Here is a 57,521-nt window from a genome sequence, read left to right on the forward strand (position 1 = left end):
TTTAATGCTATAACCAACCCACAAACACACCTTTAATCCTCTAACCGACCCACAAACACACTTTTAATCCTCTAACCGACCCACAAACACACTTTTAATGCTATAACCAACCCACAAACACACCTTTAATCCTCTAACCGACCCACAAACACACTTTTAATCCTCTAACCGACCCACAAACACACTTTTAATGCTATAACCGACCCACAAACACACTTTTAATCCTCTAACCGACCCACAAACACACTTTTAATCCTCTAACCGACCCACAAACACACTTTTAATGCTATAACCGACCCACAAACACACTTTTAATCCTCTAACCGACCCACAAACACACTTTTAATCCTCTAACCGACCCACAAACACACTTTTAATCCTCTAACCGACCCACAAACACACTTTTAATCCTCTAACCGACCCACAAACACACTTTTAATGCTATAACCGACCCACAAACACACTTTTAATCCTCTAACCGACCCACAAACACACTTTTAATCCTCTAACCGACCCACAAACACACTTTTAATGCTATAACCGACCCACAAACACACTTTTAATCCTCTAACCGACCCACAAACACACTTTTAATCCTCTAACCGACCCACAAACTCGCTTTTAATCCTCTAACCGACCCACAAACACACTTTTAATGCTATAACCAACCCACAAACACACCTTTAATCCTCTAACCGACCCACAAACACACTTTTAATGCTATAACCGACCCACAAACACACTTTTAATCCTCTAACCGACCCACAAACTCGCTTTTAACCCTCTAACCGACCCACAAACTCGCTTTTAATCCTCTAACCGACCCACAAACTCCCTTTTAATCCTCTAACCGACCCACAAACTCGCTTTTAATCCTCTAACCGACCCACAAACTCGCTTTTAATCCTCTAACCGACCCACAAACACACTTTTAATCCTCTAACCGACCCACAAACACACTTTTAATGCTATAACCAACCCACAAACACACTTTTAATCCTCTAACCGACCCACAAACACTTTTAATGCTATAACCAACCCACAAACTCGCTTTTAATCCTCTAACCGACCCACAAACTCGCTTTTAATCCTCTAACCAACCCACAAACACACTTTTAACGCTATAACCGACCCACAAATACACTTGTAATCCTCTAACCAACCCACAAACACACTTTTAACGCTATAACCAACCCACAAACTCGCTTTTAACCATCTAACCGACCCACAAACAATCACTGAACATCACTGTCCCACTTAACAAGTCTCGCAATCTTTTCTTTTAACAAAACATACAAATTCTGTATTTATATATTTAAATTTTTCTTAATAAATACATAAATATAAATAAATTCAAACTAAATTTATAAAGTAAATAAAGAAATAAAACAAATCATATTAAATATAAATAATATAATAAAATTAATTAATTAATAAGAATAACAATAATATATACTAAAATAAATAAGTATATAAATAAATATTAGTTATTATTAATAATAATATTATATATTAATATCGACAAAAACTTTAAAAAATAATACTATGTTTAACTAAATATAATAATTATAATAATAATAATAGTAACATTATATTAAAATAAGAATATGCATATCACATTATATATAATAAATAAACAATGGTACATAATATTAAGGAATAAAATATGTAATATTAAATAAATAAATACGCATTATTATTATATGTCACATGATCACCTCTGATGTTAAGGTTTAGTACAGTTAATATAGTTTAATAGCAGCAGATTTAAGGGGTTATTGCACGGAGCTCAGAACCATCCCAACTCAAATTCATATTTCACATCCATTTATTTATTTATTAGATAAGTATCTGTGTAATATTCAGGATAATGTCTAGTCAGCTGTTTTGTGTCAAGGTTTCCTCAGCCTATCAGAGTTTATTCAGCAATAATAACTGACTGGCATAATGGCCATACATAATCCTGCTTATCTGAACTTAATAAATTAAAAGATCTCAGTTTTCTATTAAATCAGAGAAGTGTCATACTGAAGACGAGACGTCTAAGTCTGAGCATCTTGCATTTTTTTTCTTCATCCTAAAGAAGACAAACGACAGCATCAAACACTCATCAAAAACAAACAAGCAGTGTGAATATAGATGAGTTCACGGATAGACGAGACAAACACTCATTAAACACAATAACACCAATCCCACATAGAACACAATTTTTACAGAAAAATAAATAACAGAATAATAATAACAATAATAATATATATTATATATAAAATATTGACTTTAATATGTAGCATTATTTATTTAATATGTATTATTAAATATTATTCTCATTTATTTATTTTAATGTGTGGTGTTGTTTATTTGATATATTATTTTTTAATTATTAATAACACTTTAATAAATTAATATTAATAATAAAATAATAAATAACCATAATAACAACATTAAATAAACAATGCTATACATTAAAATAAATAACAATAATAATAATTATAATAATACTTAAATAATAAATATTAAATAAATAATATTACATAATTAAAGTAAATATTATATAATACATGAATAAAATGCTACATATTAAAATAAATCAACATAATAATAACAATAATCATAATATACTAATACTGTTTTACAGGTGTAATGTAAACAAGCCAAACACTCATTAAGCAGAATGATGTGAATCCTGCACAGTCCACAGACCTGTCCACTGGAGACAAAGGAGGCTTTGATGTGTCCTTTCACTGCATTAAATTAAGCCAGACTCTCAGGAATAATGAGGATGAGCATCGTGAGTCCAAACAGCTGTAAAGAGCTGATAGAGCGGCTCTCACATCACATACTGTACAAACACACTCTGAGCGCTAATTACTGCAGCATAAGCGCTTCCAATCACAGCAGATGCATGCAGAGTCCTGCTCATATTAGTCCAGATTGAGTAAGCTTTGTCTTTAGAATCCTCTCTTAAACTGTAACTTGATTTTACATTTTGTCTCAATTATGATGCAACAGCTGAAAAAAAAAAAACTGTGTGGATAAACTAAAAAGTGCTGATTATTTCAGAGACAAACTCAGAAATCAAATAACAGCCTTGTGCTGCTGGAGATCAGGGCTGCTCGATTATGGCAAAAGCTGTAATCACGATTACTTTGATCAATATTGAGATCAGGTGAGGAGTACTCGTTAACTTGCTCATTGAAACAACCCTGCTTTATTAAACTTTACAAAAATAAAAATAAATTAAAAAAACTGTCATTTTTAACAGTGAATTTCCTTGAAAATGCAAGATTCAAGGAAACAAACACTCAATGACAACAAAAACCACAACAAACAAACAATAAACAATGACACGAGCAGCAGCAACAAACAAAAATAATAAACAACAACAGCCTTTCTCAGAAACAAACGATATATAAATAAATATATAAATATTTCATATATAAGTATATAAATATATAAATATATTTCATAAATATACACATTATTTCAGTAAAATATGTTGCAATTTCACTTGTTTTTTTGTACTTTTATTCATCTCAAGAATGTTTTTAAATATTACTATTTAGGTTTATTTAATTTTTAATGTTTTTTTTATATTTCCAGAAAGCAATTTTAGTGCTTATTTCAGTGAGTTTTGAAAGGCAATATTTCTAATTTTCTTTTAAGTTTAAACATTTTCATCTAATATTTATATTTTAGTTTATTTTAACTTTATTTTAATTAACAAACATGTTTTATTTAGTTACTTATTTGCATATCATTTTATATATTTAAAAGACATACAGTAAACAACTTTTACCACCAGTGTGTATATATAAAAATATACAGATTATACACATATATATATTTTGCCACAGTTAAACTATATAATATTCACATGTGCAAATAGCAAGCAGAAATTACTCATCTCGTCTCAGTCGTGTGTTACTCATGAATGCAATTAAACAAGTGATAAATAAGTGAGTTTGATGTCTCACAGCAGTCTGAAGCAGAAACCTCAGGTCAGTTTAATAGACTGCAGATGTTTGAATGATCACTAGTAACTCATATATAATGTAAACATCATGCAGTTCAGTAGATGTTAATTATGAATTTATTTACAAGTACAGTAGTCGACCGTGTGCATAAGCAATGACCAAATCCAGACAGAAACCTGTTATAATAGGTCAGGACGATTCATAAAGTCCATTTATTACACAAGTCTTGTTTCCAGTGTTAAACCATCAAATGCTTAATTCGCACGTCACTCTGACTAGACAGTGCCACGAAAGAATCGCATTTCATTGGATTTCCATTCACACTCAGGGCTCACAAAATCGCTAGCCGGCGTCCCGGGGCTATTGTGTTTTCCAGTCGGGCTACCAGAATGCATCACTGTCCTGCCCGACAGGCCTTAAATACAGGACTCCTGCGCAGTGTTCCCTCTAAACTGACCATGCACACGACCCCGCAGAAGAAATAATGTGCCTAGCGCACACAAAAATTAGTTGGGAAGCCATTTGATTGAATGCCGCAGTAAAAGGGAAAGAATAGCAATGCTCGGGCAAACCGCTCTAGAGACAGAGTTAGAGCCGGTTTCACAGAAAGAGCACGATATGCACCAAACGAGTCGCTGTAGAAACTGAATACTTCAATGGTTGCGGTGCGCTCAACACGAGAGACAACACAAACACAATGACACGTGAAATAAAACATCCTCATGTATTAAAGAAGAGTGCTTGATTAAGTGCTGAAATAGAGGAGGATGGGTAACAAAACTCTGAAACATGTTCAGTCTCACACAAGAGTATTGTACAAACTGTACTTCATAACCATGTTTAGACAGATATAGAAGAATTCATATGTTTTAAACTGTCTAAGGCTGTCTGACACGCTTGTGATTCTTGATTCAATTCAATTGAATATCGATTCATTTGAATATATGGACAATCAGGTTCAGTACGTCAAAATCTCTCCACTAATGCTTTAAACTATACAATAAAGTAGGGCTGCAACTAACGATTATTTTGATAATCGATTAGTTGGCCGATTATTCTTTCGATTAATCGATTAATCGGATTTAAAAATATTGACCAAAAAAAAACACTATTCCACATTCTGCCCAATGTCCTTCAAACAAACGTGACAACTGAATGCTTTGAAAACATACAGTGCTTAATTTATTAGACCACTTATCATAATAAAGAGAAAACATATTTTAGAAATTTGTCAAAAATTTGTTTAAATTTAAAAATGTTAGTCATTTATTGGACATAATAATAAAAAATGTCCTCATAACAGCTTGCATTCTTGCTGGTATTGTTTATGAACTTTTTGACTGCAATTGGGTATCGCGAAAAAAAAATACTCAAATAAAAAATACAAAAAAAAATATGTTCTCTGGTTTTCTTTCATAGATAACAGCAATAATGATATTATAGCATTAAAAATAGCCTACTACTGTTACTAAAGAGCTTACACATATTGGAGTACTAACCAGTACAGAAAGCCGAAAAATGATTTTGGTTATCACCAATACTGTTACTTTAGAGCAGCAGTGGCACAAACCTTACATAAACACATTGTTAAAAAACTTACATAAATTTGTTAAGCATTGTAAAAATTGAATATAGTTTAAACCTCTATTAAAAATTAAAATAATAAAGATAATAATAAAGACGAATAAAAACACAAACTCAGTGTTAACCAACAGGTAAGAGTAATGTTCTGCAGGAACTACTTTGATCACAGTCACCTCGTCATTTCTTTATCCTGTAAAAGGCCGTTATGGAGCGTCTCATGTTTATATTCAGACAGACAATTACACGCTGTTATCCCTTTAAAGTTCCTACTCTCATAAAATATTTTAATTTATTTTAAACCTTAAATTAACTTTCAACAACAGATAATTCAGCACAGTGGATATGTTTGCGCTGAAAAGCCTATTAATTGTCTCCCTCTCTGCTGTGTTCTGTCCGTCTGACGCGCGTGCGCGCGCCCGCCGCGCCGGCGCTCATTCGGTATTTTAAACTTAACACAGACTGTCAGGACGGACCTTTATGCAAAAATGGATATGCTCGCGTGAATTTGTGGCATTTATAGATAAGGATATGACCGTAAACTCAACGTTTTTGCGCTGAGGACGCACACGCATCTGTCAAAGCGCCTGACAGGGCAAGCCATTACTCTTATGCATTAACTTAAAGCTTAAAATAAAGAATTATCATGTTTTGTGCAGCTTGGATCACGTGCTTCTCCGGCAGAATCTCATTCTGTTTCCTCCACTATTTTTAGATGCATTTTGTCCATAGAAATGCATTATTCAGTGCCGTAATTTGACTAACCAGCTGAAGTTGGACGTACACTGTGGGCAGACCCGATTAATCGATAATGAGAATCGTTGTCGATGATTTTCATAATCGATAATAATCGATTTTATTGATTAGTTGTTGCAGCCCTACAATAAAGCATTTCAGTCGGTGCATTATAGGATGCACGATCACGTCATAAAAGCCTAAAATGTTAACATCGGCAGATTTGAAAATATTATGCCGATATGCCTTGCCGATAAGACGGATAGTATTTACATTAATAAAAATCACAAACATGACATTTGTAAATTAAATAATTTAATATATACAGATTTATTCAGTAATATGTTATATATATGATCTCAAGCTGTTTTATTGGTGTCTTTCTACAGTTGAATCACTAATTGAACGATTGATTCATGATTCATCATTGATTTCAGTTCTGATGTTCATTGATGTTTATTTGCTGCTGTAACTAGTAGTAAAGAGGAAGAGATGATCTACAGCGATCTGTCACGAGCCATTAAAGAGCCAAAAAACACATTTAGTGAGTGATTTTAAAGCTAAGACATTGTTTCATATCAAAAGTTACGAAGACTCCTGTGATTATAGGATGGCAGGAGCTACAGATACTGTTTGATTGAGTTTAGTTCATGCATCAACTGAAAACAGCAGAGATTGATTCTTGGGATTTAAGAATTAACATCGGTTCATCAGAATAAGAATAAATATCTGCGATAAAGACAGATCTCTGCAGACACACATCGGCTGTAATGGCAGTACATTAGAAAGCAAAATCAGCTCGCTTCATCCACATCACATTCTGAACACTCAGGACACATGTATCCTGCCTGCTTCATTAAAACATCTAAATGAATTCAATAAACAATACTAAGTCATGACACACTGAAGGTCTTGTTCAGCTCAATAAATGACGACTGAAAGCTCTAGGAAGTATTACAGGCAGAATTTCAGTAGAAGCCTATGGGATTTGATCAGTTCCATTCAGCAACACGAGTCCGAACAAGATGAGGGTTTTTACTGTCAGCTTGAGTTGCATTTTAAAATGAAGGTCTCTGGTTGTGGTTTCTGAACACCCTAATGCATGTTTACAAGAACAGCATTTCACATCATTTCAGGATCTGCTGCTTCATGCAATTCATGCAACAACTCTCTGTCTTGCTCTATAAAAAAAAAATAATAATAATAATACTTGAGGACTTTATACACAGTAAAAAAATGATTATTAAAAGTTGTAAATAAAACAAAGTTTATTAGAAAACTTTTTACATGAAAATATGATTTCAGTCTTTCTACAATAAAATCCAATATTACTGCACTACGAACATTAGGGGAGATTCCTAAAAAGAAAACCAATTTCTGAAAACTTAAAGACAAATTAAAGCTAAATAGAAATTACAAAAGCACATCAAATTACAAAAACTTCAGTAATAAAAATCAAGTGTTTTTTTATTAGAATAAACGTTAATTTTAAAATTAGAAATAAAAATGTTGCCTTGGCAACAGAAATAAATGAAACACTAAAATGACAAACTAGAATTGAAATAAAAATTAAAGCAAATATAAATATTATTATATTAAATTATTATATTAAAAAAATAACAAAACCACATAAAAATACAAATCCCAAATTTATTTGAAATTATTTGAAAAATTCAAAATTTCTGCTTTTTTCAAGTTTAAGATTTTTTTTATAAGCTGCAAATAAAGATTATTGTTGTACGTTTTACAAGAACATACTATTCAGCCTTTCGACTTCAAAATGTCACGTTTGATTCAATGTGTTAGTTTCTATGTAATTATTTGTGAAAATGTACACAATTTTACTAGCAATGTCTAAATGAAATGAATCTATACACCAATATTTTTCAGTCTATAACCTATAACATTACAAAGGTATTTTTAATGCATTAATTATGCCCTGTAATGCACCTTATAATGCATAGTGTGATCTCATGAATAATCACAAAGCATAAATATAATACATTCTAATATTCATCTATTCTATTCAACTTTGGTTGCAATTATTTATGAAAAGATCAAATGCATTACAAAGTACATTATGAATTCCTTTATAATGCATTACACACAAAGGCTTCATGTAAAGTGTTACTGAAAGTCTAAGAGCAGGTCTAACGCAGGTAATGAACATCAGTGACCCTGTCAGAATAAAAGGACAAACTCTATCTCACACAGCCATCACTGACGCAGTAATCACAGGCGGAACAAGACGCCTCTGCTGTCAAACCAAGACAGACACACGCCTGAAAGACTTAGGATAGACCTTCAACACAGAAAAAAACAGATCAATTATTCTTAAAACTGAGCAAAAACATGTAACTTACTGCAAATGTTGATATTTGTATGATGGAATTCTGCTGCTTGTGATTTAAATCAATGAGATCTTCATAACAGTGCAGCAGGTACTGACATAAAATGATCTAAATACCAGTCTTCACTCTATATCTCCAGTAATATGTCTCAGTTAGATGAGATTTAAACGATCCAAACATATAATGCAATGCTGATCGAGAGATGAAGAAATAAACGCTCCTCAGAAGATGTGAGATGAAGATCATTCCTCCACTGAGGAACAGAGAAAGTAAAGCTTCTGGAAACAAACGCTCCTCAAAAGATCCTGATGATCAGATTTAAGACTAAAAGATGATTGATGGAGAATCAAGTAAAGCTGAGCTGTCCAGTAAGAGTTCATCTGGAGATATGACTAGACAGCAGAAAGACACGTGAAGCGTTTCTACAATTACACTAAAAGAGCTTTTACTGTATAAAACACTCTGAACTATCAATCAGACGACAGAAGACATGAGGAGATTGAGTGTGAAACAGGTGTTGATCATGTTGATCATGTTGACAGCTTAGAAATGTGCATATCAAAAGCTTTTTGGGGATAATTTTTCATGCAGATGTTATGAGAAATTCTTAAATTTTGCATCTAATAGAGGCATTTGTGTCAGCTTTATGACTTCTGAAAGGCTTTCATTTCCTATCAGAGCAGATATCAGACTTTAGCATGTCTGTATCCACAGCTTTTATTCTTTTACTGCAAACGAGTGGACGATCAATATGGGTTTATAATGGCCAGCGCGACCAGAAAATATGTGACCACAAATACACTTTGCATACCTCGTTATATGGCACATTACATGGATCACGACGCTCATGGAATCTGAACCCGTCATTCATAATGATCTACACATCCAATGCTCCATGCATAGTTGTTAATTACATATTTCTGATATGTACAATTTCGCAGTGCTTTCAGCTAGTAATAAGTGCTTGTGCTCTCAGCCCATGGAACATATGTTTAAATTAATTCAGCAAATTCTCCTCCTCAATCAGCAGACTGCATCTGTGCCAAATAGGCTACAGGCTGTTCTGTAAGTATGAATGTGAAGCGTTCTGTGTTATCAGATATACGACCCGAGCCAAACATCAGTCCTGTCTAATGCAGCGTCAGCGCTCTGTCCTGACTTGTGATCGCACATCACTTCACACTTCAGTGAGTCCTGCGGGGCGTCTGTGTGTTTGACCGCTTCAAACACAACAATAGAGCAGCACAACAATAGCAGAGCGACTCTAAGAAACATCTAGCCATAGAAAAACATCCTGCCACTATAGCAACAGCCAATCACAGTGGTTAGATTATATCATCATTGCTATTCCATACAATAAATGCCAGAGGAGAGTTTAAACATTATTAAATCATGACATAAAACACATGAACACATGCACACTTGATTATGCGTTTCCTTCACTAGTAACAACAATTCATCCATTAAAGGAACAGTTCACCCAAAAATGACAATATGCTGAATGGGTGCCGTCAGAATGAGAGTCTAAACGGCTGATAAATCCACACCACTCCAGTCCATCAGTTAACATCTGGAGAAGACAAAAGCTGAAACACATCCAGCATTAAGACATTTTGAACTAAAATAAGAGTCCATAATCCATAATAACTCTTCCTCCAGTAAAAAAGTGTTCCGGTCTGAATCAGGAATCTGTACAGATCAAAACAGTCCAAAACAGCTCTAAACTAATATGTGGCTGGATTTTGATCTGAGAGACAACAGGAGATGGACTTTTTCACTGGAGGAAGAGTTATTACGGATTATGGACTCTTATTTTAGTTAAAAACATCTTAATGCTGGATGTGTTTCAGCTTTTGTCTTCTCCAGATGTTAACTGATGGACTGGAGTGGTGTGGATTATTGTGATGTTTTTATCAGCTGTTTGGACTCTCATTCTGACGGCACCCATTCACTGCAGAGCATCCATTGCTGAGACACTGATGCAGAGACACATTTCTACAAACCTGATGAAGAAACAAACTCATCCTGATCTTGGATGAACAGAGTCAATCAGCAAATCTGCACTTTAAGGTGAACTATTCCTTTAAAAATAAATTTAGCTTCATATAGAAACTGGTAGCATTGAAGCCTTTAGATTTTCTTCACGCTGGTACTACATATGCTCAGACCAAAAACCAGTGAAACCCTTGAAGATGCATAAAGAGAAAGCAACAGCAATGCATCAGATCAGCTGCATCTGAGCAACATCTCTGCTAAACAAGCAGCTCATATTTCTCCATTATGCTCATGTTTACACTGAAACACTGCTCACTGCTTCATGCAATGTCTTGAGCATCTCTGTCTGATCTCAGATGTGAGAAATAAACTGCTGTCACGTCCCCAAACTCAACCCAAACACTGACAGCACCAGTGCAGCTCAAAACCTTCTCTTACAAACTGTGCGTTTCTCAAGGAGCAAACCAAGTTCAAGATGCTTTAATATATGTCCCTGCAGCACAGAAGCAGTCATGAGTAACACAGGTATATCTGTAGCAATAACCAACAATACATTGTATGGATCAAAATTATACATTTTGATTTTATTCCAAAAATCATTAGGATATTAAGATCATGTTCTGTGAAGATATTTAGTAAATTTCCTACCGTAAATATATCAAAACTTCATTTTTGATTAGTAATATGCATTGCTAAGAACTTCATTTGAACAACTTTAAAGGAGATTTTCTCAATATTTAGATTTTTTTGCTCCCTCAGATTCCAGATTTTCAAATAGTTGTATCTCAGACAAATATTGTCATATCATAACAAACCATACATCAATGGAAAGCACATTTATTCAGAAGTCTCAGTTTCAAAAATAGACCCTTATGACTGTTTTTTGTTGTTTTTTTCTCCAGGGTCACATATGTAAACTGGGTTTCCGCTGAAACGCTGTCACTGCACACGCAAATCACTCAATCTGTCCGAGATCTGAAGCTTCTGAAAGCGATGTCAAACGCAATCCAGCAAAATCAGAAGAAGCGCACAAACCTTGACCGGGGAGCTCCGCGTGGCGACGGGCAGATCCCGCACCGCTGTCCCCGCGGGCGAAGCCGATCCGCCGGCCGCGCATCCCGCCAGCGCCGCTCTCTCTCCTCCGTTCCGCGGACGCTGTTTAATCCCGTCCAGAAGACGCACCAGGAGGATGTTAGCGGGCAGATCGTCGACTGCGCAGTCCACCAGGATGCGGCACTCTGGGCAGCGCAGCTCGTGTCTGGAGCTCACGATGTTCTCCAAGCAGCGGCGGCAGAAGGTGTGCTGACAGGGCAGCACTTTGGCGCTTGTGTCCAGCCGCTCCAGACACACAGAACACTCCAGCAGATCCAGCAAAGACGACTCGTCCATGTTTTCCTCTGGTACACAACGCTGTCGTCGACGCGCGGGCGACGCGAGTCAACTTGGCACGCATATGGTCATAGTAATGTTCGGAGAACGGCTTGAGACATGAGCGCGACGGAGCGCGTCTGCACTGCTGCTCTCTCTCTGTCTCTCTGTGTGTCACACACACACACACACACACACACACACACAGCTGTAGGGAACAGTGAGGTCACGCGCACGCCATCATCAAACGCAAGCATAACTCCTGTTACTAGGGTAGTTGGTTACAATAGTGTCTCTTTTGATTTGATCAGATCATGCTGTTGTTTTACTAACTGATCAGACGCATCATTTTCACCTGCTGGACCAGAAAACACAGACATATCTAGAGGACTGGGCCGTTAGCAACGCCCTAACGACGCAATTGCTTTTCTTCCGTGAATGCAAACATTGCAAAAAAATTAAATAAATAAAATAAATAAAAATAAATACATAAATAAAAAATGCTACAATTGCAACCAAAAACAAGGCAAACAAAAAGTCTAGTTATTATTATATTTCTTAGCCAAATCTTCTGTGGCATTACTTGAATGATTTAATGATTTGCGAGTAATTTAATGAGTAAATGATTCTTGCATATTTATGCCATGGAAACGTCATAACAACAGAATAGCAACACCTTGGCAAATACCAGAGTTTTTTTTTTTTTTTTGCACAGTACCATTCTTATGTTATTTAGGATATCTAAACATTATCATCAACATATTTATTTTTTAAGATATATACAATTAGTTTTATATAATTTAAGTTGAAATTACTTGCAGAGCCAATTACTTAAAAGTTAAGGCAGCAACTAAACTTAAGTTTCTAAGCTAAAATAGGTGGAAGTTTTTTTTCTACAGTGAATAAATAATACACCGTTTGCATATATTCTGTAGCGTGAAAACTATTTAATAATAATTTATTTGTATAGCACTTTTCATACATGGAATGCAACTCAAAGTGCTTCACAAGCATCAAACAAATGAAAAACACATTTTTTTTTTTTACAAATTCTGCTTTTTTCATGAATGATGGGTTTTGATAACAATTTTTATTTACATAAGTACAATTGTACACCTGAATGTCGTAGTATAGTTCAGTGCTTTGATATCGATCTACAATCAATCAATCAATTGATCGATCGCTGTGTTGTTTCTTTCTCGTCACTGAAGCGCTATCTGGTGGTTATAGTTCATAACTCATGCATTCGTGCAACAGAAGAAATGAGGTTTAATCACTGGTTTAATCTGTTTATAATTCTAAAAAAAAAATCCATTCATGTTCTGAGTAATTGCCTATCACCAGATCATCGTGTAAGAATAAGCAATTATTCAAATAATAATAATAATAATAAAATCACGTCGTTTGTTATTTTAAACAGGCAACTAGCGACATCTGTTGAACTTTTACAGAAATGACACATAAATGAATTAAATGACATGAGAGCAAGAAAAACATTGTTTTGTATCTCATGCAGTATCTTATGTCGTATTAAAATTCCTAAGTGCTAGTTATCATCTCAGGAAGCTGCTTGAGAATGCTCTGTTTGTGTGTGAATGGAGCTGAACTGAGCTGGAGATGAACATGTCCAGTCCTGCCCGGTTCACACTGCTGCCAGCCAATCACACAGCATTGTCTCAGTCTGACCACCCAAGAAGAGCTGTGCCTCAGACTCGACCCACACCCTCCACCTGAGCCTCAGCAAACATCATCTGCCATCAGTCAGGGCTCTTGTTTAAATGCGGCTGTTTAAGCACAAAAACTCTGGAGCAACAGCTGTTTGCTTCCTTCCTATAAAGAGTGAACGTTTATTACATATGATTCATATGATGCTGCAGTTTTGAAGCATAACCTTCACTGTTTAAAATGGAAGTGTGTTTGTTAAATATGGAAGCCCGTTTCTGCTATTAAATTAATAACAATTGATGGTGATATTTTAATTTGACTTTATTACAGTTCTGAGAAAAAAATGATGTCAAGTCACAAAATATAAACTCACAATTCCGAATAAAAAAAAGTCATAATTGTGAGATATAAAGTCAGAGTTTACATCTGATTTTATATTTGGCAATTGTTTTTTTGTTTGTTTGTTTTTTTTTTTTATCAGAATTCTAAGTTTGCATCATTTTGCAATTCTATTTATTTATTTGTTTGTTTGTTTCCACCACGGAATAAAAAATAAATAAACAGGTAATTGCATAATTTGTATTTCACAATTACTTTTCTTTTCAGAATTGCAAGATTATATCTTAAATCTTGCAGTTACACGTTATATCTTAAAGTTATATAGCAATTTGGACTTTTAGAGTAGCAAGAAAAAAGACATAATTGTGGAAAATAAAATCTGAATTGTGAGATAAAAAGTCGCAATTATGTATCTTGTGGCGGAAACCAGCTTCCATAAATCAATGGCTCTGCTTTAACAGCAAAAACAAGCCACGATCTTCATATAAAGTCATTTCAGCATCATGTCAGACTCAGTTGTGCATGTGTCTCGCATCCTTCAGTCTGCAGAAGTAGGTTAGCAGATGCTGCCATTTCCATGGCAACCATTCTTCGCGTGAAGTTGTTACAAAGTGACAGTCGCCAAAACATTACTGCAACAAATGTATCATATTTCTCACCGCAAACGATGTATGAATGTGCAAATACAGTGATTTATGTGAACTGATACAGAATCTCTCTTCATTTGCTTCGAAATGAATGCTTGTGGATGATAGATGGCTTTTCTGTGCACCGCTGAGTTCGAGTTTTATTCATTCTTTATTCATTGTGTTTGATTGCAGGCGGAAAGTACATTTCAAAGTGCACATAAAAGAAGAGAAAAATGCACCAAAAAGAAAGCGTTCCTGAGGGAAAGTACACCTGTCACACCTGTTTCTCGAATGCATCCTCTCCGATCAATAGATAAACAAGTCAATAAATGCTGCTGCCATCTATGGGTCCGCTTGGTACAACATCACACATTTCTTGCGCATCAATATATAGGCCATTATCAAAATAATTACACAGTTCTAATCAAATAAAAACCCAGAACGAGCCGGTTTGATCTCGCTTTGATGCTGCTGATTGATCTTGTGTTTCTCGCAGGTGTGTGTTTGTGCCGCTGGCGGGCAGCAGTGAGTCTGGAGATACCTGTCTCAGGTTCGTTCTGGGCGGAGAGCATCTTGAAGTCTCGGTCATTCGAGGTGGAGCCAGACGCAGAAACAAGCGCTTTAAGAGGCGACGGACGATTGATGATCCCAAACCCTGCCATGATCTGATCTCAGTCCAGATCTGTGCTCAGAAAGAGTCTGGGAGCGCATCGTGCTGAACAATCTGCCGGGTTCGTGTCGAGCTGAAGCGCAGAAGCGGCTCTGGAGTCCCGCAGGTAAAGGCGCCTCAGGAATGCGCTGCGGCTTTTTCACCGACCGACGGGAAATTCCTGCTTCATTGAGACGCACACGGACCGTTAGTGCTCTTATAGACTACAAACATGCGTTTGCATCGCTTATATGTGTTTACATGCTCAGTTAGACTTGTTAAAGCACTTGGTTGTTTATTATGCACGCGCTCTTGAACTTTGTGCGATACGTTAATGTTGATGCAATGGTTGGAAAGGATCCTAAAGAGTGCTTATAGGTGTTTAGCTGGTTTGTTGTTAATTATGCACGCGCTCTTGAACTTTGTGCAACAGGATTGCGTTGAGAAGTGATTGTGCAGGATGTGGCGCTTGGATATGTAAGTTATCCTCAGCTAGGACTAGTTCTGGGAATGCTTTGGCTGTCCCACGCGGAGATGAGATGTGAGGGAAAGTCCTGCATGGAGATGAGACATGCGCTTGCATGCAGGAGCTTCTGATGTCTGCGAGACTTTGAACTGCGCCTGAATTAAGGAAGACGACTCGAGAAAAACATTACTGGAGAAAAGATGCAATGATGAGGGCGCAATGCTGGAATCAGTAGCCTATTAATAGAACGAAGTCAGTCAAAACTAATTAATTGCGTTCCCACAAACAACTATGGTCGCAAGTTCCGTCTTTGCCAAATAGATTTGAGCGGATTTGCTGGCTAACGATGCTTTTTATTGATTGATCTACACTTGTTATTGTGTTCTTTGCAACTGCATTAGTTATCCCTGTCGTGGTTTTGCTGGTGAAACTGTGTAACTCCTATTATTTAGCCTCATATTGAATCATTTTGTTTTATAAAACCTTTGCAGATCGAGTCCAGACATACTAAAGAAACACAATGTTCGTCTTTTCGATGCTCAAATGGCCATTTAAAATCGTGATGATCGCAGTGTTTGACGAGCAAAAAGACGATCTTTAGTTTGAATCAGCTTTGTAATGAATCGGTTGAAATGACTCGCTCAGTTGACTCATTCGAACCGAATCCGTAAAATTGCATGAGCGGTAGAAATAATTTGGCAATTTTTGCATAATTGTTACAACATGTAACATTTTTTTTTTAAATAATGAATTTGATAAGGTTGAAGTTATGGGTAAAACATTAAAATTTATAAAAAGGCATTTGAAACGTAGTCAAACTGAGATGAAGGCATGGCAAAAAGTTGTCAAGACAGTTTAATGTGACCTTAAAATGTAAAAATCTGTTATTTTTATTTAAAACCAACCGCTAAAAGTGTCTGAAGTTGAAGAAACACCTCTATACAGCAGTACATGATCTGAATCATCATGTGTGATCCTCTCATTGATATTTATGTGAATTGATATGCATTATCAGTAACAGATTCATAACATGTTATTATGGTGCTTCTGCTGCTGAATGTTGATGTTATCTGCTCTAATGAATCCAGCTCTTTTTCTTCTTGTGCTTCAATTGTGTTTTTATAGTTTAATTGAGCTTCAGGGTTTTTCTTTTATCTCCTTGTATCAAAGAAAGGCGGAGGTTTTTATCTGGATGTTGAAATGTTAAACGTCTTTAGATGTTTTGAAGGTTGTTTTCCCAAATCAGTGCTTCATTATTATGGTTGATCTTTAAGGTGCATATGTTGACGTTCCAATAGCACGTATATGTCTCAGGTTTGATTTCCAAAATCTTCAGAGTTTGATATTGTCCACATGACGGTCATGTTGTGTTTGGGTCATCTTGACCTGGAGAGGATTTGCTTTTTCCTGAAAATGCTAGTTATATGGTATTGCATTGCATTTAAACATACTGAGTTTGGCCACAGGGTATAACAACTTCACTTTTTTTGGGGGGGGGTGGGGGGGGGGGGGTGGTGTTCAAAAAAGACCAGCCAAATTGTGACGCTATATTATTAAATATTTTTATTAACTTGTTTTCTTTGAGTTGTTGTTGTAGGATAAACAAGATATTACAGTTTTAGTATTTTAAATAATTTTTTGTGTTCCATTTTCATTTTAGTTAAAGTTTTAGTAATTTTGTTGTGTGTTTTTGTTATTTTCATGAGTTTGTATTTTTTATATTTGTCTATACTGTAGTTTTTTAATAGTTTTAGTTGTTTTAGTACATCGTCAAACTAAATTAAAATGAAAACTGTTGTCTTGGCAACAAGCTGAATTGATGTTTTTATATATATATATATATAGTTTGTATTTTATGTGAAGTAACAATTTTTTGTTAACTATAATAACACTGATTAACACGTTTTGTATTTATTTTTGATCAATGATTGATCAGTTTTTGAGTGAACATTGCCAAATTATGCACAGATAATGCTTTTTTTCACTCAAAAGTTTCATAAGCTCAGATCAGCGAGGGCTATGATCAGTCACATTCAAAAAATAAAACAAATCTGTGCCAATTGAAAGAAAACAAGTTGATAAAAAAGATTGAATCTGAGATTTGATGATAATAGTATAATGAGAGATTTACAAGCCATTTTTAAAAGGTCAGTCGTTTTTGACTGGAAACAGTAAATTAGGAGAAGGATTTCCAGCACAGCTCAAGGGTTGATGCTATAAGAGAGATTTAACCTGGTCAAACAGAAGCATTGAGTCTCTTTGTGAACACAAACACAGACACACATTTACTGGCACTCGATGCCTGAAGGTGGAGATACTGTAGGCTTGGCCATAAGTAAACTCGGAGCAGCCAGAAGCATCAGCGCAGAGAAAGAAGTGATTGATGAGACTCTGTCACGTCGTCTGAAGGATGAGAGGAATCAAAGGCTGCGGTCACATGAAAAGACAACAGAGCTTTGCCCTCCTTCAGCTGCTGCCGAGCGGCTTTTCTCTGGCTTTGCTCTGCTTTCATTGAAAAGCTGTAATTAAAATCATCAAAAGGTGAAGAGTGTTTGTGTTTCCCAGTAAAGTCAGGATGCAGACAGCACCTCCCTGTAGACACCGCAGCCCAAAAACACCGGCCTTTGCTCCTGTGTCAGTCGAGCAGAACCCCCACGGCTTTTCATCACTCTACCAGATCGTCAACACTTTTTGGATTTGCTTTCAAATGAAAGATGATTGTTTTTCAGTCAGAGGAACGTAGTTTCAACTAAACAGTTTTTGTTGCGTTTTACAATTCCCTGCAAGTTGTATTTTGTGTTAATGAACTAATTGTAGTTAAACATAATCAAGGCATGTTTTCACATTACAAGTTATGAAGGCTTATTTCCACCACAGAGTTAGAAAAAAAATAAAACATGCAATTGAAATGAGTTTCTACCTCACAATTCAGACTTTCTCTCAATTCTGAGTCCAACATTTGGACCAACAGTTCTGAGAAAAGGTCTGAATTGCTAGATATAAAGTCAGAATTCCAAGATATAAACTAATAATTGTGAGAAAGTCAGAACTGTGAGATATAAAATCCTAAATGCAAGAAATAAACTCATAATCGTGAGGTATACAATCAAAGTTGCAAGATATAAAGTCAGAATTGCGAGATAAAAACTCACTATTGCGAGATATAAACATAATTGCTCAGTATGAAGTCACAAATGTTAGATAACTCAGAATTGCAAGATATTGACAGAATTGCGCAATTTAAAGTCAGAATTGTGCAATATAAAGACAAAATTGTGAGATTACTCAGAATTGCACAATATAAAGTCAGAATTGCGAGATATAAATTCTGATTTGTGAGATATAAGGTCAGAATTGCACAGTGTAAAGTCAGATTTGTGAGATAAAAACTGTAAGAATTGGGAGATATACACTAAGAAATCTTGTGATATTGCTAATGATATCGCTGTGAAAACCTCCTTTACTGTTTTGAGCGTGGGATGAACTTAGCTGAACAGATGATGATCTGGTCTACAGTAGTCATTCTTGTCGTTTTGTTTAGATTGTCTCCTATAGCGTAACTCTGAGTGCTTGACGTTTGAAATGAGTAGATTATAGTTTTTCGCAGCTTTCATGTCTTTCCTTTGGTGAGCGTTTAGGAGGAAACCTGAGGAGCCGCCCATCCTCCGTCTGCATGTACGATCACATACTCGCTCCGTACCTCCAGGTTCCATACGGCTCCATAGTAGCTCCTGACTTTTTTAATCAACTTTTCACCCTGGACTTCAGTGGCTGTGAGGCAGAGATCTGACGGAGGAATGCTGGCAAACGAGCAGGATTCAACAGTGACTTAATAGCTTCTTAAGCTTCTCCGCTAGCGCAATCCTTCTCCGATATCAGGACGCTGAGATTGTTGACTTGACAAAAGCCTTGATTGTCTGAAGCTTCTGGAGGTTTGATACTAGCTTGGGTGTTCTGGGTGGTTTCTAGGGTGTTGCTAGTCGTTTACTATAAGATAGATGGCAGGTTGATGCAGGTTAAAGGTGTGTGTGTTTGAACAGTTGGCGTTCATGATTATTCTTAGATGTCAGTGTGAGTTTGTTCAGATAATTGATTGATCTGCTACAGAAAATACAAAGCAGAACAGCCAAAGGGACTGTGATCATTTGCTCTGCATAATTTGGTCTGATGCTATGCAGTAGCTCAACTGACACAGAACATGTTTTTGCATTTGCACACCGATTTGCACAATTTCGTATGCGTTTTCTCATATTCGTCATCCTTTCCAATCAAAATTGCTACGGATGCGAAAACTCAGAAAATCAAACCTGATCTGAATTTTTTATGACGGACAAAAGTTTCGGAGGCAGTGTGTAGACGTCATTGACAACGTGAGGTCGTATTTATTTTTTAACTTGCGAAAATTTCAGACAAGAATTTTGAACTCAGTGTGCAAAGACCTTTACACTTTTCTGTTTTCTATTGTTTTTCTATGTAAACATGCGGTCGACTGGGGATTTGTGAGAGACTTTAGGGGTAGTTGATGAAAAGCTAATAATCAAGTATATTGAATGTAAAATTAAAATGAATTAATAGGACTGGACGATAATCACAATAAAAATGAGTGTGATTATCAAATCAAAGGCTGATTTAATTGAATAACTGTTTAGCCTGATGCACTGCGTTTCAGAGTGAATCATGCAGCACATTTGATCATAATTATCAAATATTCATTTTGTAATTTACAACAGTAATATATTTGTCTTTATTTTATCATTTGAGTTTAAAAAACTACTACTACGACTACTACTAATTATTATTATCAACATTTGAAAAACATGCAAATGTGTTATTAAATTATTAAAATATTAATTTCAAATCTCAGGATGACTTTAAGTAAATATTTATAAACATGTTTGGCTGGAAAAAAGTTTGTGAACTCGTGCGCTAAATAGACATGTTTGACCATTGCACTTGCATATTTTGCATTGTCTGACGTTCTAAAACCATTAAACGACAAAAAAGTTAAAAGAAATTCAACTTTTAAGTAAGAGACCTTGAATTTTTCCCCATTCCATTACCAGTGTCTCTCATTTTTAAATGCAAAAGCGCATTCTATGTAAAACAGCCTCAGAATGCAGTGCTTGCAGTGTTTTGATTCCCATGGAAGAGACTGTGCTGTAAGTTGCACCGTAACCATGTGGCAGGTGTGTAAATGTACAATAACAGTGTGTTTGCCTTGTCAAAGCAGCATAATAAACAGCCTCTAACAGCAAACACAATTTCCAAATGTCTTCACTGTGAAATCTGGCAAATAACTGATGTAGAGAGCAGAATCTAGTACAACAGACAGAGTTTGTCCTTAAAGTTAAGGTGGACTTTACTGAACTAAACACACTGATGCCAGGAAGACCAGAATCTTTGATCATTTAATTCACATTGGAAATGAACTGGGAAGGAGACCAAGTGAAGCCCGGCTCTCATTTCCTCACTGATTAGTGTCGTTTGAAGAGTAATTTCCTAATCTGACAGCAAATATCAGCGCAGACGAATTACAGACTGTTTGTGTTCGGTGTTTCAGAGCCGGATGTGTGTGTGTTGGTTTGTGTTCATCTGAAGATGCTGGTAAAGAGGTGGATCCAGAGAACGACAACAAGGTCTCGCTCGCAGCTTAAAGCACAACTGAGATTATTCCTTCCCGCCGCTTCCGTTTTGATATAAACAACAGGAACGATATGTCCGTGTGCTTTGCTTCTGAGAGACGGGGTTTTCCCGCGCAAACTCCCATGAGACTCGCTGTTGACATTAAAGGTCTGTGTGTGTCTGTTCAGCTTATGATCGGCCCACACAGACCTCGCACAAACCAATCTGTCATTCATGTTCACTTATTAAACATACAGTTGCTCTGAGCGCAGACCCGTCACTTCAGTTCAACACCGTTAACCAGCGCTTTTTGATTGAGCTACTTGACTGAAACATGCTCTTTTATGGCAAGATACTATAGGTAAAGAGAGTTTTTTCATACACTGATCAATTTTGAGCTATTCACAAGGTGTTTTTCAGACTAGTGGAAAGAAAACGTCCAAAATGCACATTTAAGTTTTATTTTATTGCACTTTATCTAATTGATTTAAATTCTAATCCATAACTTTGACGAGATTTTTCTCCACTTCAGCAGCACTTACATACACCAGATTTTAGAGATATATTCCTATGTATATTCTGAAGCTTTTTATAGAGGGGTTTGTTCATATATCATTCACCTGTTTTTTATTGCCCTTTATCATTTGTGACTGTAGATTTAATTTACGGTACTTTAAAAGCCATTTTCTCAAAATATTTTTGTTTTTCAGCAGCACTTACATACTCCAAATTGTAAAATTGTATTCCTATCTATATTCTGAAGGGTTTTACTGAAGGGTTTGCTCATATATCATTTGCCTGGTTTTATTTTTGTTTTTCATGCAACTGCAGATTTAATTTACGGCACATATCTTTACAGGCCGTTTTCACAAAATGAGTTTGTTTCTCCACTTCAGCAGCACGTACAAAAACCTAATGTTACCGTTTTATTCCCATCTCTATTCTGAAGGGTTTTACTGAGGGGTTTGTTTATATATCATTCAAATGGTGAAAGCATGGTGAAAATTAGCGCAGTTTTAATTAGATAATGACCCATTTACATATTAAACTGAAAACTTGTAATACAAAACATTTTTCTCAATACTTCATGTAATTAGTCAACTGAGGAAGTACGATGAATTAATTATATTTCACCCTATTGAACTCGGGTGTCTTGCCTTAAAAAGAAGCCAAAGAGAAACCGTTTCAAGTCAGTTTAACAAGAAATCCGATACAGTGGCATTAAATCAAAGTAAATAGTTTAAATGAAATCATTTTTTTAGTGTTTTTAATGGTAAATGGGTTTCTGTGGCAGAATCGGACGGGTCGTTTGGAGTAATAATATCTTCACCTTCTCCTTTCCCCTAGGAACTGATATTTCAGGGCTGTTAATGATAAGGATAATGATACTCTGTGTATTTATCTTAGATTATGTGGTCGTTATAAGATTAATAACCTGGGGCGGCGAGTCTGCGGTCGACTTTCAAACAGAGGCAAGCCCGGGCAGCGTCTGTCAGAGCACTTGTGTTGGGAGCGCGGTGCATTCCAGCCCGGCGTGTGGAGAGAAAAGCACTGGATCTGGATTCTGATGAAAGCGTCTTGGGCGTGTGTGTTCGTTTTGTCAGATAATGAGCCGGGGGGGCTCAGGGGCACAGGCGTTTGACGCTCACTTCGTTTCCTGCAAAAATAACTTCTTGCTCTCCCTCCCGCCCCCCTTCATCCTTCTTTAAGTCCTCTGATGAAACGCAGAGCCGAGGGGTTCGTCGCAGACAGACGTTTTGTCTCTCCGTCAGGCTGGCGGTGGCTGTCTTGTGCTCGTTGGTGGAAGGTGCCTTGCTAAGTGCCTGATGGGAATGTGTGGTTTGAGCAACTATTCCACAGTTAGGATCATTTTTAAGCAAGTCATCCATTTGCAGATTGATTCCCACTGAATAAACACTGTGACGCTAGAGCTTTGTTTGAGCATCATGATAATGTCTTGTAACTATTATGCTTGAAAATAGTCTTTTTTGAATTAGCTTTTTATTTTAAAAATATTTGTGATTTTTAAAAAAAAATTTTTTTTTTTTTTTTACTTCTAGTTTTAGTAATTTTAGTACTTAAATTACAGCTTCAGTTAGTTGGTAAGGCAGTATTTTTATTTATGATTCTTTAAATTTAAGTATATTTCTAATAAACTTGAGTTTTTGTAATTTTTTATGTGCATTTTTATATTTCTATTTAGCTTAAATTTATTTTTATGTCAGTTCTAGTTTTAGCAGTTTCAGTACTTCAACTAAAGCTTATTTCAGTTACCAAGACAACATTTTTTTATTCTAATTTTACAGTTTTACATATCTTTTATAATTACGTGTTTTAAATACTTCTATTTAACTATATTTTTATTTCAGTTCTAGTTTATTAATTGTAGTACTTTAACTAAAGCTTATTTATTTCAGTTAGTTACCAAGGCAACAATTATATTTCTAATTTTAAAATGTAATTTTATTTCTAATAAATTTAAGTTTTAATAATTTTGTTGTGCATTTGTTATTTTTTTAATATTTCTATTTAACTTTATTTTTTATTTCACTTCTAGTTTAATTAATTTTAGTACTTCAACTAAAACTATTTATTTTAGTTTAGTGGCCAATGAAAAAAATTTATTTCTAATTTTAAAATGTAGGTTTATTTCTAATAAACTAATAAAGTAATTTATGTGCCTTTGTCATTTTTTAAGTTTAAAAAAATATTTATATTTCAGTTCTAGTTTTAGGATTTTTCCAGCTTATTTCAGTTAGTTGCAAGACAAAATGTTTAATTCCAATTGAAAAAAATTATTTAAAGAAATTTTAACTTTAGAAAAGTTAGTTTCTAATAAATGTAAGTTTTATTTTAAGTATTATATTTTATATTTATACATTTTTAACTAATATTTCTATTTTATAAATATATTAACGTTAAAACTGTAATACTTTAAGATTTAATTTTAGTTAACAGTAACAACGCTGGTGTAGAATTGAAACACTTCTCACGTCGTTACAGTAGAAATGTGTCTTTCTTCACTAAACCCATATGATATCTGATCGGGTTTCTGCTGATATTGATAGCGATGCGGATTGTGCTGTTGTTCGTCTCTTTGTGTTCAGGTGTGTTGGCTCCCTCATGCAGCGAGGCATCATGGGGGCTGCAGTGTTTGAGCTCAGTGCTGATGTTGATGCGGGTGAGTTCAGATGACAGCGCTACCGCTATAAAACACGCTCAACTTCTCAGCTTCAGCCAACCATAAGACATTAGTGCAGTGAAGGGAGACAGTTGTTCATTACAGCTGCGGGTCTCGACCTCCACAACACCACTAACCAAAAAAAGGGCTTTCATTCTGACCAAGAATAAATTAAACATTAGAATGTTTTTGCTTAAAACCCTTTCATCAAGTGACGGATGAATCTGTGCTTCCCAAGCAAATTAACTTAGTGAACAAGTGGATTTATTTTACTATCATAACTATGAATAATTATATGGTTAGTTTTTATTTTCATTTAGCATGTTTTTCCTTGCGTTCTGAGACCTGTTTTTAAGAACCTCTGCTCTAGATCTCTCTCTAGACTAAACAAAATTTGGTCTAGAATTTACTTTGAAACAGTTTTCACTCAGAAATTGCCAGTAAATTTCACAAATAATTACGAAGAAATGGCAAGTAACACATTGAATTAAATGTAAAACATTAAAGTAGAAAGACTGAAATAGTTTTCTTTTTTCTTTTTTTGTAAAATGTACTCGGATAACCTTTATTTACAACTTTGAAAAATCTTGAAAAAAGCTGAAATGGGAATTTTAGTAATTTTAGTACTTCACCAAAAGCTTATTTAATAAATTATAAATGAATAATAAAAAACATGATTATTAAGTAATAACTTCTAATTCTATTTCTAATGTTAAAATTAAAATGCATTTCTAATAGACATTTTTATTTGTATTTTTTTGCTATGTGCTTTTGCTGTTTTATTGAATGTTTCTGAAAAGCTGCTCTGAAGCAATTGTCAGTGTGTTCTGTGAGCTCATCTTGTGTTTTCCTCCCTGTTTGCTCTCTGGAGGATTGTGTCATTTTGAAGTCTTCTTAATTGTGTTTTGATGGAAATGTCAGAGCACAACTGATGTAGAAGCTTTGATACTTGTTCTAGCTGTTGAGTGAGACGACTCATGACTTCATTATTTCATTAAGCCGAGATGGTTGAAAAATTGTCACAAAATATAACTATATATTATTGTCCGGCTCTAATCGGCTAAATGCAACTATACAGCATGATGATATAAACAATGACATCATAATTTTCTGTAAAGCTGCTTTGAAATGATATGCATTGTGAAAAGTGATAATGAGTTACTGAATACAGTCAAGATCAAATATTCAAATTCAAATTTTATTTGTCACATACATCACTGTGTATGATCACTGTGTCATGACATGTGATTCGGTCATGTCATTCGGTCTGTTGTTTGTCTCAGGATTTCATCATCGGCGCTCTGATGGATGTTTTCGTTCTGTTCCTCATGATGTCTCATTTAGAGCTCATAAATCACCAGCACAACAAGTGTGTTTTTCATAATGCAGTTTCAAACGAATCTGACTCCTGTGGACTGCAGCCATATGAACTACACTCTAAACATGAAAGTCTGTAGAAAAACGGATAAGATACTGTTCATTTCCTTTAACCCTAAAACACAATGCAATGCAGAAACCAGAATGCATTGGGATGTATTTTTATAGACTTGTTTTTTTAGAGTGTACTGTTATGAGGCTTTTATGGTGGATTCATGTACATTTGTGAGAATGACTGTACATTTTAGTGTCATTTTGCTCATTACAGTCAGTATTGTGTGAGGTCAAAGGTCAAACTGTGTATGCTCACATGCACTCATGCATGCATTCACTGACTGTGTTTGAGAGATGCATGCACAGACACACAGTCTGAAGAGTGTTTCTGTGAAGAATAATGCGCTGCATCACGTGCAATTCATGACTTTCTTACTTTCTTACTTATTTTTCTGAGCAAACTGGCAGATATTTGTTCTTGTTTTAAGCAAAAGCACAATGTAGAAATGTGTCTCTGCATCAGTGTCTCAGCAATGGATGCTCTGCAGTGAATGGGTGCCGTCAGAATGAGAGTCCAAACAGCTGATAAAAGCATCACAATAATCCACACCACTCCAGTCCATCAGTTAACATCTGGAGAAGACAAAAGATGAAACACATCCAGCATTAAGATGTTTTTGACTCAAATATCCATAATCCATAATAACTCTTCCTCCAGTGAAAAAGTCCATCTGCTGTTGTCTCTCGCATCAAAATCCAGACACATATTTGTTTAGAGCTGTTTTGTCTTGTAAACGCTGCTTGATTTGTGCAGATTTCTCTCCTGATTCAGACCAGAACACTTTTTCACTGGAGGAAGAGTTATTATGTACTCAATGGTATTTTAGTTAAAAACATCTTAATGCTGGATTAGTTTGAGCTTTTGTCTTCTCCAGATGCTAACTGATGGACTGGAGTGCTGTGGATTATTGTGATGTTTTTATCAGCTGTTTGGACTCTCATTCTGACGGCACCCATTCACTGCAGAGCATCCATTGCTGAGACACTGATGCAGAGACACATTTCTACAAACCTGATGAACAAACAAACTCATCCTGATCTTGGATGAACTGAGAGGGAACACATTTACGTTTTTGGCAGAACAATTCCTTTGATTTTGACACATCTATCTTAAGTCATTTTGCTTCTCCAGTAAATGTGTCTTGATTTAGGAATGTTGATATGTTTGTCCTGGAAAACAAGACAACATGATTTTTAGCTTGATTCCCACAGTTCATCAGTTTCTGCTCTCGTTTCAGAGCTCCTCAGGTGGAAGACAACAACAACAACAACAACATCAACATGGGCCAGAAAGGAGGACAGAAACGATCACAGCTCCTGCCTCTTCTGCTGGTAAGTCCCATCCAAAAACGGGCGATGTTGACTACAAAGGCGTCTTTGAGCGCATGTTAATCTGTCTCCCACCTCCTTCGTGTTTGCAACACCAAATCTGTCTGGCTGCGTTCCCAGAAGGTAATTTCTCTGCACAGCGTCTTAATGATAGGCTTTTAATGCCCTTCCAAAGAGCTGTGAGATGTTCAAACGACAGGTTATCGGCGAGTGAGACGCTCTGGAGAGCAGATCTGAATAATCCCGCTTATTACGGCTAAATCAGCCCTCAGTGTCAATTCAGCCTTTGTTGAAGAGAAAACTGCTGCTGCTCCATAATATGAGCATTATTCTCTATATATAGAGCCAGAAAAAAGGCTTCACAGCACAATAATGTCACATCTAATGATCTAGAACCAGCTCAAGTCAACGTTAGACACATTCAGTCGAATGTTTACTGGTGCATGCAATGCTCTTCACAATCTTACTTGCAGAAGTGAAGCATCTTGACAATAAATTCTGCCGATGTGCAAAAAAAGGCCTAATATTATCTAATTTGATGATTCTGAGTTAAAAATGTCACTAAAACATCCCATAATGTACAGTTTTTAATCACAAAATAAGTAGGTATGTGTAGTTATTATACATATGTATCAGCTTTAATGCACTTATCAAAATAACAAAAGAGGTCAAATGTCAAAACCCTCAGTTTTAATAACAAAAAGTAGTTTTCAAAAAGTACTATTTTTCCAAAGGAGTGGAAAATACATATTAAAATAGTTTATTTAATGCCAAAGAACTTTACATAAACAAGTTTATAAATAAGCTTTTATTCTATTTATTTATTTATTTTATATTTATTTTATTTCTATCATTGTTTAGGCGTAGTCAAATCAGTGTTATTTTAGTGTCATTTTGAGATAATATTATAGTTTTTATTAATATTTTGAATACATTTTTAGCTTTGCATTTTCTGTTTTCATTTTAATTTTAGTTAATGTTTTAGTGTTTTGTTGTGCTTTTGTCATTGATATTAGTTTTTTTCTTGAAATATATTCATATAGTTTAATGAACTATTATTTCAGTTTTAGTTATTTTAGTAAATCAAGTTAAACTAAATGATTTTTATTTCCATTAAAACGTACTTTTAAAGTGACATGTTTTAGTTAACTATAATAAACATCTGACTCATGTTTGCATCTTCTTTCTAATTCTGCTGATTTGCAAAAATATATTACCTAATTTGATGATTCTGAGTTCAAAAATATCAATTCCATCACATTTTTAACAAAATACGAATTTTTCAAATTATATGTATGTGTCATAAATCATATTGTACATATCATAGTATCATAAATGCTTAATTTAACTATCAATCCGCAGAGTGGAAAAATATCTTCAAATGCTCAATTTAATGTCAAAGAACTTCACAAAATAAGCTAAATAAGCTTTTTTTCACAAAATCTGTAATTTTCTGTGTCTATTTGGATGCAGTAAAAGCAGAAAACAACTGATCATGTTTGCATTTTCTTTCCATAATTTTCACCTTGCAGTCAAATAATGTCACGCATGTGAATTGAACAGATAATTGTAATGTGGCTCAGATTCAGACAGGAATCATGTGCTGTTTTTCTGCTGATTATTATGAGACTAATTCACCACACAAATGGTCATCCAAAGCAAAAATGCTACAAAATGCATCATATTTAGTGAGAAAGTGTGACGTGAAACAGCAAAGCAGACACTATTATTTGAGTCAAAATGAGTCGGAAGCGAGTATTGGTTTGATTCAGCACATGATGCATGGTTTGTGTTGCATTACAATGCATTTGTAATAGTGTCTGCGATTGAGAACAGATGCATTCTTCTGATATGTTGTGATCTAATTACAATCACACAAGCGTATTGTGCTTCCAAACCAAACTCACAGTCATCATGTCTCTCGTTTCATTTCCCCAGACATAAATTATGTTCACTGCATGAATGGAGTTGAAACAACAAGTGTGTTGGTTTTGTGAGCCTCAGAGACGCACACAGGCATTTCAACCCTCCGCCGGTTCATTACTCGAGCAGGAATGTAATTAAGTGTGTGGGCGGAACCGGATGTTGATTGGCTCGGGCTGAATGAGATGCTTTGTGGTTCTCAGCTTTAATTCTCATCTGAACCTACAGTCAACCATTTCCTTATTACATCAGCACCTTCACACTTTCACTTTATATTAGTCCTTCTCTTCTGGGAAGATGGAAGGAAAATATTTCTTCCTGCTGTTTGTTTAAAACACTGATGTAAGTTTATAGATGAACCTGGAAGACAAAGTTTTCCGCTTTGTTTTAAGAATACTGGATTTGTAAAATAAGGCCTGTAGTTAAAATCACTTGAAGAGACTTCTGTGTTTTGTTCTACAACATAAATTGCACAGTCACATCTCAAGTAAATTTTGTGAATCAATGTTGTTTTAAACAAATATTTCCTTTAAGTTGCTGTAACAACAGTCATGTACAGTATATATATTTTAAACCTTTATATACAACCCGAATTCCTGAAATGTTGTTACGTTTTTTCAATTTGAATAAAATGAAAACTAAAAGACTTTCAAATCACAGGAGCCAATATTTCATTTACAATAGAACATAGATAACACAAATGTTTAAACACTTTTACACTTTTATCCACTAAATGAGCTCATTTCAAATTTGATGCCTGCTGGCACGGGGGCAACAAAGGGCTGAAAAAGCAAGACATTTTGAAAAGATTCTGCTGGGAGAACATCTAGCAAATAATTAAGTTAATTGACATCAGGTCTGTAACATGATTAGCTATAAAAGGGATGTCTTAGAGAGGCAGAGTCTTTCAGAAGTAAAGATGGGCAGAGGCTCTCCAATCTGTGAAAGAGTGCGTAAAAAGATTGTGGAATACTTTAAAAACAACATTCCTCAACGTCAAATTGGAAAGGCTTTGCAAATCTCATCATCTACAGTGCATAACATTTTCAAAAGATTCAGAGAAACTGGAGAAATCTCTGTGCGTAAGGGACAAGGCCGCAGACCTTTGTTGGATGCCCGTGGTCTTCAGGCCCTCAGACGACACTGCATCACTCATCAGCATGATTCTGTCATTGACATTACTAAATGGGCCCAGGAATACTTCCAGAAACCACTGTTGGTAAACACAATCCATCGTGCCATCTGCAGATGCCAACTAAAGCTCTATCATGCAAAAAGGAAGCCATAAGTGAACATGGTCCAGAAGCGCCGTCGTGTCCTGTGGACCAAGGCTCATTTAAAATGGACTGTTTCAAAGTGGAAAAGTGTTCTATGGTCAGACGAGTCCAAATTTGACATTCTTGTTGGAAATCACGGACGCCGTGTCCTCCGGGCTAAAGAGGAGGGAGACCTTCCAGTGTGTTATCAGCGTTCAGTTCAAAAGCCAGCATCTCTGATGGTATGGGGGTGCATAAGTGCATACGGTATGGAAAGCTTGCATGTTTTGGAAGGCACTATGAATGCTGAAAGGTGTATAAAGGTTTTAGAGCAACATATGCTCCCCTCCAGATCAAAGTCAAAAGTCAAAGTCTGCTTTATTGTCAATTCTGCCACATGTACAGCACATACATACAGAGAATTTAAATTGCGTAACCCTCAGACCCTTGGTGCATACAGTTAACATTAAACACTGACAGTAGACGTAAAAATACAGATAAATACAGTTTAAATATGTGCAAACAAAAAAGAGATAGATAAAGTTGCATAAGGCACATGGTAGATAGAGTGCAAACCAGTTAAATAAACAAAACTGTGCAGATATATATATATATATATATATATATATATATTTGTGTGTATAATGAGTGTAGTGGGTGGAGGGCAGTGGCGATGGCATCATCAGTCGAGCGGTTGGACCGATATGCAAACTGGAAGGGATCCAGGGAGGGGGGGAGGACAGAATTGATGTGGTTGCATGACTAGTCGTTCAAAGCAGGATGGAGATGACTTCTTCGGGACTGGAATGATGGTGGTAGCCTTGAAGCATGTGGGGACAACAGCCTGACTTAGCGAGATGTTGAAAATGTCTGTGAAGACATCAGTGAGTTCCACTGCACAGTCTCTCAGTACATGCACAGGAATGTTATCAGATGAGAAGAGTAGAAGAGTCCAGGTGCTGAATTGGCCTGCCTGCAGTCCAGATCTTTCACCTATAGAGAACATTTAGCGCATCATTAAATGAAAAATACATCAAAGACGACGAGGAACTCTTCAGCAGCTGGAAACCTATATCAGGCAAGAATGGGACCAAATTCCAGCACCAAAACTCCAGAAACTCATAACCTCGATGCCCAGACGTCGTCAAACTGTTTTGAAAAGAAGAGGAGATGCTACACCATGGTAAACATGCCCCCGTCCTAATTATTTTGAGACCTGTAGCAGGCATCAAATTTGAAATGAGCTCATTTTGTGCATACAATTATAAAATTTCCCAATTCGGGTTGTATGATGCACTATAAAAGTACTTTAATGCATTAATTATATGCACATTATAAAGCATTGTATGATCTCATAAATAACTGTAACCACAATTATAATGCATTATGATTTTTATCTATTCATTGAACACTGTTGCTGTTCAGAAAGTATAATGCATTAAAACACAAGATAAACAACCGATTTGATGCAAATATGCAAATGTTATAATGCATTAAACCTTGGTTACAATTGTTTATTAAAAGATATAATGCATTATAACTATAATGTGCATAATGAACAACTTAAAACACCTTATGAACACTATAAAGCATTCTACAAAAAGCTCAAATTATTTTAGATATATATAATGATTTTCTGTATGCCACAGAATACAGAAACATGACTTTTAATGTGTAAATACAGATCTCATTTAATTTGACCTGGATTATTTCCTTCAAATTTATAGTTGTGTGTCATTAGTTCATGTCTGTTAGCTTTGATGTCATTGATACACAAGTGTACTTATATAAGCAGACAAAATGAACTTGAAAAAGCTGAAGTAACAAGTTGCTATACATAAAGATAACAGCTGCCACAAATGTGATTTTGTCTTTGAATTTTAAAATGTGTGTGTGTGTGTGTGTGTGTGTGTGTGACTTGCAGGTGTCCAGCATGTGTTTTGTGAGTGCCGAATACTCGAGTTGTGGAGAAAATGAATTTTACAATTACACAATCAGCAGCTGCCAACCCTGTCCACAGTGTCAGCCGGGACAAGAGCCGTACATGGTGAGAAAAACACACACACACACACACACACACACACACACACACACACAGGAATACACGCTGAAACAATCCACAGTTCCAGCTTTAAAGGGACAGTTCACCCTAAAAAGCATTCTGTCATTATCGACTCATCCTCATGCTGTTTCACATCCATATGATGTTAATTATCACAAAAGGAGGGTCTTCTCCATATAACAGAAGTTCTCACACAGTGAACACGACTGCCAAACTCTAAAAGAGAGAGCAATCAGAACACGTTTTTGTGGTTAAAACCTGATGTGCAGGGCAGTGCAATAAACACAAATGCTAGAGATGCGTTTTGTAACCCTCTGGGCCTCTTCGGTCACTTTTGATAAAAAAAAAAATTTAATTTAAAAAACTGTAGCTTCATCAGAATATGACAACACTTGGAGACTTTTGTTGCATTAGCTATGAGAAAACACACACATAATAAACCTTGGACATGTTAAAATGTTGAAAAAATAAGTAACACTTGGTACCTTCACAGTCAGAAATCACAGTGGAATCAAAAATAGCTCATAAAAATGTTACAAATATTGCATACTTTCATGAAATATCCTCACATTTCTAAATAATAATCAAAAATAATATTGAATAAAAATACATTACATTGATTTTCCTGAAAAAAAAGGCTTTGGACCACTTTTTGATTTTCTTACTTCTTGATTTTCTTAGTATAAATATCTAAACATTCTTGCATTTAGTATGTCTTGTTTTCTGAAAAAACAGAAGGTTTTTGTTAGTTTTTGCTTAAAACAAGCAAAAATATCTGTCAACGGGGTAAAAAAAATAATCTTAATTCAAAGACTAAACAAGATATTTTTTCTTGCCACATTGACAGATATTTTTGCGAATGCAAAAGACACAAGATGCAAACGAAGCAGTCAAACACATCCATCTAATGCATGTTTACCTACAAAAACAATAGAGGAGCAGCTCAGTGGAAAGCAAAAACACGGCCCCTAGAAGATATTATTCCAAGTCTCAGTTCAACACAAAACCGGTTATAAGGATCCATTTTTTTAAATAGAAAAATATTTGTCTGAAATACAACTATTTGAAAATCTGGAATCTGAGGGTGAAAAAAAATCTAAATATTGAGAAAATCTCCTTTAAAGTTGTTCAAATGAAGTTCTTAGCAATGCATATTACTAATCAAAAATGAAGTTTTGATATATTTACAGTAGGAAATTTACAAAATATCGTCATGGAACATGATCTTAATATCCTAATGATTTTTGTCATAAAAGAGAAATGTATAATTTTGATCCATACAATGTATTGTTGGCTATTGCTGCAAATATACCTGTGTTACTCATGACTGCTTTTGTGCTGCAGGGACACATATGTTAAATCAGATGATATCAGAAGACTTGAGAGTCATATAACTACTCTTATAATACTTCACTTGAGCTGCTTTTCAAGCAGTTTGTACTGTATGATGCGCGATAGAGATAAAGGTGACTGCACTTTAATGCTGCTTTGTTACCGTCATGTTGTTCTCTATGAACTGTTGTTGTGTGGAGAAGAGGTGCATGTAGGTTGTTCAGAAATTCAAAACTATCAGCATACGGGTTTGGAAGGACATGAGAGAGTCAGTAATGACAGTGTTTTACTGTGAGCGGCTCCTTTAAGAGCTGATGGTCTTTCTCTGGACCACCCAGAGAGCAGCGGCATCAGAAGACTTCAGAAGATCTGGAGACGAGAGACAGAGAGACAGGTCTAACCGAACCCTTAAAGAGAGACGGCTCTGTGATTTTTTTTTTTTTTTTGCTTGTTTTAAGCAAAAGCAAACAAAATTTAGATCATTTTTATTTAGAAAACAAAATCTTAAGTCATTTTACTTATAAAGTAAATGCAACCTGATTCAAGAATGTTTAGATATTTATACTAGAGAGATTTAAACAAGACAAAAATACTACGTAAGAAAATCATTTTTTTTGCAGTGTGCAGTGTTCAAATATCTAGACATCCTTAAATCAAGATACATTAACTTGGAGCAAAATGACCAAATATTAACATTTTGTTGCTTAAAACAAGAACAAATATCTGTCAGTGGGGTCAGAAACGTAATCTTGTTTTCCTTTGATTTATGATCATTTTTCTGACCCCACTGGCAGATCATTTTCTTGTGTTAAGCAAGACACATCTGCTATTTTAATAACATTTTCAGAAACAAGACTTAATATCTTAAGTCATTTTGCTTCTCAAGTTAATATTTCTTAATTCAAGAAGTTTTAGATATTTGTACTATAAAATAAGACAAAAATGCAAATTAAGAAAATCATTTTTTGCAGTGTGTTAGAACTCATTAAACAGCGCTGTGTTCTTAAACTTCAAAAATATATTTTCATAAATAAAATAAATATTATTGTAATACATTTACAAGAAAATACTGTTTCAGTTTTTCTATTTCAAGTAATAGATTGAATTAAACATGAAAATCTGAAATAGTATTTTCTTGTAACCCAAATGTTTAAAAACAAATTAGTGAAAGATGTGATATGAGTTTATTGCCATAAAATCTCCTTTTTCCCCACATTTATTAATATTTTTATTAATATTCAAAGACTGAGGATTATTATAGTTAACAAAAACTAAAACCAGAGCTAAATCAGTATTTCAGAAGTAAATTACACAGCAAAAATGATTGACACATTTACTGGAGAAGCAAAATTACTTAATATCTTATGTCTTGTTTTTGAAAAATGCATCAGAATGAAGTGAGTTTTTGCATAAAACAAAAGCAAATATCTGTCAGTGGCCTCAGAAAAATCCACTTAATTCAAAACAAACAAGATCATTTTTCTAAACTCATTGGCAGGTAATTGTTCTTGTTTTAAGCAAAAACTCCCTTCATTTGACTTAATTTCAACAAATATTATATTAAGTAATTTTGCAACTGCAGTAAATTTATCTTAATTCAAGAATAGATATTTGTTCTGGAAAACAAGACAAAAGTACTGAGGAAGAGCACTTGAGATGAATTCCAGCAAAAATAGGCACCATTTGCAAAGAAAACAACTATTACGGAAATAAGAGTCATTTTTGCATAATTATACCTCAGAGATTGTTTGGAGTGGCTGTGAAAATGACCAGTAAAATGATGCTGCTTTATATTTGAGTGGTTCTCAGTTCTGCTGGAGTTAACGATGCCTTCAGCCTGTAATTTAAATGAGCTGTGATCTAAATCAAGCTCTCTTTCATTTGATGCTTCTCGAACGCAAACACACGCAGGTATGTGCTGTTTCTGAAGCATGCAACACTCGTGAAGAGTTACGTATTATCTGCTGTGAAGCGACATATATGTGACACGAAAGCAGTCATCAGTAGCACAGGTATATCTGTAGCAATAGACAACAATACATTGTATGGATCAAAATTATACATTTCTCTTTTATGACAAAAATCATTAGGATATTAAGATCATGTTCCATGAAGATATTTAGTACATTTCCTACCATAAATATATCAAAACTTCATTTTTGATTAGTAATATGCATTGCTAAGAACTTCATTTGAACAACTTTAAAGGAGATTTTCTCAATATTTAGATTTTTTTGCACCCTCAGATTCCAGATTTTCTAATAGTTGTATCTCAGACAAATATTGTCCGATCATAACAAACCATACATCAATGGAAAGATCATTTATTCAGCTTCAGATGATGAATACATCTCAGTTTCAAAAAATGTGTCCTTATGACTGGTTTTGTGCTCCAGGGTCACACATATGCAATTAACGTCAAGCACAAACCTGCGCAAACATTTGGATTCGTCCCGAATGAAATCTGTATGTGAGCTCTGGTTTATTTCAGAAACACTGAATTTAAAATAAATTTGTTTATAAGAAATGGTGTTTATGATGAATGCCACTATAATTTATACTTGTATTTATCATTCCGGTTCTGTTTTATAATGTTCAATTTAAAGGATTTGTTGAGGAGTGAAATACTAAAATACGTTTTTATAGTCAAGCCAAGTCACATTTATTTCTGTAGCACTTTATACAATACAGATTGATTTAAAGCGGAATCACAGCGATAAACAGGAAAATAACAGTGCTAATGTAGTGACATTTATGAATTATGAAATGAACTCAATTTCAGCTGTAAGGCAGCTCTACAGAAGACAATAGAGTCATTATTCAGATTAATCAGCATACAAATCAATTATATTACTGATTATTAAATATCTTTGAAACATTTGTAAATTGTTCATTTAATTTACTTTGAACTTTTATTTTTTCACATTTAAAAAAAAAACTTTTTATTTATCATACACTGTCATAATGGTGAGATAAAACTCAGAACACAATGTGTTTTTGTTCTCTCAAAAATGTTTTTTTTTTTTTTTTACATTTTAATTTCAATTATTACCATTATTTCTGAATGCAATAACCAAATTGGGACTTATACATCAGTGCAACTTTTTTTTCTCAAAAAAAATGTTTTTTTTGACCCAGTGTGACCTATTTTGCATTATTGTTGTTTTTACTTTTTATTATTTACATTGCTTCTGAATGCAATAGCAAAGTGACTTATAACAATTATTTATTGTTACATTTATAACAATAAATAATTGTGAGATTAAAAACTCAGAATTCTGACTTTTTCTCACAATTCTGAGTTACATCTCGCAATTCACCACAAAAATGATAATTGTAACTTTTTATCTCACAATTCATGACTTCTCACACAATTCTTAGAATATATTCTGCAATTCAAATGTATTTTCTCTCAAAAATGCAATTTTGACCTGATGTGACTTTTTACTTTTTTCTTGACTTTTTTTCACATTATTTCTGAATGCAATAACAAAATGTGACTTATACACTGATGCAACTTTTTTCTCTGTCAAAAATGCCATTTTGACCTGTTGCAACTTATTTCCCATTTTTTCCCCATTTTATTAAAACTTTTTAGAAATGTTTACATTACTTCTGCAAGTCAATATTTCAGTTTTTTGACTTATTTTCTGGAAAATATGGTACTGAAAAAAAGCATTTATGACAGAAAAAGGCCTTGAAAAGCTGCTTTCCTGAACAAACCAATAACGCTGGTGCTCAGGGGCTAAAGATGATCTTGATTCAATAGAAGCAGATAAAAGACGTTTGAGCTTAAAAACATGTTTTACTTCCCATGAAGCGAGCGAGCGTGTGTCTGTGTGTGTGTGTGTGTGCTTCAGTATTGAAATGCATGTTGGGGGTGAATGTCAGAACGGAGAAGGACTTCTCAATAAGTTTTAAATCAGAGCAGATGGCGAGTACCAACATCTCAATCTCTTTTATCTCCGCTCAAGACTCCCAAACCAACACCGGAGGCCAAAAGAACAAAGCACTGCACCTCTGCCCACCAAAGACGCATCATCATCGCCTCATTACGCTAATTAAGAGCTCAGCGCTCGACAGCATTCAGAAATGACAAGAAAATAATAGTAAATCTGAAACGGCCCCGGGAGACGTTCTGACAAAGCCTTTCATGTTGTGAGCGCTTTAACATCCGAATCAGTGAGAATTTGAAGCACATTTGAGAGTTTTTCTGTGGAAGAGTTGTTGTGGATAGTGAAGGGAAAGCATGCTCAGATGTTATTCCTGGGATGTGGATTATGCGCCGCTGCTGGGATGTTTCTTCATGACGTGTTTCTCATTAAGCGTGTTTCTGCGGATGGTTCTGGCAGCTTTCTAAACTCCAGCAGCTGCTGCTTCATCGCTTGCTTCATATTTGAGGATTAAAAACAACTGGATGTTCAGTGCTGTGATTCATTTCTGATCGGTTAAAGATGAGGTCTGCAGATCTGTACAGCACCAGAGGTGTAAAAAGTACTCAAACATTTTACTCAAGTGAAAGTAAAGATACTCGGTGAAAATTTTACTCAATTAAAAGTACAAGTATCTGGCCAAAAACATACTTGAGTAAAAGTAAAAAAGACTGTTTTTATTTGTATTTTTTAAAGTCAGAATTGCGAGATATAAAGACTTTTTCTCACAGTTCAAAGTTTGCATCTTGCAATTCTGTTTTTTCCTTGCAGTTTTGCAAGTTTATATCTCACAATACTGACTTTTCTTATTGGAATTCCGTGTTTATATCTTTCAATTCTGAGTTTATATTCCTCCTAATCAGAAAAGTCTGAATTGTGAGATACAAAGTCGGAATGAAATTTTATTTTATTTTTTTATAAACAAAAAAACAGAAAATCAGAATTACGAGATGTGAAGTCTCGTTTATCTCTGTGAAGTTGTTTGGAATCAGTCTGAATTGTTGAAGTACCAGTGTTGGGGAAGGTTACTTTTAAAAGTAATGCATTACAATATTGTGTTACTCCATAAAAATGTTAAAAACTGCATTACTTAGTTACTTTTTATGCATTGTTACATTTGCGTTACTTTTTGTTACCTGAGTTGGGCTTGCTTATTTGTTTCTTAATAAATATCCCAAAAGTGATATTTTTGGCAACTATAAAGACTCTTTTACACCGAAAGTGAAATGAATAATCCTCAAACTGAAGGAAGTACTTCTGCACCAATTTCTCTCAACATGGCAACACAAGAGCTGTCAGTCAATAAATGGGAAACAAAGTAACTCGCATTACATATTTGAAAAAGTAACTCAGATACTTTGTTGTAAATTAAAAAATATTGCATGACTTTACTAGTTACTTGAAGAATTCATCTGATTACATAAATCACGCTGCTTGTAATCAGTGTTGGGGGTAATGCATTACAAGTAATGCGAGTTACGTAATCAGATTACTTTAAGTAACTTGCAAAGTAACACATTACTTTTTAATTTAGAAAGAAATATCTGAGTTACTTTTTCAAATGCATAACTCCAGTTCCTGTGTTTGTGATGTATTGAGTGACAGCTCTGGTGTTGAGAGAAATCAGGAGTAAGTGCAGAGTGTTGTGTGTGAACAAGATCTTACTGTAGTTCTAGACTAAATATCTACATGATCTTACTGTAGTTCTAGACTAAATATCTACATGATCTTACTGTAGTTCTAGACTAAATATCTACATGATCTTACTGTAGTTCTAGACTAAATATCATCATGATCTTACTGTAGTTCTAGACTAAATATCATCATGATCTTACTGTAGTTCTAGACTAAATATCTACATGATCTTACTGTAGTTCTAGACTAAATATCATCATGATCTTACTGTAGTTCTAGACTAAATATCATCATGATCTTACTGTAGTTCTAGACTAAATATCTACATGATCTTACTGTAGTTCTAGACTAAATATCAACATGATCTTACTGTAGTTCTAGACTAAATATCAACATGATCTTACTGTAGTTCTAGACTAAATATCAACATGATCTTACTGTAGTTCTAGACTAAATATCATCATGATCTTACTGTAGTTCTAGACTAAATATCTACATGATCTTACTGTAGTTCTAGACTAAATATCTTCATGATCTTACTGTAGTTCTAGACTAAATATCTACATGATCTTACTGTAGTTCTAGACTAAATATCTACATGATCTTACTGTAGTTCTAGACTAAATATCAACATGATCTTACTGTAGTTCTAGACTAAATATCAACATGATCTTACTGTAGTTCCAGACTAAATATCATCATGATCTTACTGTAGTTCTAGACTAAATATCTACATGATCTTACTGTAGATCTAGACTAAATATCTACATGATCTTACTGTAGATCCAGACTAAATATCTACATGATCTTACTGTAGTTCTAGACTAAATATCTACATGATCTTACTGTAGTTCTAGACTAAATATCAACATGATCTTACTGTAGTTCTAGACTAAATATCTACATGATCTTACTGTAGTTCTAGACTAAATATCAACATGATCTTACTGTAGTTCTAGACTAAATATCAACATGATCTTACTGTAGTTCCAGACTAAATATCATCATGATCTTACTGTAGTTCCAGACTAAATATCTACATGATCTTACTGTAGATCTAGACTAAATATCTACATGATCTTACTGTAGATCCAGACTAAATATCTACATGATCTTACTGTAGTTCTAGACTAAATATCTACATGATCTTACTGTAGTTCTAGACTAAATATCAACATGATCTTACTGTAGTTCTAGACTAAATATCTACATGATCTTACTGTAGTTCTAGACTAAATATCTACATGATCTTACTGTAGTTCTAGACTAAATATCTACATGATCTTACTGTAGTTCTAGACTAAATATCTACATGATCTTACTGTAGTTCTAGACTAAATATCTACATGATCTTACTGTAGTTCTAGACTAAATATCTACATGATCTTACTGTAGTTCTAGACTAAATATCAACATGATCTTACTGTAGATCTAGACTAAATATCAACATGATCTTAATGTAGTTCTAGACTAAATATCTACATGATCTTACTGTAGTTCTAGACTACATATCAACATGATCTTACTGTAGTTCTAGACTAAATATCTACATGATCTTACTGTAGTTCTAGACTAAATATCAACATGATCTTACTGTAGTTCTAGACTAAATATCTACATGATCTTACTGTAGTTCTAGACTAAATATCAACATGTATTTACTCATCTCACCTGCACTAAAACACATTCAGTGTTCCTCACAATCAATAAAAACAGTTAAATACAAACTCAGAATATTATACAAACCTGCAATAATTAAATATGTTAAATAAGACAAATATAATTTATGTATTTAATCCCATTTTATTAACCAACGTCTTTGCTGCTGACCTTCGATGATCCAATTCAACCGTACTAATAATCAAAAATGACAAAAAAAAAATAACTTTAGTTATTTCTGATTAGTGTTGAACTTTCTTCTCCTGTGTCATATTCTTCATGTGATTAGTTTGAGCAGCGCCCTCTACTGTACAGACCTGAATCTACATTTCCTTCAGTCTGATCCGGATTCACTTCACTTTTGGTGTGAAAGAGCTTTTATATTTATAAAAGAAGAACTTTTTATATTAAAAACAAACAAGCAAGGCCTGCCCAGACTTAAAAAGTAACTTAAAATTAACGTAACGCATTACTTTCCATAAAAAGTAACTAAGTAACATAATAAAGTTAGTTTTTTAGGGAGTAACACAATATTGTAATGCATTCCTTTCAAAAGTAACTTTCCCCAACACTGCTTGTAAGGCATTACCCCCAACACTGATAAGTGCTGTAGAAATGAAGGAGACTTGACTTGTAGATGGAGTGTTAAGGGATCTCTGTACCGTGTGTTTTTCAGAACTGTGGTTATGGCACTAAAGATGACGACTACACCTGCATCGCCTGTCCAGCCGGGAAATTCTCCAAAGGCAAATACGAGATCTGCCGTCGCCACAAAGACTGCGACTCGCTGTACCGCGCCACCGTCCTGACGCAGGGGACTCTGGAGAGCGACGCAGAGTGCGGACCGTGTTTACCAGGGTAAGAAAACACTGATCACAACCTACACAAATCACAGCAAGAGCTGAGAGTTTAATCCACTCCTAAATAATGTTTTCTGACTGGAGCTTCGGCTTTTATGAGATTTTAAAGGAACATTTACTCTCCCTCGTGTTGGTGTGACTGACCCAGACTAACCTAACCATCTCTAACCCATAGCACTCCAACTACACACAGTTTAGAGCTAGACAAAAATGGTTTGAGAAAGCCTAACCAGAAAGTTTGTGTCAATGTCTCATTTCTCAAATAGGTAATTAGTTAAAAGGCATTATAATTAGTGCTATCAAATGATTAATCACAATTAATCACATCCAAAATAAAAGTTTTTGTTTCCATAATATATGTGTGTGTACGTATTGTGTGTATATTTATTATGTATATATAAATACACACACATGCATGTATATATATTTCAGAAAAAGATGTTATTTTAATATATTACATATATTTATTTATAATATAAATTATATGAATATAAATATAGATATGTAAATATATGTAAATAGTTTCAAAATATATACTGTATGTGTGCGTATCTATATATGTGACCCTGGAGCACAAAATCTGTCATATTTAGATTTTTTTGCACCCTGATTCCAGATTTCCAAATAGTTTTATATCGGCCAAATATTGTCCTATCCTAACAGACCATACATCAATCGAAAGATTATTTATTCAGCTTTCAGATGATGTGTAAATCTCAATTTCGAAATATTTACCCTTATGACTGGTTTTGTGCTCTGGGGTCACATATACAGTGCCCTCCATAAGTATTGGTGGAACAGTAAAGAGAAAATTGCTCTGTTGGCTGTGGAGTCAAGACATTTACAAATATGATTAAAAGATGAATATGAGACAAAACTACAGAATGTCACATTTTATTATTGGGTGATTCAACACGTATATGTTTTACCAAATAAAAAGAACAGCACTTTTTATGAAACAACAAAAACTTTTTTGGCAGCAAACCCACCAGATGAGTTTAGTACAGACAGGGATAAAAAGTACCCCATGTACACGGTTAAATATACTGCTGTATTTTTGATGTTGTGGGCCTGTTTTTCTGCCAGAGGTCCTGAACATCTTGTTCAGATGCAAGGCATCATGGATTCCATCAAATACCAACAGATAAAAAAATCTTAACCTGACTAACTCTGTTAGAAATCTTCTAATGGGCCGTGTTTGGACCTTCCACCAGGACAATAATCCAAAACAAACATCAGAATAAACAAAAATGAATCTTCTGCTGGCCATTCCAGTCCTCTGACCTGAACCCTGTAGAAAATGAGTGAGGTGAACTGAAGAGAAGAAGCTGTGAATCTGAAGGATCTGGAGTGATTCTGGATGAAGGAATGGTCTCTGATCTCTTATCAGGTGTTCTCTAACCTCATCAGGTATTATAGCAGAAATCTCAGAGCTGTTATCTTGGGAAAAAGACGTTGCAATAATTGGGTGCCAATAATTGTGGCCAACATGAACTAGAGAAAGCATTTATTTCACAATGAGATTTTTCCCCCACTTTCAATTGTTTTACTTCAGTGATAGGTTGGAATTTTGTGAATGTTTTTGAATGAAAGATAAAAAGGATAAACAATGCAGATTTATTTTCACAGCCACCTTTGCTCAAGGGTGTCAATATTAGTGGAGGGCACTGTAAATATACACAGAACACACATATATTATGCAAACAAAAACTTTTATTTTGTATGTGATTAATCGCGATTAATAGTTTGACAGCAGTAATTATAATATTTGCAGATTCCTTGTTACATCTGAAACTGGTTGTTTGTCGTGTGTTTTAATGCATTATACTTTCTAAATGTGTAACAATGAATGTATAAGTATTATCATTTATTTTAACCATGGTTGCAATTATTTATGAGATCATTTGATGCATTATAATGTGCATTACAAGGCATTAATGATTCATTGCAATACTTTTATAATGCATTATATTTAAAGGCCTCAAGTAAAGTGTTACTGAATTATCACAAAACTTGCATACACTCACACACACAAACACACTCAAATAGACAATAAGGCATGCATACACATGCACACGCACACACACACACTGAAACGCACAAACGCCCAGACACACTCATACACATGTGAAGACACACTCACACACATGCATGCATACATACACAAACACACACACACACACTCACTCATAAATGCATACACACACACGCCGCATGCACACGCTCACACAAACACACACACACACACACACTCAAATGCACAGACACACTCACACACATGCATGCATGCATGCAAACACAAACATACACACACTCACACAAACACACACACACACTCAAATGCACAGGCACACTCACACACATGCATGCATGCATACACACACACGCCGCATGCACACACTCACACAAACATACACACACTCAAATGCACACAAAGGCATTCATACACACACATTTACACTCACACCCACGACGGCTTCTGTTGCCACTTAAAGCAGAAAGTCTGGTTTCAATTGGCCTGAATATAAATATACAAAGTGCAGCTTTTTAGAAGCACATTGAGTGTGTTTAATATACTCTGCCTCAGGAAGTCTCTGCTGTTTCTGTTATGAGGGACGTAAAGTCTGAACGCTGATATTTCCATTGAGATGGCAGCTCATGATGGCTTTGATCAGGCGTGTGTGTGTCGATCTGAATGTGAAGTGTGTGTTCTGTGTTTGAGGGCACCGGTTCGTCTCGACTCACTTCAGTTGAGCAAAAACACTAAACATGCAGCAGATCAATAAACACGATCAGCCAAATGACAATTCAGTTGTGTTGTTTTCTCTTTGCTATCAAATGTTCTTTAATGGAAGCTTGTTTTTGCCTCAGAATTAAAAAAAAGTAATTGTGACCCTCACAATTCAGAGTTTTTTCTCACAATTCTGAGTTTATATCTTGCAATTCAGTTTTTTTGTTGTTGTTTGTTTCTGCCAAGGAACAAAACATTAAAAAGGTCATTGTGGCTTTTTATTGCACAATTGAGTAAAAACACCCTGCAGTCAGTAATGTGCTTTTTTATTTTTACTATTTGTTTCCTTATTATTTATTTCAGTCAGTTTAAAAAATAAATAAATAAAATAATAATAAAAAAAAACAAATAAATATATATATATATATATATATATATATATATATATATATATATATATATATATATATATATATATATATATAATATTTTTTTTATTTTTTATTTTTTTGCAGTCAGTAATGATTTTTTAATACCTTTTTTCCACTAGTATTTGTTTTAGTCCATTTTGAAAAAACATATATATTTTTTTTTTGCAGATTTTTACTTTTATCAAGTATTTCAGTGGTGGCTTTTATGTCTTGAACTTTGGCTTTTTCTTTATGTCAAACATTCTGAATAACTGTTGTGTAGTGTATATAATGTGCTATAAAAATTATTTTGTTTTGTCTAAACATTTAATAATTCTTTCATTCCTTTAGCAGTGATCAGCAGTACGTGTTTTAAGAGTTTGTTTGTGTTTTTTCTGGTTTAGGTACTACATTCTGGAGAACCGTCCGCGTAACATCTATGGCATGGTGTGTCACTCCTGTCAGAACGCTCCTCGAAACATCAAACAGTGTAAGAACATCTCATTTGTGACTCTGGAGCACAAAACCAGTCATAACGGTCCATTTTTTTAAATTAAATCATCTTTCCATTGATGTATGGTTTGTTATGATCGGACAATATTTGTCTGAGATACAACTATTAGAAAATCTGGAATCTGAGGGAGCAAAAAAATCTAAATATTGAGAAAATCTCCTTTAAAGTTGTTCAAATGAAGTTCTTAGCAATGCATATTACTAATCAAAAATGAAGTTTTGATATATTTATGGTAGGAAATTTACTAAATATCTTCATGGAACATGATATTGTTGTCTATTGCTACAGATATACCTGTGTTACTCATGACTGCTCTTGTGCTGCAGGGTGCTCATCTCATCTCCTCTCTCTGCCTCTCTTCGCTTATTTTTATTCAGCGCATTATGAAAATGTGACTAACAAAGTTTTTGTTATTAATATATTTATTTTGTTGGTTAAGTTTCACATTCATAGGTGTAGATTTTCTAACAAAAAAACCCTGTTTTACAGTGTTTTATAAAGAGTTGGAAATGACTTTAGTACTATTCAACTAATAGAAAGGCATCTTCAAATTCTTTGAATAATGTAAAGTTCATGCATGTCTATGATTTTCTTTTCTCTTCTTTTCTTTTCTCCTTTGTTACCCTGGATTTATAATGTCTGTTGTATTGTTCTGTATCTGTTGTTTAAAGCATCATAATAATAAAAAAAAAATTGCATAATTTTGCATAATGCATAATTGCATAAAAATGCATAAAACACAATTACGTTAAACGCTTCCATTCCCGTTCCGGAGGCCCACACACAGTTTAGCCCAGAATACAGATTGACTAAACCAAAGCGAACCAAACCCAAAGCCGGATCCGGATCTGAGCGCAGGGTTCCAGTGATGAAACGAGCAGCAGGTCATCAATAACGCGTCTGGACTCCATCAGCCATCAGTGCATGAAGCTTTCTCAGATTTATTTTCCTTCTCTTGGCCTGGCTCTGGTGTTTGGCAGATCGTTCATAACACACTGGAGTCTCTGATTAGCGGCGCATACCTGAAGCGCTGACCGCATGGAAACCAGCAGAGAACTGCGCAAACCTGGGCTTTAATGCGGCGTAATCCGCTAAACTTCACCACAAGCAGCAGCAGCGCCGTAAATAACCACGTCTGCTTTCCCTTCAGGCTTAGAGGTCTTTTTATTTGGGATGAAATGTCTTCGTTTGTGGAAGCGAGGGAAACTAATTAACTCCAGGTTTGACCGAGCGAGCGAGAGCCAAGCTTTTTATTGTTTTGTTTTGCTAATTTCTTTTTTTAAATCTCTGTTTGTCTTCGGCCACGAGATGTTTCTTCAGAAAGAGAGTGGAAACTCTGACGAGAGACCAGCAAACTGCTTCTTACTTGAGCCATTTCAGCAAAACAGACAGATTTCTAGTGAAAATCAAGCTGACCAAGCAGATAAATATTTTTACTCTTAAATCTAAGAGCTGAAACTCTGTTTTGGACTTAACCGGGACACTATTTGGACAATATTTCATTTGCATTTCTTTTCTCTAGTTGCCCATGCTTCCTAATCTAATCTAATCGTCTAATAAACCTAGGATTGTATATCATGAGTATCGTTCACAAACTGATATATAAAATATATATATTATTTTATTTACATATTTTGTATGCCCAGAAATGATTTTAGTTGTGGCTTTTATGTCTTTAATTTAGTCTTTTTCTTTAAGTCAAACATTTTGTTGTGTATATAATGCACTATAAAGATGAACTTTTCCTGCTTGTGTAAATTATTAATTTCTTTACATTATTAGTGACAGATTTCCGATCGGTGGTTGTCCAATAAACCTAACATTATATATTACAAAAATTGTTGGCTTCTTGATGAATTGCTATTATTTTTAGTTTATTTAGATTATTTTATTAGCCATTTTATTTTAAATTTTATTTTATTAAGAATTTTCGAAATTTAATAAAAAATAATAATTAATATTCATTTTTATGTGCATTAAGTTGTGGGTTTTATGTTATCAAGATGAAGTTGATCTTGCCTAAAGCGTCCATAATTGATTTATTTCTCTATATCCGCTTCATATCCGCTCTGAGAACGACGGTTCATTATAAGCCTGGAAGTCTGATGAATTATGAATACTGTTGATGAATTGTTTTGTTCCTCTTCGGATGAGCATCCTGTAAATGAAGGGGTCTTTGTGCTGTGAAACACGTCTGCGCTGGTCAGAGCCGCTTTAATTGTTTTCTATTGTGCGGTGACAGAAATGAAGTAGGTGGGAATTCTATTTAATTAAAAAAGCATAACAAACAGGTCTTTTAAAGCTGCAGATGTGAAAGTATGTGGAGGGAGTGAAGACAAGCTCGCACTCGCCGGGTAATCTGCAGATTATGCTCGCCCGCAGCTCAGCGCAGCTCCGTCTAATAATTAAGAGTTTGGAGGGAATAAAGACATGATTAACTTGCAGGCAACAGGCATGGAAACATGCGTCCAGCGGCGGACCTCACACATGATTTCAGTATCTGTGATCTCAGCAGATGATTTGGCATTAAATGGTTGTGGTAACATCAGATTGATAATGGGTTCTAATGAAGTCAGATGACTGATGGGGTTTGGCAGAGCGATTCGTGTGTTTGACTCTCGCAATGAGAAAGAAATAAGCAAAGACCTCAAACCTATGAGAGCTTTGACAAATGGTGCTGTTCCTGTTGGGCTTAATTGAATCAATACTTCAACTCCAGAGCTGGAAACACTCGCAGATTTGTGTTTTAGTCCATTAAGGCTGTTAGCGTCCCATATTTAATGTTGGGTTGTTATACACTAAATGTCATGCGGCATCAAGTTGCACTCCATCAGAGAACATTCTCACTTCTCAAAGCTGAACAATCAGCAGCTTTTCATCATCTAGAATAACTCGTGTTTGTATTTTCTGGTCATTTTGACCTTGAGAGGGTTTTCTGGGAGTTAATGTAACTGATAGATTACTTACAAACTACTGATTCCAAATTACATTAGTAACCAATCCATTACACATTTTAATTAATATAGCTACTTTTGGCCTTACTCGTTCATCACATTTATTTAAATAGGATAATCTTGTACCATATTGATATAAAAAGAGTAAAAAATATATTCCATTTGTTGTAATTAACAACATGCATTAAACATTACATTAGGTCAAGGTTTTGAAACTGGGCTTCATAAAGGAACTGCAGGGTGTTTTTGAGTTTAATGAAAATCATAAAAACGTCAAATTAAAATAAATCATTTTAAAATCAAATCAAAATAAAACACTTACCAAAAAAATGAAATATTTTATTTATTTACCTGCATGTCATGTGACCAATAACCAACATCAGAGAACCGTGAACATGCAAATATTACTTAATTGTTCATTTATTACCTTAAAACTTCAAGTAAATATATTAGGTGAAATATTCAGATGACTAAAAAAAATAAAAATTAAAAAATTAAAAACTTTAGGAATCCCTGCATTGCAGTAGATGTAAATAAGAAATAATTAATCTGATAAGAAATAATTAATTTGTGCATTACATGTGTAATGTTTAGGAAAACGTAAAAGATGAAAAAGAAGAATTAGAGAGAATCAATAAATTATGATTAATAATTGTGTGAATAATGTGTAATCAATAAAAAAGTAACTGTACTCTGATTATGAGTATTTTAATCTAATTACAATTTGATTACATAATTCATATTACATGTAATCAGTTACTACCCAGCACTGAACTCACTGCAGTCTTATTTTAGTATCATATTGAGATACTATTATAGTTTTTATTCATATTTTAAATTCATTCTTATATTTCCATTTTCATTTTAGTTTAGTTTAAATATAGTTCTTATTAAAAAAAAAATCAAGTTAAACTAAATGAAAAAAAGATATGGCAACTAGCTGAAATAAAATAAATTTAAGGATTTTTAAAAATATATTTTATTTCTGTTTAAGTTTATTTTATTTCATGTTTTTTATGGTTTTAGTTAACTATAATAACCCTGTTGGACTACTAAATTTGCTCACACAGGGTATAACAACTTCTTTCACTTGTTGTGTCCAGGTTAAAAATAACTGGCTTCTTAAATAGCTTGTAAATCTCTCATTATGCGATATTATCACCACATCTTGGATTCAGTCGTTTATGTCCACTTGTTTTCTTTCAGTCAGCACAGGTTTTGTATTTCTTTTTGGATCTGATTGATTGCAGGCCTCATTGATCTGAACTCATTCGGTTTACTTTTTGAGCCAAAATTATGCATAAATAATGCTTTTTTCACTCATAATCGGAGGTGCATGAGCTCAGATCAATGAGACCTATGATTAATAAGTTCCAAAAAGAATCAAAGCCTGTGCTGATTGAAAGAAAACAAGTGGACAAAACGATTGAATCCAAGATTTGGTGATAACTGAGCATAATGAGAGATCTACAAGCGTTCAGCAGATGTACGAGTGACACTATATTGACTGATTTTACTGAATGTTTTTCACAGGCATGCAGTTGACTCCGCCATCATCGGGCCGAGCTCCCAGCGTGTCGTCCAGCAGCACCACCATATTCCCACACGCAGAGAAAGGCAAGAGCACAAAACATCATCTGAAAGCTGATTAAATAAGCACTCCATTGATGTATGGTTTGTTATGATCGGACAATATTTGTCTGAGATACAACTATTAGAAAATCTGGAATCTGAGGGAGCAAAAAAATCTAAATATTGAGAAAATCTCCTTTAAAGTTGTTCAAATGAAGTTCTTAGCAATGCATATTACTTATCAAAAATGAAGTTTTGATATATTTATGGTAGGAAATTTACTAAATATCTTCATGGAACATGATCTTAATATCCTAATGATTTTTGTCATAAAAGAGAAATGTATAATTTTGATCCATACAATGTATTGTTGTCTATTGCTACAGATATACCTGTGTTACTGATGACTGCTTTTGTGCTCCAGGGTCACATATATATATATTATATTTTATATTTACGGTCATTAAGCAACATAGAATCTTTTACTGTGTTCCAGATCCAACAGGACAAGGTCACCTAGCAACGGCCCTCATCATCGCCATGTCAACCATCTTCATCATGGCCATCGCTATAGTGATGATTATTATGTTCTACATCCTGAAGACCAAACCAAGTGGACAAGGTAAGATTGCTAGAACTACATACTCATTATGCGTGTGTGTGTGTGTGCGCGGGTGTGTGTGTGTGTGTGTGTGTGTGTGTGTGTACTGGTTTTGACTGTACTTGTTTTGGACCAAATGTCCTCACGTATATTGTGAAATACTTTGACAACCAAGTAGTGAGACATCTGACTGCTGCTAGATAAAAAATCAGCAAGAAGCTGTTGTTGATGTAAATCTCGTGTTCTGCAGATGTTTGTGTGATGAGTAAGTTTAGGGGTAGGGGTTGGGTTAACCGTTAGCTTATAGAAAATATCATTAACCTGATAGAAAATCAATGGAAGTCTATGCAGTGTCCTCACTAAGGTGTGTGTGTGTGTTCCTCATAACTGATGTGTATGTTCGTCCACAGGGAAGCTCTTCTGACCTTGAGTCCTTCTGCTCTACATTTACTTGAGATCATTCCCATATTTCAAACTCTTTCTTATTGCTCCAGACATTAAATGAATAGCAGTGCTGTGAGTCTAAAACACCGCTTTCTTTCTTTCTGTTTCTTTCTTTTCCCAGCATGCTGCTCTGGACAAATGATAAAAACAGTGGAAGCCCAAACAAACAAGCAGGAGGAGAAGAAGGAGGTTCAAGGTGAGCGAACGGTTGGTTTGACATCTATACGTGTTCAACTGCTTAAGATGACGTGACAGACGGCAGACAGGACAAGGAGAATCTGGAATGTTCCTTCACCCCGCGGCTCTCGCTGACAGCACCGAACGTTCACGCCGTGTCTCTGCAGAACCATCTCATTCCGTCTGGAGAAAAACCCGTCAAAATAGCTTTCACTCACTCTCATTGCAGCTCACTTAGCCATCAATCCGTCAATCAATCACTGTTTTTTAATGAATTCTGTGTATATTAAACATTTATTTTCACTCATCTTAAATCTTGAATGGATTTTTCCATTTAGCTCATTGCAGTGCATTAAAGTGCGTTAAAGACCGAAGCAGAAGAAAAGCAGATGCTTTTATGTTACTGTAAGTCACAACATTAATCCTACTTCAGAGCGGATGAGCAAATATCTACAAAGCTAGACGTCCACGTTTATCCCATTTCCCACAAGATATTCTCAGCTACAGAATACATGAGAAAGGTCCACTCATGCACTCGCAGCTGCAACTGACTTCACACGAGCGTTCACACCATTTATTTAATTTTACACATATCCAACTCATATCTGTTTAGTTCCTGTAGCTCAAATTGTAAATCATGGCACTTGCAACATAAATGCCAATGTCCAATTGCCAGGGAATGCATGGACCGATATAGAAATATATATACCTTGAATGCAATATAAGTCGCTTTGGATAAAAGCATCTGCCAAATGCATTTGTTTGTATTCTAATCAGTAAAAACAGAAACTTGGGTCACACTTTATTTCAATAGTCCACTTTAGACATTCTAACAGTAAGTAACTTTGCAACTACATGTTAACGAAACTTGGATGTATTATTGCATAAACTGTTCAAACTGATGTACAGTGATGAAGAATGCATAATGAATATTCATAATTCATGCATTAAACAGTCATTTTCTATTTTTATTGAAATTACACTGAAAACTATCAACTCTTATGTCCAGAGAAGCTTTTCACAAAAAAAAGTTTCAAATAAAACAATAGCTGATCTGAGATGAATGAGCACGTCACTGATCTTCACACATTGTCTTTCCAGAAAACGTGGTGATCTTTGCAGAAAAGGATGAATTTGATAAGCTCAAGCCTTCATCTCCAAAAACAGCAAAGAGGTGAGTCTTCACTCAAGCTAAACAAACCTTTAACTACTGCAAGACAAGACAAACAGGGTTTAACCAGCACTCGTACAGATGCATCAAACACGTTTCCTCGTCTCATGTGAGACTGAAATAAAACTGCTTTCCTCACACTAGTTAGATGAGGCCTTCCCCTGCTTTACACTCGTTAGTTCTGATTGCTGTGAATAACACACTGTCTCTCTCTGAGGCAAGACACTACAGCTGAATATGGTAAAAAAACAACTAATAGATATCATCATAATTCCCCAGTTGTTTAATTACTTTAAGAATTGCAAACAACTATTTGTATAGTGAGTTTTCTTAAAAGCTATATTTAAATAAGCAAATGAGCCATTATCTAATTAAATATGCACTACATTTCCAGCGCATACTGTAAATCTGATCTTTAGATAAAGCTAGGTTCGAAATTCTTGATTTTGTTGACATATTAGAGTTAAAGGTTTTTCCAGAGGGGACTTTCTCTTTTTATCACTTCATAAACAAAACAAAACAAAAAATACTGAAAACAGACAGAAAAAACAACAACATTTCAGCTTGTTTTTAAGGGGAAAAAATCAGTTGTGTAAATCAGTGAACAATCCCTTCAGTAAAAACCTTCACAATATAAAAAGGAATAAAACTCCATAATTTGGTATATATCAGTGCTGCTTAGGTGGAAAAACAAACTCATTTTGAGAAAAAAGGCCTTATGTGTACTGAAATTTAAATCTATAGACGCAAAATACTAAAGTGCAATAATAAAACCTGGTAGGTGATATAAGCAAACCCATCAGTAAAAGTCTGTAGAATATAGAGAGGAATAAAACTTTATAATTTGGTGTATTTAATTGCTGCTGAGGTGGAGAAACAAACTCTTTAAAGATATGTAAATTAAATCTACAGAAACAAAAAGATAAACTGAAAAAATAAAACAAAGTGAAAGATATGAACAAAACCCTCAGTAAAACAATTCATAATACAGGTAGGAATAAAACTGTAAAATTTGGTGTTTGGAAGTGCTGCTGAAATGTAGAAAAACATTTTAAAAGATATGTTTTGGAACTGAAATCTACAGATGCAAATAGATAACGTGTAAAAAAATCAAACAAGGCAAATGATGTATGAACAAACCCCTCAGTAAAATCTTTCAGAATATAGACATGAATAAAACTGTAAAGTTTGGTGTATGTAAGTGCTGCTGAAATGGAGAAAATCTCTTTAAAGATCTACAGATGCAAATAGATAAAGTGCGATAAAATAAAAACTTAAATGTGGATTGTTTTCTTTCCACTAGTCTGAAGCAACATGTAATGAAAAGTGAAATGGCCCAAAAGCTCAAATTGGCCGACTGATTGCAGTTGGTCAGATATATTCTAGATGAAGTAATATGTAGATAGATTGCATCTGTTTATGATTGTTGTAGACATTTGAAGCGGGAGATTTGACTCATGCCAGAGTATGTGCTAATGCAGATCCAGACCGGCGCAGGTATCGAGTGTCTGAAAACAATGACATTCTGTGCGCGGCTCTGAGCCGTCTTTGTCAACAGGCACTTGTTAGCTCTTCCTGGGAAATTTAACTACGAGCTGAAAACAACATGCTAGTCAGTACATGATTATTATTACTATAAACCACAATAGGCAGAAAAGCAAATGTCTAAATCAGGCTCTTTCATCAAGCAACAGAGTCGTTTCAAACCCTTCATGCAGCTCACAGTGACTATGGCTGGCAAAAGACATTACAATAATGTAATATTTTTCAACATGAACTCTTCCTCAGAAGAAAAAAAAACAATCTGCTCAGTTGTTGAAAGAGTGAATTAAAATAATAAACATTTGTAACACTTTACAAAAAGGTATCATTTGTTAAGATTAGTTAATGCATAATATGAACTAACAAAGATTGCTGTAAAAATACATTGAATTTTGTTAATGTTAGTTAATTAAAAAACAGTTGTTCAATGATTTTAGAAATGTAGTAATAAATGTTGAAATTAACATTAAGATTTTTAAATGATTTTTTGTTTGTTAATTTATATTAACCAATGTTTATCAATTAAACCATTTTTTTGTTGTTTTAGCCTATTTTAAAGCATGTTTTGTCTTATTTTAAATAAGTCATGTTTGAGAAAAGTAAAAATACAATGTGATAAACGTTGCATGACTGAAATATGATTCGCAAGCTACACTCTTAGAAATAAAGGTGCTTCACGATGCCATGGAAGAACCTTTTTGTCTAAATGGTTCCATAAAGAACCTTTAACATCTGAAGAACCTTTCTGTGTCACAAAAGCTTCTTTGTGGCGAAAGAAGGTTCTTCAGATTATAAAAAGGTAAGAAAGAGATTGTTCTTTAAAGAACCTTTGACTGAATGGTTCTTCTATGGCAATGCTGTGAAGAACCTTTTAAGCATCTTTATTTTTAAGTGTACAGCAGTGTGCAGTGCAGGATTCATCCGTTTCTTTTAGACTGTTTGCTATTAGGAGTTGGAGTTGTATTTCATTGATATTTTGACTAGTCATGTTTGAGAACCACTGATTGTGATTGTTTTCTGGCAGAATCACTATAATTCTTTGTGCATGTGCCGTCAAACACTAAACGCTTGCACTGTTGCAGTGAGAACGACGCATCATCTGAGAACGAGCAGCTCTTGAGTCGCAGCATCGACAGTGACGAGGAAGCAGCTCAGGACAAACAGGGAGCCGCTGACCTTTGCCTTCTGTCTCTGGTGCATCTGACGCGGGACAAGACCTGCTCCACCAACACCAACACCATCAGCAACAACAACACCAGCAGCAGCAGCAGAGCCACCGGGGTGAGTACCACACCACATGCATATTAGTCTTTTTTTATGTTTTTGAAAGAAGTCTCTTCTGTTCACCAAGGCTGCATTTACTTGATCAAAAATACTGTAAAAACTGTTAAATATTATTAGAATTTCAAACAGCTGTTTTCTATGTGAATATGTGTTAAACTGTAATTTATTTCTGTGATCAAATCAGCATCATTACTCCAGTCTTCAGTGTCACATGATCTTCAGAAATCATAATAATATACTGATTTACTGATCAACAAACATTTCTGATTATTATCAATGTTGAAAACAGTTGTGCTGCACAATATTTCTGTGATACATTTTATTTTTCAGGATTCACAGATGAATAGAAAGTTCAAAAGAACAGTGTTTATTTGAAATAGAAATCTTTTGTAACATTAGAAATGCCTTTACTGTCACTTTACTGATCAATTTAACGCATCTTTGATGAATAAGTGTTTCTTTTTTTAATCTTACCTACCCCAAACTAGTGTATTACTATTTTGACCAAAATATTGTGCAGCACAACTGAGTTCAACATTGATAATAATCAGAAATGTTTGTTGATCAGTAAATCAGTATATTATTATGATTTCTGAAGATCATGTGACTCTGAAGACTGCAGTAATGATGCTGAAAATACAGCTGCGCATCACAGAAATACATTACAGTTTAACACATATTCACATAGAAAACAGCTGTTTTACATTCTAATAATATTTCACTGTATTTTAAAAGCATAAGGTATATCCCATCACACCTCTAACGTGTAATGTTCTGTTCTTGTTCTTGGAAGTTTTTCAGCAGCGTTACAGTTTCTGCTCCACATCTGATCTTGTTCTGTTGGTTCAGATTGATCTCTGTTGCTTTGTGTGACTCATCCAAACATTTCCTGTTTCTGCAGATTCACAGCAGAAGGAAAAAGATCCTGGATTTGTACACAAAAGCCTGCAGTGTTGCGGAGGGTGAGTTTAACAGTAACCGTGAATTCATGATTATGTCAAGCCTGTAAAACACAGACGACGGCTGCTGTGTTAAAGCTGTAATGAGGAGTGTGTGACAAACAGATCTCCTCCTCACTGCAAACATCACATCATGTGGACTTCACTTAACCTTGTTTGTGAAACCGGGGGTACACTGTAAAAAACAAAAAAAAAAGAATTGAGTCAACTTCAAATAATTTGTTACCCGGCTGCCTTAGTCAACTCAAATAAGTTTAGTCAACATGAAATGTTAAGTTGTACTAAGTGACAACTTCAATATGTGCGTTGACTACACTTAAAATTTTAAGGCAGCCGGGGTAACAAATTATTTTAAGTTGAAACCACTTTTATTTTTTTACAGTGTACCCCCGGTTTCTCAAACAAGGTTAAGTCTGAGCTGTTTCAACTAAAGGAAACTTGCACTGATCTTAAAATACATCAGTGCCTTAGTTTTGTCTCAAAATGCACACCAGTATTGTTTTTTTATGTTTATAAAATCAACTTAAATGTCATAATTGAACTATTGCCTAATACTGGCTTAACCTAAGCCCTGTCTGTGAAACCAGGCCCTAGTTTACTCTGATGATGATGACGATGTTCTTCATCTCTGCAGGTCTGAGTCCGACCGAGCTGCCCTTCGACTGTCTGGAGCGCACCAGCCGCATGCTCAGCGCCACCTACAGCACAGATAAGGCGGTGGTGAAGACGTGGAGGCACCTTGCTGAGAGCTTCGGGCTGAAGCGTGACGAGATCGGAGGCATGACGGACGGCATACAGCTCTTCGACCGCATCAGTACGGCTGGATACAGCATCCCGGACCTGCTGACCCGTCTGGTCCAGATCGAGCGGCTGGACGCCGTCGAGGCCCTCTGCTTCGACATTCTGGGGCCTGAGAACAGCGTCCCTCCATCCAGCCACCATCCCAATCTCACCTCGCGCTGCGCCAGTGTCTGACAGAACCCATCCGCACCAGACCCGGGGCCTGTTTATAAAGTGTTGCTCAGAAATCATCCTAACCCAGGTTAAAAAAATGCTCTATTTCTGTGCACTGATATCAGTGGCGTTCCGTCCATATAAGCTGCGAATGCTCCGCGTACCCAGACCGTCTGAGAGAATGAGTTCACAGGATAATTACAGTTTTTTTCAGCTGATTGCACACATTTTCAA

General features: G+C 35.0%; 2 protein-coding genes across 2 annotated transcripts in view; one reads left to right on the top strand and one right to left on the bottom strand.

Moving 5' to 3' along the window:
* Window positions 1–12,025, bottom strand: part of LOC306877469 (E3 ubiquitin-protein ligase SH3RF3-like) — a gene marked incomplete at both ends in the record, with an annotated part of 104,334 nt that extends 92,309 nt beyond the window's left edge. The window contains one exon of the mRNA XM_079429235.1: window positions 11,672–12,025. Within this exon, the coding sequence (XP_079285361.1) occupies window positions 11,672–12,025 (354 nt within the window). The remainder of the gene's footprint in view (window positions 1–11,671) is intronic.
* A 12,419-nt stretch (window positions 12,026–24,444) lies between these two features.
* Window positions 24,445–57,308, top strand: edar (ectodysplasin A receptor; the record flags this gene model as incomplete). Its single annotated transcript, XM_079429236.1, has 13 exons — window positions 24,445–24,555; window positions 25,839–25,924; window positions 27,225–27,318; window positions 32,419–32,541; window positions 41,791–41,972; window positions 45,520–45,605; window positions 50,117–50,200; window positions 50,652–50,777; window positions 51,322–51,396; window positions 52,479–52,551; window positions 55,173–55,371; window positions 56,276–56,336; window positions 56,968–57,308. 13 exons carry the CDS (start codon window positions 24,445–24,447, stop codon window positions 57,306–57,308), a joined length of 1,641 nt encoding a protein of 546 aa, XP_079285362.1.
* Between the last annotated feature and the right edge of the window lie 213 nt (window positions 57,309–57,521).

Source organism: Barbus barbus, assembly GCF_936440315.1.
Source record: "Barbus barbus genome assembly, chromosome: 11".
Taxonomy (NCBI): Eukaryota; Metazoa; Chordata; class Actinopteri; order Cypriniformes; family Cyprinidae; genus Barbus; species Barbus barbus.